This window comes from Perissodus microlepis, chromosome 22 (assembly GCF_051167445.1).
Source record: "Perissodus microlepis isolate ML-2025 ecotype Zambia chromosome 22, ASM5116744v1, whole genome shotgun sequence".
Taxonomy (NCBI): Eukaryota; Metazoa; Chordata; class Actinopteri; order Cichliformes; family Cichlidae; genus Perissodus; species Perissodus microlepis.
Genome location: NC_140481.1, coordinates 2006229 through 2078317, shown reverse-complemented (window position 1 = coordinate 2078317; position 72089 = coordinate 2006229). Strand labels below are relative to the sequence as shown.

The window sequence follows — 72089 nt, the reverse complement described above, 5'->3', positions numbered from 1 at the left end:
GATCATCAAACTGTAAAATATAAATGTTAAATTGTTATTGATCCTTTACCCCGAGTCCTAAAGTGTGTATTTATTTTCTTACTCTTCTTATATTTATTGTTTGTTTACTTGCACTGCTGTAACTGGAGCCTCGTCGTCTCATCTCTCTATATACTGGACTGTATGTAGCGGAGATGACAATAAAGTTTACTTTGACTTCAGCAGCGAGCAGGCGCACCGAGGGCTCTCGCGCTCACTTTTCGCGTATAGAATTTCGAAAAAACATCGATGCAAATTATAAGTCAGTATCATGATGTCTGGTGTTTTCGTGCTTGTTGTTTTGTTTTATTTTGCGGGTTGGTTATTAGATGCTGCTCCAGCCAGCCAGAGACTCCCCCGCCGCCCCGCCCTCTCCTCCCTGTGCCGCAAGCAGCAGGCGCACCTCGCAAACGGAGGGCGCCCTTACTCCCAGCAAAAGGCCGATAGAAAACCTATCTGCCTATGACATTCCCAATATGCGCTGGCTGATGCCGGGGCAGCATGAGTACGAGCAATTTTATTTATTTATTTATTTTTTTGCCGATGCCCGTGAATCCACCCCCACCACGATGCCGCCCTGGGCAACCGCCCGTGTCGCCCGTATCAAAAACCGCTACTGAGTCTCCATCTTGACTCTGACTATAGCGATGCTGTGAACTGTCAGTTTCCTTGCTTTGCAAACATTTACTGCAAGTTACACATTTTTCAATGATAAATCATTTGTCACACAGACTGGAAAATGTTTGTCACAGTCGAATCTTGGAGATTATGTGAATATGTGAGGCTGAAATTCCTTTTAATACATTTAGTTAAGTGTTAAATCTGAAAGTAACATTTTAAATGCAGTGACAGTGTGTATTCTTACTATATTTCATGTTGAAATGTGTTCACAGATTGAGCTTTAATCATTTACTGTCTGAAATTCAGAGTCTAAGCTTTAACATATTTTCCACTGAAAATCACCTAAATCAGTCCCAGTTGGTCAGGCTCCGTAACAGACCAGCAAATGTGTGTGACTCTGTGATCCGATTTGGATCACAGAGTCGGACCAGATCAGGCCCAGATCCAGTTTTACTTTTATTTTTGAGCTCATCACGCCTGGATCTGTTCATAGTGGCTTATTTTACATTTTACAAAAGCTGAGATATTTGTAATAAATTTCCCTTTGGTGATACAACCTTATATTCATTAAATACTTTATTTTAGTAAATGTGAAACAGTGACTGTCAGGGAAACATCATTTATCAGTGAAGGTTGATCACATTATTGCTTACAAGGGGAACATTAAAGTTTTTCTGTCTTTAAGCATTTTTATCCAATAATCACAGAAATTATTATTATTATTATTGTTGTTGTCATTATTATCATTGGAATCATAGAAAAAAATGAAATGGTCATGAAGAGGAACAAGTTTTTTTTATTTATTAACAGACAGACTTGAGGGCAGATCCACTGTGAAGTCTGTTGCTATATCAGAGCTCCATCAGTAAACTGTGTCTGTGTCTATTCCAGATGTTTTCGCTCTCGGTCACTTACATTTCATACAAAAGCTCCCAAGGAGGGAGCGTGAGGGAGAGCGTTGGGGCCTACATGCCAAAATAACCAAATGTAAGATCAGATTTCATGCATGTGTTTATCTCTGAAAACAGCGTTACAATTTGAGATAAGTCTGAAGGAAAATCAGTATTTCAATAACTCTTCTAGTCATGAGCCACCCCAGTTACTGTGTTACTGTGCCACAAGTGTGAGTGCACACGCGACTTTGTAGTTTTATGCAACATTCACACTTTAATCTAACACAATAACACTTTAATCTACAGATTCAGATTCAGCAGAGACAAGTTGCTCTCTGTGTGTGCAGTGCCAAGACAAGAAGCTAATTTTAGTTTACTTCTGCTGTTTCAGTGTTACTGAGGAACAATAAGTGATGCCTCTAAATACTCAGCACAAGGACTGAGTGAATGGTTTTAGGACAGAGTCAAAGTTTTGGCACTGCGCTCACAATTTGGAGTGCAGTGCAAAGTGCTGATTACTGTTCTAGTAGCAACTGTCACAGCCACATCAGACATAAGACGTGATTTTTTTTCGTGTTAGATTTCATGCTTTTTGCAGGAAATCATTTGCCACAGAAAGAGAAACTCTTGCATGCATATACTGTAAAGCCAGCAGCAAAAATACTCCTGTTTACAACTTTCAGTCACAAAGCTAACACTGTGCCTCTTTAGTAAATCCAGCAGGTTTTTAACATTAAAAGAAGGGTTTGTGCTCCTGCAGATGTCAGTAAATTGGGCCCTAAATAACATCTCTCTTGGGGGAACGGATTTGTGTGAGGTTGAGCGATACCTGCTTAATATAGTTGAGTTCACCTCAGCGCACAGCTGGAACCAGTCACCTAGAGAGGCACTGGACTTCCAGTCTGGAGGTGCCCTCGGTGAGAGGCGCAGGGCCGCTTTGGGTATTCTTGTATCCCCTTGGCTTGCTGCATGTATGTTGGAGTTTTTCCTGGTGGACCAGAGGGTTGCTTTCCTGCTCTTTCAGGTTGGGGAACAGATCCTGAACATCCTTTGTGCAGTCACACAAGAGCCCTGAGGCCTCAGGCTCCTCAGGCGATCATAATTGCTCCTTTATGGCTGTCCGGAAACATCGACTGCAGAGTGTCCAGTCTCTGATGAAGTGCACCGTTCAGCTCATCCACATATCTTTTGTTGCAGCATAGTACGCTATATTTTTAGATATAATTTGTAATGACTGCTATTATCTTCATAAGTCTTTATTGAATGGCATGCCACGGGGAAAACCCTGTGCTAACATTTGAGTCTGAGGTTTTTTTTCTCTCTCTTAGTTCTTAAACTCTCTCATGTGATTGTTGCATCAGTGGCAGAAGAGGTTCATTGTGTCTGTGTCTCTGGTGGAGACCGGTTTGCTGCATAATTTGCACAGTTTTCTGCACCATGTCAGACTTTTCATAGCCAAACCATGCCCATGCTACAGAGATGGCCCCTTGTTTAGGAACAAGCTCCCCGATTTGTCTTGGCTGGTCTTTGGCTGTCGTGCCGTGATGACTATTGCAAACCATCATCTAAACCAATGAAAAAATACTGGATTAAACAGTGTGTTTTGCAACAGCACGAAATAAACAATAGAGTATAATATGACACATTAATGTTAATGTTGTCATCTGATATATTTCGTCACATTGCACAGCCCAAAGCACCAGGACACCCCAGGTCGCAGGTAGATGATAAGTGCTGTGTCACTGATCACCACCTGGTGGTGAGTTAGATCAGGTGACAGAGGAGGATGCTGGGTAGACCTTACAAAACATATAGTGAGGGTGCATGCCCGATCTAGGAGATCTTCAACTCTCACCTCCAGCAGAATGCCGAGAGCAAGGGAGCCTGGGACATTGAGTTCCAACTCCATGCCAGAGACAGCTGTAAAGAGCTGCAGCAGCAGGGCGGCTGGTGCCTGTTATGGTGGTCATGGATGAACTTTTTAACCAAAGGAAGGAGAACTGAACATTTCTTTAGTAACATGAGGTTGAGAGCATAGATCTGAATCAAATGGTTCGTCATAATTTCTGGCAGACAGATCATAAAGGGCGCTTTGAATAAGTCTGATACAATTTTTGGACTGAACAAATTGAACATAAATTCTGATTAGTGTAATTAAATTAGTAGAAAATCTTGTGCCATCTAAAAGCAGAACAATTAAAAAATAGCAAGGCTAAGTCACATGGTATATAAATGCTTCTGCATAGGAATGGAAAGATGCATTGTGATGGTGGATAGTTTAGCCAGGTGGAGGTTTCTAAAGAGGAAATAAAAATGCACCTATAGACTAAGCTTGTGGTACGTCACAGTTTGCTGTTTTCAGTGAAAATAGCTTAGCTTACTGTGTCTGCACATAGCTCAGAAAGTACTGAAATTGCGCTCTGTGCGGCGAGGAGAGCAATTCCTCTGCTTTACAAAGCTGCACAAGATCAGTTTTGTACTTTATGTGAGTTGCTTGATAAGAGAAGGGGAAATCACTTTGTAATTATGTTATTACTGACTTGTGGATTAACTGGTAGATGAAATGTCTTAGATGGTGGAGAAATGTTAAGTGGAGACACAGTAGCAGATAAGAAAGAGCTGATAATACAGAATTTAGAAGCCACTTGGGTCACACTTTCCATCCGTAAACAGGATGTGGAGAAACACAAAGTGCTAACAAATAAATGCAGCTTCAAGCACAGTCAGTTGTTGCACCACAACCTAGATTATGTTTGCTCTCATCAGGCTGCCCTTTTGCTGCTTATGTTCATTTGGCTTGGTCACTGTTGAAATGAACTGGCTGTCTGTGCTCAGACACTCAGATAGCCTTAAGGTGATCTTAAGGTTATCTGGCCTTAAGGTTAAAAAATACTGCAATAATCCGTAGAAGATCACAATTGCACTTGTAATGATCATGTTCAGAAGGCATGTGTGGACATGCAATTGCCAAGTCATGTAAAAATATGTTATCATCCACAGTGACACCTGGGCGGAGCATGTGCAGCAGGTTCATCTCAAACTTTGCGGAACTGACCAGCCCCTGAACTGATCTCACCCAAAAAGATGCATCAGATCTGGCAGTGCCAGTGACATTAATGCAGGTGAAGAAGGCTCTCCGGTTCAGGGAGCCATCATTCTAATCACAGCTCCCCTAATTCAGTAGCTGCTGGGGCCAGAGAGAAGGAGAATAGGAGGCAGAGCAACTGACAACGAGGCTGATCGATCAGGACATTGTGATAGCATCAGCGGCAGTGACAGGATGTGCAGAAAACCATCTGTAGAGAAAAACTGTTAAAGTGTGAAAAGCAGCCTACACTCGGGTTGTGGCGTGTCATTTCACATTTATCAGTATAAACCTCTCGGCTACAGTCCCACACACCAACACAAATTCCCTGCCCTAATGAGGACGCTCATATGATCTTTCTCTCAGTATTTATGTGTGAACACAAAGTTCAGGATGCAGCTGTTTCGGACCTGTTTGTTGCTCATCCTTTTGTGCAATAAAAATAAAAGTAATGTTCATATCTATGCTGTAGACCGGGCCACTCTTTTCTTCCTCTGGCACACGAACTGAAATGAGCTGATTGTTGATAAGCAGACAGCTGATAAGCTACACAAGCAGAATAACAACTCCAAGGAATTGAACTTGCGTGCTCATCCTTTGCTGTTTAAAAAGGTTACAGCACATTTCTTACCCTCTTTCTCAAACACCTCTCTTCTCTTCTTTGCATTAAAAGCCACAAAACAAAACACTGTAGTCTGCTCTGACTGGTCTGTCGACGTGATGAAAGAGTTATTGACTGTTAACAAAATGTCAGAAAATCACAAAAAAACGAGATACACAAGAGCATCTTATTGGGTATTTGTAAGTGGTACCACTGCACTGTGCCAACACTACACATATTGGTATCCTACACTGTTGCTGTGAGGCCTTTAAAATAAACATAATCTACTTTGTCTTCAGTTCCTCATATATGCATTGACATTCAAAAACAGGAAATTTGGTATGCTTCAGTCATAGCTTAGACATTTTAGAGTGAGGGTTAGCAGATGTGGCTGTAGTGTGAAAATAATGGCTGACTGTGAGGCCGCTGCCTGCATCTGCATTCAGTATCTGCATTCATTTAGGCACCTACTCTGTTTGTTAAAGAATGTGCCAAACTAGCTACTAGCTGGGTATTATGGTGCTGTATTACATAGTCACATGGATAAATCATGAGAGAAAAGCCTGGACTACTGACAAACGCAGTGTGTGTGTTCAGGCATTTTGGCTTTGTTAGCTTTTGCTGAAAAGAAAAGGAACAGGAATCAGAATCAGAATCAGAATACTTTATTAATCCCAAAGGAAATTAGGGAAAACCCAGAAGTAAGCATACACACTGAAAAATGCTGGGTTGCTTTCATAAGGGAGTGCGCAGAGTCAATTGATACATGGACTGCAGTTTAGTGTTTGCTTGGCAGAACACAAACCCTCTCAAGATGGCTGCTAGGGTGCAGACACACAGCTTGGCAGGTCCTGTGCGTTTGCCAAAAAAACCACCTAAAAAACCATCTAAAAACCCCTGGATCTTGACATCAACTTGTCTTTTTGTTTTTATACATTTTTATCTTCTGTGGAGTTTGACATGTCCAAGAAAGCTGGATAATTATACCACTTTCCCAGCCAAATGGAGTCAACATCTTTTGTTCACAAGATTCTTGGATTTTGGTCATGCTAGACCACCCCCAGGTAAACATGAACAATCAAATATACCACAACTGTCGCTGGAGATTCTGAAACTTGTTCTGATGCTACTTTTGGCTGGTGATATAGAACTAAATCCTGGACCTAATTCAAACATCAGTGATTTGGACTGGCTACAACTAATTAGCCTAGTTAGCCTAGGCCTGCCTGGGCCTCCATCTCAGCTGCCTGGGCCTCCATTTCAGCTGCCTGGGCCTCCACCTCAGCTGCCTGGGCCTACATTTCAGCTGCCTGGGCCTCCACCTCAGCTGCCTGGGCCTACATTTCAGCTGCCTGGGCCTCCACCTCAGCTGCCTGGGCCTACATTTCAGCTGCCTGGGCCTCCACCTCAGCTGCCTGGGTCTCCACCTCAGCTGCCTGGGCCTCCACTTCAGCTGCCTGGGCCTACATTTCAGCTAGCTGGGCTTTCACCTCAGCTGCTCGGGCCTCCACCTCGGCTGCCTGGGCCTCCACCTCGGCTGCCTGGGCCTCCACCTTAGCTGCCTGGGCCTCCACCTCAGCTGCCTGGGTTTCAATCTTGGCTGCCTGGGCTTACACCTCAGCTGCATGGTTTTCAATCTTGGCTGCCTGGGCCTCCACCTCAGCTGCCTGGGCCTACATTTCAGCTAGCTGGGCTTCCACCTCAGCTGCCTGGGCCTCCACCTCAGCTGCCTGGGTTTCAATCTTGGCTGCCTGGGCCTACACCTCAGCTGCCTGGGCTTCCACCTCAGCTGCTCGGACCTCCACCTCAGCTGTCTGGGCCTCCACCTCAGCTGCCTTGGCCCCCAACGCGGCTGCCTGGGCCTCCATCTCGGCTGCCTGGGCCCCCACCTGCTGTACCCAAACTACAGTCTCCGGTAAAGGGTTTCTCATCATTAAATGCTCATAGCATTGTCAACAAAAGGACAATAAATCCTGCTATTAAAATTTACAGAGGAACAAAGATCTGCAAGACATTTAATCAGGCTAAAGTAATCTGGGACACTAAAAATAAACCAAAGGGGCTTCTATGTGGACACATTAACATTCGCAGTATGTTACCAAAGCATGAGCAACTGGAACATATTCTAAGCAATTCCAACATTTCTATTTTGGGTATCTCTGAATCTTGGCTCACAAGTTCTTCTCCTGAGTCTGCGGTTGTCTTTCCAGAGTACACAGTATTCAGAAGGGATAGAATTGGAACAAGAGGAGGAGGAATACTTGTGTATGTAAAAAAACACCTGGATTGCTCTTTACTTAGTTCACCAATAGATGTCGAAATAGAACATATTTCTGTTAAAATCACTCTTTCCCCAGAAATGTCATTTACGTTGATCTGTTTATATCGCCCTCCTTCCGCAAAGAATATTTTTTATGAACAACTACAGATATTACTTAAATATCATGCTATAAATAATAAGTCTAATGAAATAATTGTAATGGGAGATTTTAATGTCAACTGGGACTGTGAAAAGGACAGAAAAACACTCAAGGACATAATGGAGACTTTGAACTTTACTCAACACATTGAACAACCCACAAGAATAACAAGACACTCTAAAACTAAAATAGATCTGGTTTTCAGTAATAAGCCCGAGCGAATTATTAAATCTTATAATTTTATCACTGGTATTTCAGACCACAATTTTATATTATTTTCTAGAAAACTTATAAAAGCACGGGTTAAGAATGACTTTCAAAGTTCATCTAATAGGAGATCCTTTTATGAATTCATACCAAGAAGTCAGCGACAAAATGTAGCAGAAGCATTAGCATCAGTTAACTGGGAGCCTTTATTGTGTAGTGATGATCCACAATTCTGCAGCAGTCACTTCACTGACATTGTCAAGGATGTTATATCAACATACTCCATTAGAGGTCGACAAAAAATAAAGACAACATCTAATTTGCCCTGGTTAAACAAAGAGTGCAAGAATTTAATGAAAACAAGAGATCAATTACTAAAGCAGTTCCTGAAAACAGGTCTAACTCTGGATAGACAGAGATTTACTTCAATGCGGAACAAAGTAACAAGAAGTTTGAGACAGGCCAAAGCAAATTTTTTTATAAATATAATTGAAAGAGCCAAAGGTAATGGTAAAATTATCTGGCAACACTTAAATAAATTACTAGGCCGTCATTCAAACAAAAGTAAAAATACAATTGAACTTTATGTAAATAACTCTATTGTTAGAGAGCCTCTATCTATTGCCAGTAACTTAAACACTTTCTTTATTTCATCTGTTAAGGAGATCAGTCAGAGCTTTGACTCAGTCGTATGCTCTGATAATGTGAATGATGCTGATCAAAATTTGTTCACCATCACTCATATTTCAGACACTGAAGTTGCTAAACTAATTACAGGTTTAAAACAATCAAAAGCACTTGATGTATATGGTATTAACACAAATTTCCTAAAGGAACATATGGATTTGCTTGTACGTCCAACAACTCATGTTTTGAATATGTCATTCGAACACTCCATTGTTCCAACAGATTGGAAAATTGCTGCAGTTACACCAATTTTCAAAGCAGGTGTGAAGACTGACATGGCTAATTATCGCCCCATAAGCATACTCCCGGTCGTATCTAAAATAGCTGAGAAGTGGGTGGTTAAACTCCTCACTGCTCACCTAGAAAACACCCAACCCTCATTACATCCATTGCAGTTTGGCTTTCGGGCACATCACTCCACAGATACTGCCCTGTGTATGTTAGTGGAGAACTTGAAGAGCTTGCTGGACAAGAGTCCCTGTGTTGGAGCTGTATTTTTAGATCTGAAGAAGGCTTTCGACTCTGTAAACCATCAGATATTGTTGTCCAGATTGACTCAGTTTAATATCTCCAGTCAGGCTCTTCAGTGGTTTGCCTCATATCTCTCACACAGGAAACAGTGTGTGGTGTTGGATGGGGTTAAATCTCCATATTTAGACTGTGATACAGGGGTTCCTCAAGGATCTGTTCTTGGGCCCTTATTGTTCTCTCTTTTTATCAATAACTTACCTGAAGTCTGTCCAAATATATTTGCTCAAATGTATGCGGATGATGCAGTTATATATACGCAAGCAAATAGTGTCCAGCAGGTGGCAAAAGATCTTACAGCTTCTTTAGCATTAATGCATAGCTGGCTGGAGGACTCATGCCTAATGTTGAACACCTCAAAAACTGTCTGTATGTATTTTTCAAAACGCCCCTTAAACTTGAAGCAGTCAAACATATTCCTGGATGGAGTAGAGCTTGAATTAGCTCCAGAATTTAAATATCTTGGGGTCATTCTAGACCCAACATTATCCTTCAAGAGTCACATAAATAAAGTGTCCCAGGTACTTAAATTTAATAATCGAAATTTTAATCATATACGTAATAATTTAAATATGAATGTTGCAAAAACTTATTTTTACTCAATGATCATCTCTCATATGGACTATTGTTTGACGTCCTGGTCACTTGCTTGTCCAACAACACTTAAAACTATTGAAAACATTTATAAAAGAAGTTTAAAACTACTTGACAAAAAATCGACTTCCCACCACCACTGTCATGTGTTAAAAAAACATAAATTACTGAACTTCAATAACTTAGTGAAACTTAAAAGAGTGTGTTTAATATATAAAGTCTTACACTCCCTTGCTCCACCACCACTAAAGCAGTTCATTAGGCATAAAGAAAGCTCAGACAGGACCACTCGAGCTACAATCCGAGGAGACTTGTTTATACCCCACAGACGGACAGCATTTGGGCAGAACGTCCTCTCTGTTAAGGGTGGCCATCTGTGGAACAGTCTTCCTCAACCCATTAGAGAATGCTCTACACTCAATTTGTTTAAGGCAAAGGTTAAAAACTGGTTATGGACAAATCAAGTGTGTGATCATGTATGAGTTGTATAGTTTTAATGTTTTATTTGGGAACAGAATGGTGTGTATGTGTAAGTTTGGTGATGGAGTTTTTATTATGAATGAATGAATGATGAATTTTTATGAATTATTATGTCTATTTTTTTATGTTTAAGGACAACAGATGGAAATTAGCCTTTGGCTATAATCTGGCATGTTTACATTCATGTAATTTTTATTTTTTTACATTTACGTTCATTAACATGCACTGTCCTAAATAAATAAATATAAATATAACTCAGCCTCTGGGAAAAAGCCAAGTTGGGTTAGTTTGACCGAATATTGGTTCAAAAGTCGTGACTCGGGAGTTCTGTTGGCAATGTGCTGGGTTCTTTAATCAACTCTCCAGCTTAAATAATTAGGTTGGGTAGCTTTGATCAAATATTGGGTCAAAATTGTACCCAATTGTTTGTGTTGAATACAAACCTCAGAAGAAGCCATATCATTCTTCAAAAACTGCCATTGTCAACTAGACTGTGACCTGATCAGACATCACTGGACTTCTCCTCTACTATGAAATCAAACATGATAAGTAAAAAGTGAATTCTAAAAGTTTGAAAATCATAAGGTTATTTTTGATAATGCAATTTATTGGTTTATTGTAGAACTTTACCTACTCAAAGGCCATTTAACAGATAACACCAGCTAGCTTCTGATGAAGAAAGCTATAGTTATTTCTACTTTAAAATAAGTTATTATTTCAAATTATTTGAAAATTATTTGAAATTATTGAAATTATTATTTGAAATTATTATTTCAAATGAGGCTGAGGTTGCTCTGTTTGACAAACTATTTGTCAATACTGTCTATTCTATGTATCATATGGCAATAAAAGTATTTTTGAGACAATCTGTAAGTAGGAATCCTGTTTTCTGGCCTTATTAGACAGATACAATGAAGACTGACAGGAAAGTGAGAGGGGGAGACAGGTCAGACTTGAGCCCAGGCCGACTGCTTTCAGCCATGCAGCATATGGTCGCCTGACTATCCAACTTAGCTAAACCGGCACCCAGTAAATAGAATCTTAACCTAAATGTTAATGGTAATTTAATATAACCCTTGTGGTGAGATATGAGTTTCATCCCAATTTTTGGTAGCGTCAACTTTAAACAGTGGTCAATTTAGCCCAGTTTTTGGATAATTATCCTTACCCAGTGTGCTGGGTCAAACCAATAACCCAACCCTATTAAGCTGAAACAACCCAGCGTTGGCTCAGTCCAAATTTGACCAAGCACTGGGTTACAAATCGGGTTATTTTTAACCCAGCATTTTTTAGTGTGTATGTATGTGGCCTCAACCTACTGACAACTGACATCATCACATGGAATCCAGATTAAGGACAGTCACTGCTCATACCAGTCTCAGGACCTTTTGATTGCACCTTACAGTTTTCAGTTGTTGGGTGCTAAAACTTATTATACTCTCTTATGCTAATTCACTATTATTATCTGTCCCTGTCACTTTGTACTGTCCAGTGAAAGTTCTTTATCTATGTTTTCTACTGAGAAACCTGGTGCAAACACAGCTTTAAACAAGGCTGATCTTTGAAGGATCACAGATCTGGGGTTTCCCCAGGAGAGGAAGCTGTCATAACCTTTTACATTTGTTGCACTATTGTAGGGCCCACAAAAAGTTTGTTACAAGACAGAGACCAAGCTTCCTAAAAGCTAGCATAAGGCACAGTTAGCACTAGTGATGCAGTACTGACACAGTGCACATCATAGCTGGGAACTTTAACCATGCTGACTTAGGGTCAGTATTCCCCAGATTTGAACAGCATATTAAATGTGCAACAAGGGGGGGATAATACAGTGGATAAAGCCTACAGCAACATCCAAAAAGACTACAGAGCAACCCCTCTAGGTTTGTCAGACTACATGTCCATGCTGCTGATCCCTGCATACACTCCTGTTAGGAGGGGAGCCCCCCCAGCCATAAAGACTGTGAAAACCTGTCCAGAAGGTGCACCACATCAGCTGCAGGACTGTTTAGAAAACACAGAGTGGAGTATGTTTGAACACCAGGAAACCCTGGATGACTAAAGAGGTCCAGGTCCTGCTGAAGCAACGTGATGCCGCTTTCATATCCAGGGACGGTATACAGTACAGTGCAGTCAGATCTGATCTGAAAAGTGGTATCAGAGAGGCCAAAGCAGCGCACAAGAGGGAGATTGAAGAACACTTCAGCAACAACAATTCACAACAGGTATGGCAGGGAGTTCAGCACTTAACCAACTACAAGCCTGGCAATACCACGATGACTGAGGGCAATGCAGCAGTTGTGGAGGAGCTGAACCACTTCTTTGCACACTTCAAGGTGAAGGGACCAGAGGCAGCAGCAGCCTAAGTCTCATGGTGCAGAAATATGAGGTGAGGTGCACACAGAGGGCCGCTGGTCCAGATGGGGTGACCGGGAGAGTCCTAAAAGAATGTGCAGACCAGCTGGCTGGGGTCTTCACTAAGATCTTCATGCTTCGCTGTCCCAGTCCTGCATCCTGCTGTGCCTAAAGTCGGCCACAGTTGTCCCACTGCCCAAACAGACCAACATTAGCAGCCTGAATGACTGCTGACCAGTTGCTCTAACACTTGTTATAATGAAGTGCTTCGAGAAACTGGTCCGACGTCACATCATGTCCTGCCTGCCACCCACATTCGAACCACTCCAGTTCGCTTACAGAGCTAACAGATGAACTGAAGATGCCATTGCTACAACGCTCCACACCACCATCTCTCACCTGGAACAACAGGGGCGTTACACCAGGCTGCTCTTTGTTGACTTTAGCTCTGCTTTCAATACGATACTACTCGACAGAGTAACAGTAAAACTGCTGGATATCGGACTTCCTTCTACCACCTGCTGCTGTATCAGAGACTTTCTCTCAGACCTTGTACAGAGAGTTAGAATGGGTCCTTATCTTTCCTCAGCCCTCACCCTCAACACCGGCTCTCCACAAGGCTGTGTACTGAGTCCCCTACTGTACACTATGTACACACGTGACTGTGTCAGCACCCACCCAGGCAACGCAGTCATTAAGTTGACATACCACCGTGGTGGGGCTCATCTCTGGGGGAGACGAGTCAGCATAAAGAGCTGAGGTTCAGAGTAGGGCTGGGCGATATATCGAGTTTTTTAAAAATATCGATATATTTTCATACGAGATATAAGATGTGACAATATCGTTTATATCGATATAGTATATGTTACGTTATAATTATACTTGTGGAGCCGCAAGTTTGCCTCTCTTTCGTCCACTTTTGTCTCTATGCAACGTTACTCGGCCTCGCCTCTCCTTCACTGAACACAGCTCGCCCTCCTCCCCCATCGCTTCACCTGCAGGCAACGACAAGATGGACACGGCAAATCTCCGTTAACGAGTTACCGCGGATTGCCCCGTGCGTGGGGCTGGATGGCGTCAACGTGTTAGCGAGCTAACCGCGCTAACGAGCTAACCGCGCTAACGACATGCATGGCCTAAAATCCTTTCTTTTTCTCAACAATCGACAGTCTGCCTTATGTATGAATTCTGGTTGTGCTTACTGACCGCAAACCGATTGTATGTGGTACACGGCGCTCAGCAATCTGTCAATAAATGTTTTAGTTTGACTTTGGTAAACTACAAAGCCGCACCGCTTGATGGATTGTCAGAGCATTACGGCTACCATAGTCTGGAGCCCCGCGGAGTAATGCATACTCTGCTTCAACGTAATATTACCGTATTGTGTGTGTATAAGGACCATAAATGGCACCTGTTAAGAGACACGGTTACGAAGCAGACTACAAACTCCAGGCTGTCGGTCACGTAGTAGAAGTTGGGAACAGAGCAGCTGCGAAATCTGTCTTTGTTATTATGCTCAGCATCTGTTAGTTTACATTTTGACTGCACAGTTGTGAGCTTTTTGTTATGCACAAAAACAACATTGTTTTCTTTTATTTATGGAGCATTATTATTTAATAAATGCTGATAATTTATGTTTGAGTAATTTCTTCATGTACATCTGCGCTGTATGTTAATAAAAGTGCCTGTGTGACATCTGGGACACAGCTTTGACTAAGAACTCTCTTTTTGTTCTTACCTTACGGCTTAAAAAAAAATATATCGAGATATATATCTTATATCGCCATCCAGCTAAAAAATATCGAGATATGAATTTTGGGTCATATGGCCCATCCCTAGTTCAGAGGCTGTTGGATTGGTGTGCAGACAACAACCTGGACCTCAATACCACCAAGACAAAAGAGCTGGTAGTCAACTTCAGAACGAGGAAGTCTGAGCTCCAACCTGTCAGCACAACAGGGAGTATGTGGAAAGGGTGTTTCAAGTTCCTGGGTGTGCACATAGACACAGACCTCCAATGGAGCTCAAACACCTCAGCAGTTGTAAAGAAGGCCCAACAGCATCTCCATTTCCTGAGAATCCTCAGAAAAATGGACCTCAAGAGGGAGCTGCTGATTGTCTTCTACCGCTGCTCCACTGACTGTGTGCCGACATACTGCATCTGTGTGTGGTACTCCAGCTGCACCATGGCACACAAAAAGGCATTTCAGATGGTCATTAATATGGCCCAAAAATTATTGGACATCCTCTTCCCTCCCTGAAGGACCTGTACAGCACTCGCTGTCTCAAGAGGGCACGCAGCATCCTACGGGACTGCACACACCCAGGACACCGGGTGTTTAAGCTGCTGCCGTCTGGCAGGAGATTCAGGTTGCTGATACAACAGGGCAGGCCTAATCAGTGCTAACAGCTGACCTGACTGGCTACCTGTGTTGTGTCGTGTTGTACGTAGTGCCAACGTGGGACAGTTTTCCAATTTCACTGTACTATTGTAATATGTATGACTGTGCAATGACAATAAAGAGTTATCTATAGTACACCATTTACCCTGGTTAGCAAGCAATTAAATCAATTAAATAGAGCGATGTACTACGAATGAAGTTCAGGTTTTTATTGTATTAACTGGTTAACAAAACCTAAATTCTCAGTCAGAAGTAACTGGTATGACAGCAGCAGTTATCAACTTGTGCATTGAAATGGGGCGTTTTATGTGTCAATCACACCATAAAAAATATAATAATAAACTGCAACACTGTTGCAAATAAGTTGACAGCTAATACTGTGAACTACACTACAAGATTAACAACACTAATCAGCCCTTTAAAATAAGGAACAGTTACAGTAAAAATTTACATTATTTAGAGATGAAGCCAAAAGTAGCAACTGACTGCCAGCACAAGCCACAGAATTAGACTGATCGTAACTGTAGGCGGTGGTTTATCAGCAGTTTCCTCAGTATTTGTGCTAAGGCTTAAGACACGTCATTTCTGTACTGGCCACTCAGAGATGATACTGATGTTTAGATTTCCTGGAGCAGAGGCTGCTAACAAATGTTAAGCTCAGTCTGTTTGTTGAAGCCTTTAAAGTCTGTAAAATGTGTGACTTATATAAGAGTATTGCCATTTGTCTCTCAGGGACGTTTTAACAAAATGTTGGTCATTTATTTTCCAGAACAGCAAATTGTTCGTCTGTCACTTTGGTAATCTGCCTCGCATTCATTTATTTCAATTTTGTGATAAATTCTAAGAATCACTACTGAAACCTTATTTTCCAAACATTTTGGGGCTTCCAGGGAACCATTATTAACTTTATTTATGTATATAATTATGTTATTCTTTGACTTTATATTTTTAGACTTGAATATTGCACACACTAATCTTAGATGTTAGGATTATGGTATCTAACCATTTACTCTGGATGGCATTACCTTGGCCTCCAGTAACGCTGTGAGGAACCTTGGAGTCATTTTTGACCAGGACATGTCCTTCAACGCACATATTAAACAAATATGTGAGACTGCTTTCTTCCATTTGTGCAACATCTCTAAAGTTAGAAATATCCTGTCTCAGAGTGACGCTGAAAAACTAGTTCATGCATTTATTACTTCCAGGCTGGACGACTGTGATTCATTATTATCAGGAAGTCCTAAAAACTCACTGAAAAGCCTTCAGTTAATCCAAAATGCTGCAGCAAGAGTACTGACAGGGACTAGAAAGAGAGAGCAGATTTCTCCTGTATTGGCTTCCCTTCATTGGCTTCCTGTTAAATCCAGAATTCAAAATCCTGCTCCTCACATACAAGGTCTTAAATAATCAGGCCCCATCTTATCTTAATGACCTTGTAGTACCATATCGCCCTATTAGAGCACTTCGCTCTCACACTGCAGGCCTACTTGTTGTTCCTAGAGTATTTAAAAGTAGAATGGGAGGCAGAGCCTTCAGTTTTCAGGCCCCTCTTCTGTGGAACCAGCTTCCAGTTTGGATTCAGGAGACAGACACTATCTCTACTTTCAAGATTAGGCTTCAAACTTTCCTTTTTGCTAAAGCATATAGTTAGGGCTGGACCAGGTGACCCTGAATCCTCCCTTAGTTATGCTGCAATAGACGTAGGCTGCCGGGGATTCCCATGATGCATTGAGTTTTTCCTTTCCAGTCACCTTTCTCACTCACTATGTGTTAACAGACCTCTCTGCATTGAATCATATCTGTTATTAATCTCCGTCTCTCTTCCACAGCATGTCTTTATCCTGTCTTCCTTCTCTCACCCCAACCAATCACAGCATATGGCCCCGCCCCTCCCTGAGCCTGGTTCTGCCGGAGGTTTCTTCCTGTTAAAAGGGAGTTTTTCCTTCCCACTGTCGCCAAAGTGCTTGCTCATAGGGGGTCATATGATTGTTGGGTTTTTCTCTGTGTGTATTATTGTAGGGTCTACCTTATAATGTAAAGCGCCTTGAGGTGACTGTTGGCGCTATGTAAATAAAGCTGAATTGAATTAAATTGAATTGAACTAATCACTACCAAATTTGTACCTCTTTTGATCATTGACAAGTAATAGTCTTTTTTCGTACCAGGAAAGGCTAGCTAGTGCAACTGGTATGCAATTCCTAATCCTGGGACCAGGAGGAAGCAGTACAGTGAGCAGCTGGGAATGCCGCTGGCCCAACACTGGGCAACAATGGCAAAGTTACAACATACAGTGAGTAATAATAAAAGAAACATGCAAGCCAGCCCATATGGAAAAGATATATATTAATCTTATAAAGTTTGTATCTGTCTTGTGTGAAACTTGTATGAAAAGCATACAAGAGTGAAAACAGATATAAGATCCCTTGAAAAATTATATAAATGAAACTTGCATGTTTTGGATACTTACTAAAACAATATATGAAAGTAATGAGAAAGTGGCCACTTTCATGAGTAAATCATATAAGCCTTATGTGATTCACTATATGAAGTAGGCCACATCTGATACAAGTCTTTTGCAAGTTTTTTCTATTTCTTTTCCATGTGGGTACGGTGTGAGAGCATGTGTATCTTGGAATATTCTTGTGGCCCATTGTGCTATGTTGACACCCAACCTTTTCCAGCACTTTTGTGTCTGACCCACGGCCAATGTGGGTGCTACAGTAAGAACAGGCAGTAGTTAACCGGCAACAACTGGAGGCCCTGCAGGCTCAGTCCAAGTGCCACATGCACACAGATATTGGAAAACTTACTGTGCTGGTTTGATCCCACAGCTGGTCTGGTGTTTCATCCTTGCTTCCCATTGCTCCGATGATCACACTGCATAAAATGAAACGGATGATCCCTAGTCATTTGTGGACATGTTTGAAGCCACGGCAGAAGCCTGTAAGTGGGCGACGTGGGACTGTGCCATGCACCTGCTGCTCCTGTTGTTAAGAGAACGCCAGACGGTGGCGTTCAGCCTACTGGCGGTGATTAAAGGGAGCTTTAAAGATGTCCAGCCCTTTGCCAACACAGCAACCAGGTGGCTGTAGCCAGGGACAGCCACGTGGGATGTTGGATTTACTTAAGTAAACTAGGTGGAAGGCAAAACTTTACTCACTGGGAAGGTTGTCACGGAAGAATCAACATGCTAACATCAGCAGTACAACAAGGGCCGGCTGGTTACTACCATAGGTTCATCCCAAACTTCACAGAGCTGACCAGCTCCCTGACTGACCTCAAATGACAACATGATGTGTGGTCAGAACTGAAGCTTGAAATTCTGCGTGACAGGCTTAAATTTAAGAGGAGCGAAAGTGGTTACAAAACTTTGTCATGTATAAATGTTGTACCCTAGGGCTGCACAATTAAGAGTATTTTAATCTTTGAACATGAATTTATTTTTTCACAATTAAAAGAGAATCATCAAGCAATATTTAAAATACTTGCTCCGCCAATTAAAACAAAAAGCAAAAGGAAATCACCGCCTGCATTTGCCAATCACAGCTTTCCCTGCACTGCACAGCTTGAGGCTTCCTGGACAGCTAAAACTACACTGAGAGACAGATACACAACAAAATTCAAATGTCTGGCACAGCAGAAGGTGAAGAGCTTGACCTTCGGAGCACATCATCCTTCCCTGCTGCGGAATACTTTGGACTTCGGGGAATCAGATATAAAAGTAAGCCTCTGTGGTCCACCGTATCCATCCAGCTTACAAAGATGATCTGAAATCATCAGCACAGTTGCTTTCCATGTGGCCAAAGAAATGTGTTAAATAAACACAGTAAGTAATAAATGCTTTGGAAAAATGGTGAACATTTTTACCCTTCCACAATTGTTTCCTCAAGTGACAATACCTACACTTTATGCAAAAACAACACTGATGAAGTTGTATTCACATATATCTTACAAGTACAATAAATGATGTGAAATATGTTTTACCCCTAAGCTTAAAGGCTGATTGCCGTCACCCCACTGGGCAGGCCGGTGAGCAGCCTGGACCCGGTTTGTGAGTCCAATAGTCTAATCAGTGCATCTAGTAAGAATCTCAGGTGAGTTTCAATCCTGGTGACCTTGATCTTAATGTCAAGAAGTCAGATTTTCTGACTATGTTGTGAATGCAATTACTGGAAAACAATGTGATGTAGGATTTTCAAAATAATACTGTAGGTGCATCTAATAAAAATCTCAGGCAAGGTTGAATCTCAGTGACCTCAACCTCAAGGTCAGAGGTCAAGTTTTCTGAAAATCTTGTGAATGCAGTAACTCAAGTCGGAAGCTCACCGACCTCTGACCTTGTGAATACGATAACTTGAGAAAGTGCAGTTACATTGTAACCCTGGTTCTCTGATTGAGACACTATCTCTCCACCCCTTTAGTCAGGGCATGTCGGTACTTCTTTAACTCACTCCAGCTTGCCCGGCCACGCCCCACAGGAAGTCACTGATCACTTGATAGCAATGTGTCTTCGAGCGACCTTAAAGGTGGAGAGATCTCAGTGTCTCACTCTGAGAACCAAGGTTACAATGTAACCGTTTTGAGGGAAAGCCATTTCAAATCATCATCCTTAAGAGGCTCAATGGGAGGATGCTGAAGGGCTCAGTCCAAGTCTGGTGCTGTCTGTCCTGACAATGATGTAATAGCCTCTCAGTCTTCACAGATACTGTTGGAGCACAAGGTGGACAGCCCTCAGCTCCAACAAATTTATGTGCTGAGTTGCACAGTGGCCACATCAACAGCCGTTGACCCTCCAGCCTTCATGGCCCCAACTGATGGAGGACAGGTCTGTGAGATAATTGGCAAACCTTCTGGAGGAAACCTGGTCTTGTTAGGAGAGACGGCATCCATCCCACTTTGGATGGAGCAGCTCTCATTTCTAGAAATATGGACAAATTTATTAAACCCCCCAAAATATGACTATCCAGAGTTGGGACCAGGAAGCAGAGTTGCAGTCTTACACGCCTCTCTGCAGCTTCTCTCCTCCTGCTACCCCCCCAAAAACCCATCTCCATAGAGACTGTGTCAGCTTCCAAAAAGACAAAAAACAAACTAAAAACCAGCAACAAACAACTTAAACATAAACAATTACAAAGAAAGAACAGTACAGTATCCACATCTGAACCAAAGAGTAAAACAGTGAAATGTGGATTATTAAATATTAGGTCTCTCTCCTCCAAGTCTCTGTTAGTACATGACTTAATAATTGATCAACAAATTGATTTACTCTGCCTTACAGAAACCTGGTTGCAGCAGGATGATTATGTTAGTTTAAATGAATCAACACCCCCGAGTCATTCTAACTACCAGAAACCTCGAAGCACAGGCCGAGGGGGCGGTGTGGCAGCAATTTTTCACACCAGCCTATTAATTAATGAAAGACCAAGACAGACTTTTAATTCATTTGAAAGCCTGATGCTTAACATTGTCCACCCCAGCTGTGAAACTCAGAAACCAGTCTTACTTGTTATCATCTATCGTCCACCTGGGCCTTACACAGAGTTTCTGTCTGATTTCTCAGACTTTATATCTAATTTAGTTCTGAGCTCAAATAAAATAATTATTGTGGGTGATTTTAACATCCATGTAGATGCTAAAAATGACAGCCTCAACATGGCATTTAGTCTGTTATTAGACTCAATTGGCTTCTCTCAAAATGTAAAAGAACCCACCCACCACTTTAATCACACTCTAGATCTTGTTTTAACATATGGTATAGAAACTGAACATTTAACAATGTTTCCTGAAAACCCTCTCCTGTCTGATCATTTCCTGATAACATTTACATTTACAATAATTGATTACACAGCAGTGGAGAGTAGACTTTATCACAGTAGATGTCTTTCTGAAAGCGCTGTAACTAAGTTTAAGAATATAATCCACCCACTGTTATCATCTTCAATGCCCTGTACCAACACAGAGCAGAGCAGCTATCTGAACGCTACCCCAACAGAGGTCGATTATCTTGTTAATAATTTCACCTCCTCACTACGTACGACTCTGGATAGTGTAGCTCCAGTGAAAACTAAGGTCTCTAATCAGAAGTACCTGACTCCGTGGTATAATTCTCAAACACGTACCCTAAAGCAGATGACTCGTAATCTGGAGAGGAAATGGCGTGTCACAAATTTAGAGGATCATCATTTAGCCTGGAGAAATAGTTTGCTGCTTTATAAGAAAGCCCTCCGCAAAGCCAGAACATCTTACTATTCATCACTGATTGAAGAAAATAAGAACAACCCCAGGTTTCTCTTCAGCACTGTAGCCAGGCTGACAAACAGTCAGAGCTCTGTTGAGCCAACCATCCCTTTAACGTTAACTAGTAATGACTTCATGAACTTCTTCACAAATAAAATTTTTATCATTAGAGAAAAAATTACCAGTAATCATCCCACAGATGTAATATTATCTACAGCTACTCTTAGTACCATTGATGTTAAGTTAGACTCTTTTTCTCCAATTGATCTTTCTGAGTTAACTTCAATAATTACTTCCTCCAAACCATCAACGTGTCTTTTAGACCCCATTCCTACAAAACTGCTCAAAGAAGTCCTGCCATTAATTAATTCTTCGATCTTAAATATGATCAACCTATCTCTAATAATCGGCTATGTACTACAGGCCTTCAAGCTGGCTGTGGTTAAACCTTTACTCAAAAAGCATCTCTAGACCCAGCAGTCTTAGCTAATTATAGGCCAATCTCCAACCTTCCTTTCATATCAAAAATCCTTGAAAGAGTAGTTGTCAAACAGCTAACAGATCATCTGCAGAGGAATGGTTTATTTGAAGAGTTTCAGTCAGGTTTCAGAGCTCATCACAGCACAGAAACAGCTTTAGTGAAGGTTACAAATGATCTTCTTATGGCCTCTGACAGTGGACTCATCTCTGTGCTTGTCCTGCTAGACCTCAGTGCAGCGTTCGATACTGTTGACCATAATATCCTATTAGAGCGATTAGAACATGCTGTAGGTATTACAGGTACTGCACTGCAGTGGTTTGTATCATATCTATCTAATAGACTCCAATTTGTGCATGTAAATGGAGAGTCCTCTTCACACACTGAGGTTAATTATGGAGTTCCACAGGGTTCAGTGCTAGGACCAATTCTGTTTACATTATACATGCTTCCCTTAGGCAGCATCATTAGAAGACATAGCATACATTTTCACTGCTATGCAGATGACACCCAGCTCTATCTGTCCATGAAGCCAGATAACACACACCAATTAGTTAAACTGCAGGAATGTCTTAAAGACATAAAGACCTGGATGGCCGCTAACTTTCTGCTTCTTAATTCAGATAAAACTGAGGTTATTGTACTCGGCCCTGAAAATCTTAGAAATATGGTATCTAACCAGATTCTTACTCTGGATGGCATTACCTTGGCCTCCAGTAACGCTGTGAGGAACCTTGGAGTCATTTTTGACCAGGACATGTCCTTCAAAGCACATATTAAACAAATATGTAAGACTGCTTTCTTCCATTTGCGCAACATCTCTAAAATTAGAAATATCCTGTCTCAGAGTGACGCTGAAAAACTAGTTCATGCATTTATTACTTCCAGGCTGGACTACTGTAATTCATTATTATCAGGATGTCCAAAAAACTCACTGAAAAGCCTTCAGCTAATCCAAAATGCTGCAGCAAGAGTCCTGACAGGGACTAGAAGGAGAGAGCATATTTCTCCTGTTTTAGCTTCCCTTCATTGGCTTCCTGTTAAGTCCAGAATTGAATTCAAAATCCTGCTCCTCACATACAAGGTCTTAAATAATCAGGCCCCATCTTATCTTAATGACCTTGTAGTACCATATCACCCTATTAGAGCACTTCGCTCTCGCTCTGCAGGCCTACTTGTTGTTCCTAGAGTATTTAAAAGTAGAATGGGAGGCAGAGCCTTCAGTTTTCTGGCCCCTCTTCTGTGGAACCAGCTTCCAGTTTGGATTCGGGAGACAGAAACTATCTCTACTTTTAAGATTAGGCTTCAAACTTTCCTTTTTGCTAAAGCATATAGTTAGGGCTGGACCAGGTGACCCTGAATCCTCCCTTAGTTATGCTGCAATAGACGTAGGCTGCCGGGGGATTCCCATGATGCATTGAGTTTTTCCTTTCCAGTCACCTTTCTCACTCACTATGTATTAATAGACCTCTCTGCATTGAATCATATCTGTTATTAACCTCTGTCTCTCTTCCACAGCATGTCTTTTATCCTGTCTTCCTTCTCTCACCCCAACCGGTCGCAGCAGATGGCCGCCCCTCCCTGAGCCTGGTTCTGCCGGAGGTTTCTTCCTGTTAAAAGGGAGTTTTTCCTTCCCACTGTCGCCAAAGTGCTTGCTCATAGGGGGTCATATGATTGTTGGGTTTTTCTCTGTATCTATGAAGCGCCTTGAGGCGACTTTTGTTGTGATTTGGCTCTATATAAATAAAATTGAATTGAATTGAATTGAATTGAGGACCAGCTGACGGTTAATCACTGGTCCCACTGCATGACCCTGCTTTAACCCTCTGGGGTCAATGGATGCACCAGGTCTTTCAAATCACATCACCAGTTTAAGATCACATAGCAACAAGAATCAACCACAAGAAGTCTCCATTTCAACCTGTGTTAAAAGTGAGGACTTCGAACAACTGACCAGGTTTTAGAATGTGTTGATAGGCCACGTTAAACTAGAGTTATGATCATTTCAAAGAAATGCCATTTTTTTCCTGAATGCTATCGTCATGTTTACCGTAGGAGGAAATGGTAAAAACTTTTCTAAGGACAGCGCTTGATAAAAAAACAAAACAAAAAAACAAGAAAAACCACCCTTTCTTATTGGTGGAAAAATGTACCATGTCGACCAATCAAAAAATGATATAGCAACATATGGCTTTTGGTTGTATAGGAAGACGGGGTAATCATTACTGTAATGATTAGGGATGGGTATTGATAAGATTTTCACGATTCCGATTCCATTTTCGATTCTGTTTAACGATTTGATTCTTTATCGATTCTCTTATCGATTCTTTTTAAAAAAAAGGAGAACACTAAGGTCGATTAGCTTAGAACTTTGTTTTATATCTTCTCTTTGAACAAGATAGAAATTTAGGAGTAACATGGCCTTACAAACACAACAGTGAGATCTTAAGAGATCCAGCCTACGGCTCTTCAATGGGGCGTCACAGGGTCCCCAGGAAAAAAAATTGTAAATGCAAAATAATAAAATAAATATTCTTCTGTAGCAATAACAAAGTATAAGATAAATTATTCTGTAGCAATTACACAAGAATATCCAGTAATGTCCCTGCCTACAATTAAAAACATTCACTTACCGAAAATCGGGGGCATCTGCTGTGGCAAATGGGTGCAAGCCTTTGACCACAAACTTAGTCACTGCTCGGTGACATTTGTCTATCCCGGCCTGAAAGGAGACGCTACCGGTAAACTGCAGCGAGGACTGCCAGCATCTGAGCCAGCCAGACTCTCTCTCTCATCATGGTCACCTAAATGCACAGTAATGGCAGGTTTTGTAATACGGCAGATCGCGCTAACATAATATGCACTGTTAGTTGATTATTTACCTGCCGCATTAACGGGAGAGGACGTGCAAACGTTACCGCTGCTGCTGGGTTGAGATTCACGAGTCCGGAGCGGAATTAAAAACACGACATTCATTTAAGGTCATCGCGTGTTTTGTGAGCAAATGCTTTTGCATATTCGTAGTGTTTCCTCCCTTAAATGAAATATCTACTTTGCAAGTATTGCAAGTCGCCCTGTTGTCATCCGTTCTCGTAAAGTATAACCAAACTTTTGAGCGTTTGAGCCGCTTAGGCGCCGTGTTTCCTGCCAGGTAAATGACGCTCCGCAACGTGGTGACGTCATTTGGGGCGACTGGAATCGATAAGGGAATCGTTTGTAAAAATGGCAAACAGTTCCAAGGAATTGAAACAGTGGGAACCGGTTCTCAACAAGAACCGGTTTTCGATACCCATCCCTAGTAATGATACTAACCAAAGTCTGATGAAGCGCATGTGTGCTTGAAATGCACCTGCTCTGTGCTGCACTCTGTTAAGCATGTGTTTGTATTTCTGTTATTTTTTAAAGATACTTCCCCTATTAATTTCTCCCCACATTCTCCACATTTCATGCCACAAACTTTTTTCCTAAAAGACTGCTACTGAAAAAACAATCATCTGCAAGGAGACACTTCCAGTTTCAGGTCACAATTTTAGTTTTACTACTAACAAGCTTGACAGTTTTTCTGTGGTTACAGAAAACCACATGAGCTTGTATGTGATCTGGAACTGAGCCACTTTTCTCGGGCATGTATGTTTGAGAATGCTGGTGTATGTTGACAGGACACGCCCACTTTGTGTGTATTAAGAGGGGAGAAAAGCAGAAGCTGAAACATTGCTGCTACACTATCAGTCAGTCAGTCAGCAGATCAGGCCGGCAGTGTGTTTCTGCTCTCAACGATCCACCCTTTTCACATCTTCAGTCAGATTCTCTGCAACAGCTTGACATGATGCTCGAGCATGAGGAGTTCACCAAAGCAGGCAAGAAAGCTGGCTTGCAGATTTGGAGGATTGAGAATATGGAGTTGGTCCCTGTGCCCGACAACTTACATGGGAGCTTCTACACAGGGGATGCTTATGTGATTCTCTACACTGTCAAAAAGAAAGAGAGCTCTTTTTACCATCTGCACTACTGGCTGGGTAAGTGACTAAAGCTCTGGACCTAATTCATTGTGTCAGTTTATTCTTCCACTCAGAATAAGGGAAATGAGTTATAACTGGATGTAATAACCTATCATTGGAAGAAGTCCTATTTCAGAGGGGTCCTCCAGGGTAACAGATAAATCTCAAATTAAATTCCAAGGAACCACTCAAGAGCTTCCTTAGAAGTTCTACGGAAAGAAAAAAAAAGTCCACAAATGTTCAAAGTTACCAACTCCAGGATGTGACACTATCTTTATAACACCTGTGAAGTTGATTCTGCTCTATTCCTTGAGAAATCACAAAATCATACAAAATCATACAATATTGCTTTATATACAGGTCAGACATAAGTTTTAACATCGTTTTTGCTCTGACCAGCTGATTTTGTTTAGATATTTTTTTTAATTTTTTTTCACAACATAAACAATAATTTTTGGTACTTTTCATTTTTCATCTTTAATTTTAATAACGTTTATGTTTTCTTATCATGTGCAACAGGTTAAAGAACCCTTCTTAATTTTTATTCAAAGAAATGTCTTATGCAGTTGGTGATCTAACTGCGTTGCTGTATTAGGAAGCTGTGTAGATAGCAAAAGCATTTACAGAGAAAATAATTTTCCTCACAGCTTTCTGAATGATCCACATTCAGCTATAACACACACTTCACTCTACACTGTTCCAGAAAATAGTAATGTCAAAGTATCTTACTGTATATTTTACAGTTTTGTCTTTCTAAAATATCATTAAATTTACATAAGCAGGCTGTGATTTTACATGTCAAAGGTAAAATAACATAACATCACTGTAAATATAGTAGAACACAATTTAGTTGTTTTTTAAATATATTTTTTTTTACATATGCATATTTAGATTGTAAAAATACATTCAGAAATGTATCATAATTTCACAAATATTTGTCTGTTATGTGAAAGAATGATCTGTTAAATTCAAATGTAATACTATGGAAGAATATATAAAATGATCGAAAATTAATGAGAATAATCAATAATTAAAGGAGTATTTGAATTATAATTTTGCTGAAAATTTCATGTCATCTAGGTCTGATTCAATAATTCAGAGGTAACAAGTGAAAATATAATTAATAGGAATAAAAACTAAAAAAAACATATAAAACATTGCACGGCCACGCTGTGCTAATTATATATTTTAAAAAATAAATGTAGAGGTAGGAATTGCAATTAATATAAATCTCAAAGTATTCACAACATTCCTGAACAGAAATAGGCCTCTGCACCTGGGGTGAGGGTGTGGCCTTGAAAACAATGTGACATGCCATTGGATGTTGGGACACATAATAACATGACGCTAAGCATCGGCCAATGAATGTGAACTAACAACCACAAGGTCGCGGGTATGGCAGCACTGTAGGAAAACATCCTAATATAAAAGTATTTTACTGCATTTTACAGTTTTGTTCTGTTCTTCTAGAATATCATTAAAGTTACGTAAATAGACTGATTTCACATTTCAAATGTAAATTAACGTTAAATCACTGTAATGTAATAAAACGTGATTTTCCTGATTAGTAAATGTATCTGTCTGTACATATGCATATTTAGATTGTTAAAATACACTCAGAAATGTATCATGATTTCACAAATATCTGTCCGTTATTTGAAAGATCGAACTATTGAATTCAAATGTAATGCTATGGAAAAGCATATAACATGATTCCTATAAGCTTGTGTTACATCACATAAGTATTATTATCATTGCTATTTAGGGCGATCGTGGCTCAAGAGTTGGCGGTTCGCCCTCTGATCAGAAGGTTGCAGGTTCGAGCCCCGGCTTGGACACTCTCGGTATTGTGTCTGTGGTCAAGACTCTTCGCCTACTGGTGATGGCCAGAGGGGCCGATGGTGCGATATGGCAGCCTCGCCTCTGTCAGTCTGTCCCAGGGCATGCAATCCATTATTATTTAAACCAACTGTTAACTGTATATTTCTGTACATTTACGTATTATGATTCATATTGCCACATTCATTGACCTTGTTTATAGGTAATTTCATTGTGGCTGTAGCTCAGGCGGTAGAGCATGTCATCTACTGATCGGAAGGTTGGTGGTTCCCCTGGCTTCCCCAGTCTGCAAATATCCCAAATATCCTTGGGCAAGATACTAACCCCAAATTGCTCTCCGATGCATCCATCAGAGTATGAATGTGTGTATGAATGTTACTTAGAAAGCACTTAGAAAAATGTGCTTGCGTGAATGGGTGAATGTACAAGTTGTGTACAGCGCTTTGAGTGCTCAGAAAGAGTAGAAAAGCGCTATATAAGAACCAGTCCATTTACCATTTACCATTGTCTGATCACGTTAAAATGTTCCTAATTTAATGTCTAAAAGCACTTGTAAAATTAGAATCCCATGTAAAATTAGCGCAACAAACTGTATTGTCATTACTGGAAATAACCGTATTTTTATGAGTTATTTTCTGTTATTTTACGGTAGTATTTTGGCGCCCCAGCTGCTGGAATATTACCGTCTTTTTAAGATGTTTTTTAAGATGTTTTTTTTAACAGTGTATCTAAATGCTTAAACTTTATAAAAATATTGTAGTGTCCTATCAGAATACCTGCCAACAATGCTGTCTTTGTCAGGTTTGTCATATAGACCAGCGGTCCCCAACCCCCGGGCCTCGGACCGGTACCGGTCCGTGAGTCGTTTGGTACCGGGCCGCGAGAGTTGAGGCTCAGGTGTGAAATGTATGGTTTTCAGGGTTTTTATCGGTTTTCAGCGTTATTTTGTTATCGTTTTTATCGTTAACTCGGTTTTCCTGGGTCTTTTCACGTGTGTTATGAATAAATCTTCTTTTTTTTCGGTACCGGTACTCGTTTTATTTTGTTGTATTTATCCGCGACACCTTAAAGGCCGGTCCATGAAAATATTGTCGGGCATAAACCGGTCCGTGGCGCAAAAAAAGTTGGGGACCGCTGGTATAGACCATCCCTTGACATACCCCTGCTCTGCTCCTCCTCCTCCTGCAGTTTACTTCACTGTTGGGACTAATTCATGAAAGTGCTACGTATTAAATATACACATGGCGTACTACACAGTATATATAGTATCTGTCATCATAAATTGGTAACCCACAACCCACTTAACGGATTGCACTCACATATGATGCTGGTCTGACTGCTTATGGACCAAGTAGAAGCTTATTGTTAGTTTTTGTTGTTACTTCACTGCTCCATTTTCAAGGACGCTTTATTGGCTACGTGACTCAATAGCTCAGTGAGTGAAATGTTGTAAAATCACAATGAGAAGGTGCTGCAAAGTCACCAACTCCATCAAGCTTGATTTGCATAGTTAAAAAAATATTGCAACAGTGAAATATGAAGTTTGTTGTTAATTTGCTGTGGATAAATGACTAAGGAACCAGTTTGCTTTCTTCAGCAACATGTCACCACTACTTCACACCTCAGGAAAGTTTAGCCAGAAAATCGGTCCTCGCTTGTTCCATACAATTACTACACATCATGCTAACAATAAGTGTGTGTATGAAGCTTGATATACTTTAATGCTGTGTGCCATAAAGTTTCCAAAACCTGAATAAGCCTTTCTCGAGCTGACAGCTCCGTCATAACCACACCTCATTATTCACACCTGGCGTTACCTGATCCCCCTGATAATCACACAATGATCATATCCAAACTAATCATTTACTGACAACAGCTGATTATCTTTTTAACATTGAGCTGTGGCGTTGCTCTTACTGCTTTTATTTATTTGCAGCAGAGAAGAAGAAAAGCCTAAAACACTCTTGGTTTTGGCTTGTCATTCTGCGCCACATAAGTTATCAGTAGCAGCATGTCATAGATATAAGAAATCTGTAATGGGTGTAACAAACAGTACATGAGTTCACACTTCAACACTTAGCGCTCTAGTTTAAGTTTTGGTGCCGTATCTCTTCATGCCTCCTTTTGTGTCTTTTGCACACTTCACTTGCAACAACTTTGCAAAAAGTAGGCATCGCAGAAAAGCGTATGTTGAGCTAGCTAACCCACACCAACCTACAGTTTTTGATTGGAACCATTTTAACAACAATTCAAAATGTGAAAGTAGTATGCTGAAAGTAAACACCAAATGTGTACTGAGTGACTCTACTCTACTCTACTCTACTCTACTCTCAACATTCTGTCTGGTGCTTGTCCATTAAGAACGATGGATATATACCAACAAAACTATATAGTATGGACACATTTTCTTTTTTCTATGTTGATATGTAGATGAGCTGTGTGTATGTTTGGCAGCATGTAAACATGACTGGACTTGCTTGAGTATATATATATATATATATATATATATATATATATATATATATATATACAGTGTTGGGAAGGTTACTTTTAAAATGTATTCCATTACAGAATACAGAATACATGCCCCAAAATGTATTCTGTAACGTATTCCGTTACGTTACACAATGACAGTAACGTATTCTCAATACTTTGGAATACTTAATATATTATCATGCTTTTTACAATAATAATAATAATAATAATAATAATAATAAATTTTATTTATGAGCGCCTTTCAAGTCACCCAAGGACACTTTACAATAGGATAAAACAACAACAGCGTGAATGTACTATTGCTGTGTGATTTATTACTATTACTGAAGGTCCGCGACTCCGAACTGTAGTAAAGGGACCTCTGACTAATACGGCGGGGTCCCTGTCGGCTCGTAGCCGAAAAATAGCTTTACTTTGGTGTGTGGGTCAACTTTTCTTGCGAGAGACAGAGAGAGGCGTTGAAAGACTGCTGCAACGGAACTTATTGTTTTCGGAGGAAAACACGAACACAGTGTACAGTCGAGTCTTAACAGCTTACTTACAGCTGGGCTCGTCAGGCTCTCTTCTTGGCTACAGTGGTTATTATTATATTTACATGCTTCCAGCTCCCGTTTTTGCTCGATGACAACTCGTACCTTTCCACTCCCCTTTTTCTCCCTCCTCGCGCTCACAGACCCATAACGTGTATGGCAGTCCATTCTCCCTGCAACACGGACTACACTGCCCATGATGCGACATTCTTTAGAGCTATGCTTGTAGCATTCTGCCTGTTAGCTTAGCACAACAACAACAACAACAAAAAGGCGCTCTCTCACCCAGGAAACACACAGTCGCAGAGAGAGAGAGAGAGCGTCGCCCTGTAACCATGGCAACCGTAACGCTGCCGCCTGGAACAACAGAACGTAGCTGTCAAACAAAACCCAAACAGTCCTGACCCGCGACAAAATGAAACAGGAAAGTACCGCAGTGTAATCCATTTATTTCAACAAAGTAACTGTATTCTGAATACCACCTTTTTAAACGGTAACTGTAACGGAATACAGTTACTCATATTTTGTATTTTAAATACGGCGGTACATGTATTCCGTTACTCCCCAACACTGTATATATATATATATATATATATATATATATATATTTGTAATACTTAGGGTGTTTATAAAAGTGAGGGATATTTGTGTGCTTTGATTTTCTGATTGAATAAAACATAAAAATCAAGTGAAATACATTAATTGTGCTTAGGGGTTCACTTCACCCGATTTTTACTGTTTCCTAAAAAGTTACATTTAAACAAAGCAAGTTGTTATATCTAGATGGCACTAAATGCTGCTCAGGTTTTCTAAGCTTCTTTTTTGTGACTTTAAGAAAACAAACAAGCTGAACAAACATTCACACACACATTGGCACTGTGATGGGTGCGTCAGAGAGCAGCTTGGGTTAATATAATGCCCAAGGATAGTTAGCGTGACAAGACTGGAGCAGCCAGTCATCAGTAGATAACCTGCTCTGCCTCTTTAGCTACAGTCACCCCTTTTTTCTGTTATGTAAAGGCCAAACCAAAATCAGAACAGACTGCTATTTTTCAATAAATTGTTCTTGTACAATTATCACAATGCTAGTAGTACACAGCAAAATCTCCAGTGTTAAATTAACACTAGAGAGTGTCTATATGGGTCCACACCTCTGAGTGTTAAATACAACACTGTTGAGTGTTAAATTAACACTTTTGACAGTGTTATATGTTTAAAAGTAACCTAGCCAGTTTTGAAGATTAACAATGGCTAACACTGAGCAGTGCTGATTTTCTAACACTGGAAAATAACTCAAAATGTTAGAAATATTCCAGTGTTAGAAAATCAGCACTGCTCAGTGTTAGTCCCAGTTTACCACTAAAATAGAGAGCGTGTGATTAAATAATCAGTCCCAGCTGCCCCGCGAGTCTCCAGGGCACTGCCTGCTGAACCCACTGCACCACCACTCCTCTGCATCGGAGCCTCAGACCACACCACGGTCACATACCTCTACCATTTGAACGAGGCCAGAGAGCCACTCGGCCATGTCTACTCCCCTTTATGTGAGCAGGAGAGGAAATCAGCCACCACCGTGTCCCCGGCCTATGGACCACCTCGAACTTAAATGGCTGGAGGGCGAGATGCCACTGGGTGATCTAGGCATTGGCATCTTTCAGTGGAGCCATTATGCATGGTCTGAACAGACAGGCACAGGCCTCTCTCAGACAGTTTCTGCCTGATGTACACAACAGAGCCATCAAACCCCCCCCCCCTTACCTGCTAGGACAAAACAGTGATGTGTTCAAAACGTCCTTATGCAGAATAAAAGGAAAGGAAAATTAGGTGTGTGGAGCAGGGGTTCCCCACAGAGAGCCTCTTTTACTGAGTCAGACAGTGGAGTGGCCAACATCGAGGTGACACACTGAGTGTGTTCGACCTGTGTTCAGTTGTCACAGCTCACTAGGTATAATCTGTTCCTAACCATCACAAATGGAAATGTCAGTGATAAGTCATCATGGGACCATCAAATGTTATCACAAAGGCTGATCTTAGAGTGTCGTCACAAGACTGTTAGTGGAAAATCTTCCATGTTCCAATCTTCCAGTTACTGAAGCCAGCAGAGTCTCCTGTGAAGCTGCTCTAGCAATTGCATCTGGCACTTGGTCTGGGCCACCACCACTTAGTCCCTGTGCATCACAGTGAGCTCCACCACCATCTGTGCCAGCAGCTGGTCTGGCAGGACCCGAAGCACACAGAGGCAGAGTTGCAGGATGAGTGTCCAGTTATGTACAATATCAAAAACCCCAGATCACACTCTTGTGAATTTCAGGATGGCCCTGGTTGCACCGCATTGACAGGCATTTAGGTTCACAAGTTTTAACAAACAATAATGTGTTTTTCAGGTAACTGTCAAGAGTTTTATGTAGGAAAGGTTTCAACTGTTTTCATTTTACCATAATGGTGATGCGTATCAGGCCCTTAGGGTAGCCATGATTCAGTAACAAGGTGGAGACCTATGCTGACAGAACAGTGGAGGTGACTGTGAATTTCAGAATGAAACCAGGCCACCATGAGTCTGCTCGACTGACCTGTGGTCACTGTGAAGTCTTTCCACTTCCTGGGAACCATCATCTTCCCAGGATCTGCAGTGGGAAGCTAATATCACCTCCCTCATCAAAACAGCACATTAAAGGACATTTTTCTTGTAGCAGCCGAAGAAATTCAACCTGTCAGTGATGGTGCACTTCTGCTTCTTCATTACTGAAGCCATCCTCACCTCCTCCATAACAATTCGGCTGCTGCCACTGCCAGAGACAATGGCAGAATACAGCACATCACCTGCTCTGCTCACAAGTTGATTGGCAGCAATGTGCTTTCTCTTCCAAAACCTAAATGTTTCCCTGGCCCCGGGGCAGGCACAAGAGATCACTGTTGACACCATCCACCCCAGAAATAAACTTTTTGAGTCACTCCATGCCTGATGGACCAGATGGAGGCAGGAGGCTCTGGTCCATCTGGAATAACACCTTATGACATTCGGCAGTTTACTTCAACATACAGCTGGATTGCTTAACTACTTTCTCACTGTCCTTATTTATTATTGACAGGAAAAGAGTGCAGCCAGGATGAGAGCACTGCTGCAGCCATCTTTACTGTGCAGTTGGATGATTACTTGGGTGGAAAGCCAGTCCAGTACCGAGAACTACAGGGGGTTGAGTCAACTGCCTTCACCAGCTACTTCAAAGGAGGGCTCACTTACAAAGTATGTTCATTCATGAGCTCTGCTGTAACATGCTGATCATTTAATTACAATTCTAGATGGCTAAAGCTCCAACTAAAGTGCCAACTTCATCATTGCATTCAGTTCATGGAGGAACATATGGTTATTTAAACTATCATCTTGCAGGAAGAATGTTCTCTGCTGTGCCCATAGTAGAAAAACAAATATAGTCTATATTCTCAAACAGAATTAAAAATATAACAGTGTAACTTTAGTGGTTCTGACAGTCGTTGTCCATGACCTGTTAATCATGTGAGGCGTCACATGAGCCATGGTGGGGAAAAGGGTGTACGTCAAAGGAAGTTCAGGATGAAACCACTGTGAGACCCTGCCCCACCCCATCATGTGGCCCATTGAAGTCACCTAAGGGCATGTGTGAGTGGGCATTGAAGCCCCTGGCTCTCAAGACTGTGTGGGTGCTGGCTGATGGTGTTGTCAGCCACTACCTCTGTATATGAAGGTTTTTTGACTTTGGACTTCAAAAGGGGAAAATGGCTTTTTCCTTTTTAAACCATCTGTTTTCTTAGTCCAAGATGTGGCATCCTCAAAAGAGTGTCGTTTGTGCTTTGAGTGGATTTTAAGAACAAAGGACACTTCAACCCTCCCTTACACCTTGCCTTAGGTAACCAAAGTAGTATACAACTTATACCATGCTGGCTTTTGCAATTTAAAGTTTATTGTTACTGTAGGCTCAAAAATATGACTTTACAGACCACTTGATTTTTTTTTGTCCTTTATTAACTAGCCAGATATTTTTTTAAGTTGACTTTATACCATAACATTGTACTCTGCAAACCCTGCTACATTATATTTGGGAACAGTGACTGGAAAGAAAGAGCAAGAGAGAGTAAGAAAGAGAAGTGACAGTGTAGTGTAAACAGAGAAGGTTGACAGCATAATATGTTCTCTGTCCACAGACAGGAGGTGTGGCCTCGGGTTTCAACCATGTGGTCACCAATGATCTTACAGCACAGAGACTTCTACATGTCAAGGGTCGGCGTGTTGTCAGAGCCACCCAAGTCCCCTTCAGTTGGTCCAGCTTCAACAGTGGAGACTGCTTCATCATTGACCTTGGAGATGTAAGGACAAACTGTTATATACTATACTGCCAAAAGTATTTCATTATCACTCATTTTACCTAATAGTACTGTCACCCCATCAGAGCACTTTGTTCTAAAAATGCTGGTTGACTTGTAATTCCTAGTGTATCTAAAAACAGAACGGGAGCCAGAGCCTTCAGCTTCCAGGCCCCACTTCTGTAGAACGAGCACCCAAATCTGGATTTGGGACAAAGGCACCCTCTCTACTTTTAAGTATTAAAAAAAGGTGTTTTTTTTTGTAAAATAAATAAATAAATTAATTAATAATAATAATAATAATAATAATAATAATAATAATAATAATAATAATAATAATAATAATAATAAAAGGGTCAATTTCAGGAGCTCAGGACATTGTATTATGGTACAGGATGCCACTTATGCGACTAGTGGTGTACTGATCCACAAAGTGGAAGGCCACCCAAAATCATAGAGCTGGGTCAGCCACATTCAAGCGTTACATCACAAAGAGCAGGGAAGATATGTTCTCTGGATCGATGAATCCCATTTCTCAAACTGGTAATCTCACTGGCAAGTCTGGGTGTGGCATTGCCAGGAACATGGAACTGACTGCATTTTGCCAAATGCAGGAAGGCTGATGGTGTATCCAAAGCTGATAAAACAGCTCTGGAATAAATTAGAGGGGAGACTGTGAGCCAAGCCTTTCTCGTCCAACATCAGTAGTTGACCTCACAAATGTGCTTCTGGATGAATGGTCAAAAATATAAAAACACTCTTAAAACCTGTGGAGCTATATTAAACCCTAAAGATAAAGAAGATCTGCAGGGAGAGTGTAAATTAAATAGGGCCCAAAGCCAAGTTTGTATTGCCTTGTCTAACTGTTGTTGTGTCAGCAGAAGATCTACCAGTGGTGTGGATCCAAGTGTAACAAGTATGAGCGACTGAAGGCAACACAAGTGACCAGGGGTATCCGTGACAACGAGAGGAATGCTCGTGCAGAAGTGATAGTCGTAGAAGAAGGAAGTGAACCATCAAAGTTAACAGATGTAAGTCCTATTTTATGGGTGTTAAGTTATTTTGCATTTGGGTTTCCTGTTCTAAATATATACACTACCAGTCCAAAGTTTGGACACACCTTGTCATTCAATGTTTTGGTTTTTTTATTATTATTTTAACTGCTTTGTACATTGTAGATACATACTGAAGACTACTTTGTTGACAGTGCTGCAAACTCTTGGCCTTCATGATGTAGTCCACCTGAAATGGTTTCATCTCACAGGTGAGCCTGTCAGGGTTCATTTGTGGAGTTTCTTTCCTTCTTAATGGGGTTGGGACCATCAGTTCTATTGTGCAGCAGTCAGGTTGGTGCACAGCTGACAGCTCTGTTTGACAACTGATAGAAATCATATTATGGCGAGAACCAATCAGCTAAGTAAAGAGAAACAACAGTTCATCATTACTGTAAGGACTGAAGGTCAGTCAGTCCGGAAAAAGCAACCTCCAGGCTGTGTGAGGGCTATTTGACCAAGTGCAGTCGCAAAAACCATCAAGTGCTACAATTAAACTGTCTGACATGAGGACGCCCCAGGAAAGGAAGACCAAGACTCGCCTCTGCTGCTGAGGATACATTCATCTGATGATGAGTCCAAAATCTGAGATCTTTGGTTCCACCTGCCGTGTGTTTGTGTGACACAGAAAAGGTGAATGATGGTCTCTACATGCATGGTTCCCACCGTGAAGCATGGAGGAGGTGTGATGGTGTCGGGGGCTTTGCTGGTGACACTGTTGGGGATTTATTCAAAACTGAAGGCAAGATGGAGTGCTGCACCAGATGGTCTGGCCTCCACAGTCACCTGACCTAAACCCAGTGGAGATGGTTTGGGATGAGATGGAGGAACAACAAGAGCTCAGCATCTCTGGAACTCCTTCAAGACTGTTGGAAACCATTTCAGGTGACGACCTCATGAAGCTCATCGAGAGAATGCCGAGAGTGAGCAAAGCAGCAATCAAAGCAAAGAGTGGCTACTTTGGAGAATCTAAAATATAAAACATGCTATGAATTATTTCACACTTTTTTTATTTACCACATAATTCCATATGTGTGCATTCATAGTTTTGATGAGAATCTACAATGTAAATAGTCCTGAAAATAAAGAAAAACCATTAAATGAGAAGTTGTGTCCAAACTTTTGACAGGTAGCGTATACCACTACCACTACCAGGTAGTGTGTGTGTATATATATATATACATATAGTACATGTATATGTTCTATATACACTATATGTCCATATAGCGTATACCACTACCAGTCTCTACATTAGCAGTGGACTTGAAATCAAACAACAAATATATGTTTGAACTGTAGACTAAACACCTAATGCTGACAGATATTTGTGTTTTATTCATTTTTTGTGTGTTGCTTCAGAAAACACAAGTTGATGAATCTACATATAAATGCAATAGTGGAAAACATTCACTAGTTTTTTCACATGTGCATTCAATTCATGTTTTCAACTCATTTTTATTTCTTTTGTGTTTGTTTATAGTTTGCTATATTTATGCTTTGGTTGAATTGTTTATTTTTGGATTTACTGGAAGCATTAATTGTTTCACTTCTTCTTTTTTTTTTTTTGCTTTTTTCTGGTGTTGGACAGGTTCTTGGAGACAAGCCACCGCTGTCAGAGGGAGGTGATGATGATGATACAGAGGCAGACATGTCTAACAGAAAAATGGCTAAACTATATATGGTACAGTATTAACATCAACAAACACTGAAAAAAATCGACAAAGATCTTTGTTGTCTAATAGTTAGAATGTTTCCCCAAACACTATCATAACTCTGAATCCTGCTAGCTGTGAAAAGGACTGATCAGGACAAACACGCAGCTCAATCGTTGTACCAGTTCTTTTATTTATGTATGTTACTGGGTCATTTACTTAGTAACTTCAAAGACATTTGCTGATAGCTGATGATACACAGCTGTACTTTTCTGTCTAGTCTAACAGCCTCAACAACATCACCTGAACGCCTAATTGCTATTAAAACTGTTCTTGTGTTTAGTCCTGAGAACTTCTTTAGGGAGGTCATTCATCTAATCAGCCTCCTCTCCAGCAATAGATAATCTATTAAGAACCCAGGAATCATCTGATTATCATCTAAATTTTGATTTTCACATCTCTACGCTCATCCAGTCTTGTTTTCTTGATCTAAGAGTCCTCTTTAAAAATTGTATTCGTATAAAGCTTTACATGGTCAGGCTCTTGCCTATTTAGCAGAAGGATTGAGACTTTATGACATTAGTCAGCCTTTCCCTTTATCTCCTCTTACAGAGCATCCAGAAAGTATTCACAGTGCTTTTCTTGTTCCACATTTTTTCATGTTACACCCTCATTATATTGTTTTTCACCAAAATTCAACAGTCAGTACCCCATAATGACAAAGGAAAAAACATTTCTTTGAAATCCTTTAAATGTATTAAAAATAAAAAACAAAACTATAACATGTACATAATATAGTGCTACAAGCACACCTCCTGTCTTTCTCATCTTTCTCCATCTCTGAGTGAAGTTAGTTCTATTTCTTTTCTCCCCCTGTGAAATACAGCAGCTGAACCTTTAGCTTCTTTATAACTATAAAGTTAAAATTGTATAACTCTGAATCCTGCTAGCTGTGGCTGATGATACACAGCTACACAGCAGATACAGCAGCTGGCCCTTTAGCTGCAACACCCTGTGAGGCAAACTGCACACAAACAGTTTGTGTTTGTTGAGCTGATAGAAACATTATATTTGAAATTACCTCCCACTTAAAAAAGTATTACTCCCTTTATGCTTGCTTGTCTCTAAATCTAGCTAGATGCTGAAGTGTCCCAACCGCAACTTATGGACACCTGCAGTCGCTCTGGTGTGCAAAAAACCCCAAACAAAACAACAAGACGGCCACTTCATCGCCTGACTTTGACACACAGTTTTGCATCTTTCACTTCTTTTTGTACAACATTCCCTGGTGGTTAATATGCAAACACGACTGCCTTAATGAGTTACTGTTACTGTCAAATCAGTTTGATGGCCCGCAATGACATGAAACAATAACTTGTAATAATAACCTTAAACCAAAAATAACGTTTTGAAAATGTACGAAGTAGAAAGTACAGAGATTTGCTTAAAGATGTAGGGAGTAAAAGTAAAAAGTTGTCAGCATAATAACTACTCAAGTAAAGTACAGATACCAGAAAATTCTACTTAAGTACAGTAACAGAGTATTTGTACTCCACCTCTGCATCATTCACACATTTAAACACATTCATATAAGAACTTTTTCTGTTTGTTTTCTATCTAACATTTGCACAAATTCTTAAATGAAGTCAAGAACCATCATGTAACTTTTTATTATTATTATTATTATTATTATTATTATTATTATTATTATTATTGTTATTATTATTATTATTACCAGGTGTCTGATGCATCAGGATCCATGACAGTGACTGTTGTGAAGGAAGAAAACCCCTTCCTGCAGAGTGACCTACTATCAGATGAATGCTTCATCCTGGATCACGGCAAAAACAAAATGATATTTGTATGGAAAGGTGCTCAAACAGTGTTAGCTAAGAGATTCTGGGACCTGCTTCCAATGGCTTGTTATAAGTGAAATAAGCTACCCAGTTTCATATCAGCATTGATTTCATCTATTTTTTTCCTGCAGGACATAATGCTAATCCCAATGAAAGAAAAGAGGCCATGAAAACAGCTGAGAACTTCATCAAGCAGATGGGCTACCCAGCAAACACACAGGTTTACTTTCAGTTTCACTTCATGGAAACTGGACATATTTTCATATTATTCTTTGAAAGTTTCCTGTAAGTAAAAGTACAGGACTATTGGAAAACTGTCCTGTATTGGAAATGGAAATAGTTCCAGTGATGTTCCTCCTGATGGTCCTGCAGATTCAGGTGCTTCCAGAAGGAGGAGAGACTCCCATGTTCAAGCAGTTCTTCCTGGACTGGAAGGAGAGAGATCAGAGTGAGGGTTTTGGGAAGGTGTTCACCACTGAGAAGGTTGCCAAGATTCAGCAAGTTGAGTTTGATGCCTCACAACTTCATGAGTCCCACCACATGGCAGCTCAATATAACATGGTGGATGATGGGAGTGGAGAAACACAGGTGAATGAACTGTACAAGTATGTCTGTGTATGTTCTCAGTCATCGGGGTCGTGGTAATCTGGACTTTTTAAAGTTTCTTGAAGAAAAGGAAGAAAGAAAGAGTGATCCTTACCTTTAAGTGCAGATGTACAGGTGACTCTTGTCCTGTCGAAGTGGCCTTAACGCTCACTCACATCTTGTGTGATTTGATCCCAATAGGGTGAGGCAAGGTCTCACAGTGATTTCACCCGAAACCTCTGCTGATAATGACCCACACGCTTTCCACACCTTGGCTCGTGCGATGATGCACATGATCGATAGTTGGTCAACAACCCTCTTAAGGCACAACTCCCACTAGGGTTTAAATACCTGAGACTCTCCACCATTTGGTTTTAGAACTGAAGAAGCTTCTCGGAGGAGATTTGAAACATCTTCAAGAAACTGAAAGAAGTCCTGTCTCTTCCTTTCCAAGCTCCTTAGAACTCTAAAAGTAGTGTCCATGTGAAACTATGCTGGTGTTTCACTTGTTACCTTCTCTTTAGAGTTCACCATCTTTGGGGTAATGTGGTTAATCCAACCGTTTTTGTTTTTTTCCTGTTTTACCAGGAATACTGTGGAGACACAGTAACAATTTCCCCCAAAAAATAAAAGAATAAAAATAATAAATCCGTCATTTCTGTGTTGTGGAAAAAAAAATTCAGTTCAATTCAGTTTTATTCATATAGCACCAAACAACAATTGCCTCAAGGCACTAAGATACATACACACTTTACTACTAAAAATATTCACTCGTCCATCTAAACCGTTGAATTCAGGCGTTCCAATAGCTTTCATGGCCACAGGTGTGTGAAATCAAGTACCTCAGCATGCATCAGAATCCTGGTTCATTTGTGCTTAAAGACTACTGACGACAGTGGGGATAAGACAGTGTTCAAATGGTGAGACGACTTACACTACCAGTCGAAAGTTTTACACCCCCGTTTTTCCAGATTTTTATTGAAAATTATGCAGTTTAATGTCTCATTGCACTCTGAAATGAAAGCATAGTACCAATAAGCAATTGGAATCAAATAAATCATGGAATCAGTTTATAGACCAAAGTGTATTCTAAACGTCTGACTCATCAGAGTAGCCATCTTTGCAGATATAACAGCTGAACACAGCCGTGGCTTCTGGCTACAACAGAAATCTAATCTTCTCCCATATCTGTAGCAGAAGTTCCCATAAATGTGGACCTTGTAGCTGCTTTGCTTTCACTCTTCTGTCCAGTTCATCCCAAACCAGCTTGATGGGGTTTAAGTCTGTGCTGGACACTCCATGTTTTCAAGCTCACCATCTTGTTCTTTGTTCCTGAGGTAGTTCAGGCACAGCTTGGATTTATGTTTGGGGTCATTATCTTGCTGTAGGATGAAGCCCTGACCAACTAGGTGCATACCAGAGGGTCCTGCATGGATGCTGTGGTAGCTGTTTTTGTTCAGGCTGCCTCTCACTCTGGTCAAGTCACCGATCCAGCAAACAGCCCTAGACCATCACACTTTCTCCTCCATGTTTGACAGTTGATGCCACACACTGTGGACCCGTCCTTTCACCTACTCGACGGCCTGCAAAGATCCTGTGTGATGAATCGAAGATTTCAAACTTTTATTCATCAGTCCATAATACCTTCTTCCAGTCTTCAGTAGCCCAGTCGTGGTGTTTCATCGCCCAGACAAGCCTCTTTGTCTTATTCTGCCATCTTAGGGATGGCTTTCTTGCTGCAACTCATCCTGTCAAACCTGCAGTTTGCTCCAGCTTCTGAGCCTTTTGATGGTGAAGGAAACTGGACTCACTGACACCTTGACTTTCTTTGCAGTTTCTCTGTAGGACAGACCTACATTTATAAGTGATGGTCTGTCTCTCTTCCAATGTTGATTGCCTTTTTCTCGCTATTTTTGTAGCAACACACTACTTTCTGCAGTACAATACTGTTCGACTGATGCTCACGAGGGTATGATACCACAGTGTGCTCCAACACTGCTTTCATGCAGACAGAGCGGGTTGGAACTAATCCAGAGAAGTTGGAACATCTGTAGGAACTTTCAGCACCAGCTTTCAAAGCTTGATCAAACTCCATTGCTGCAGAACAGCTTTAAACTGTTGGCCCATGTTGTGTTCCCTGAAAAAGACCTTTTAATGTAATTCTGAAATGTACTTTTTTTTTCAGTTTTGGGCAACCTTACCTTTTATTTTAACCTCTGGCAGTTCGCCACTTACCTTTGAACCATTTCAAACTATTCATTGGACTTGAACGACATGAATTGCAATAAATAACTGGAAAAATTGGGGTTTTCTAAAACTTTTGAGTTTCTGAAAATTGACAAGCAGCTGCTGGGCAGCCAACTAGTTAACAAGGAGACGAAGACAGCAGTTGTGGTAGATGTGGCAATCATCAGAAAGAAGGAGAAAAAAACACAGAAGCACGAGGGGCTATAGGTGTGCTTCAGATTGTGGCTCTGAAACTGCTTTACAGGGAGTGCAGAATTATTAGGCAAATGAGTATTTTGTCCATATCATCCTCTTCATGCATGTTGTCTTACTCCAAGCTGTATAGGCTCAAAAGCCTACTACCAATTAAGCATATTAGGTGATGTGCATCTCTGTAATGAGAAGGGGTGTGGTCTAATGACATCAACACCCTATATCAGGTGTGCATAATTATTAGGCAACTTCCTTTCCTTTGGCAAAATGGGTCAAAAGAAGGACTTGACAGGCTCAGAAAAGTCAAAAATAGTGAGATATCTTGCAGAGGGATGCAGCAGTCTCAAAATTGCAAAGCTTCTGAAGCGTGATCATCGACCAATCAAGCGTTTCATTCAAAATAGTCAACAGGGTCGCAAGAAGCGTGTGGAAAAACCAAGGCGCAAAATAACTGCCCATGAACTGAGAAAAGTCAAGCGTGCAGCTGCCAAGATGCCACTTGCCACCAGTTTGGCCATATTTCAGAGCTGCAACATCACTGGAGTGCCCAAAAGCACAAGGTGTGCAATACTCAGAGACATGGCCAAGGTAAGAAAGGCTGAAAGACGACCACCACTGAACAAGACACACAAGCTGAAACGTCAAGACTGGGCCAAGAAATATCTCAAGACTGATTTTTCTAAGGTTTTATGGACTGATGAAATGAGAGTGAGTCTTGATGGGCCAGATGGATGGGCCCGTGGCTGGATTGGAAAAGGGCAGAGAGCTCCAGTCCGACTCAGACGCCAGCAAGGTGGAGGTGGAGTACTGGTTTGGGCTGGTATCATCAAAGATGAGCTTGTGGGGCCTTTTCGGGTTGAGGATGGAGTCAAGCTCAACTCCCAGTCCTACTGCCAGTTTCTGGAAGACACCTTCTTCAAGCAGTGGTACAGGAAGAAGTCTGCATCCTTCAAGAAAAACATGATTTTCATGCAGGACAATGCTCCATCACACGCGTCCAAGTACTCCACAGCGTGGCTGGCAAGAAAGGGTATAAAAGAAGAAAAACTAATGACATGGCCTCCTTGTTCACCTGATCTGAACCCCATTGAGAACCTGTGGTCCATCATCAAATGTGAGATTTACAAGGAGGGAAAACAGTACACCTCTCTGAACAGTGTCTGGGAGGCTGTGGTTGCTGCTGCACGCAATGTTGATGGTGAACAGATCAAAACACTGACAGAATCCATGGATGGCAGGCTTTTGAGTGTCCTTGCAAAGAAAGGTGGCTATATTGGTCGCTGATTTGTTTTTGTTTTGTTTTTGAATGTCAGAAATGTATATTTGTGAATGTGGAGATGTTATATTGGTTTCACTGGTAAAAATAAATAATTGAAATGGGTATATATTTGTTTTTTGTTAAGTTGCCTAATAATTATGCACAGTAATGGTCACCTGCACACACAGATATCCCCCTAAAATAGCTCAAACTAAAAACAAACTAAAAACTACTTCCAAAAACATTCAGCTTTGATATTAATGAGTTTTTTGGGTTCATTGAAAACATGGTTGTTGTTCAATAATAAAATTATTCCTCAAAAATACAACTTGCCTAATAATTCTGCACTCCCTGTATGCTGCTCTTTGAGCCTCAGTGAACTTTAGATGGAGACCTCCATGTACTATAAGGAGCTTTCATGTCTTTACATTGGTGGCATTGATGTCCTTGTGTGGCCAGTTTATTATTCCACCTGAGTATCTGATGACTGGTAATCTGTATGTATTGATAGCATGGGTCTTATTCTTATCATTGAGATGGCTTCTCAGCACTTGTCTTAGCTTCTAAATTGGTACACTCCAGTGAGATCTTTGAGGTCTGCGGACCAAATGCTTCTAGTTGTCCCTAGGTCTCGATTAAAACACAGAGCAGATCGGACTTTTGCTGTGACTGCTCCGAAACTGTGGACTAAACTGCCTTTACATATCAGGACCTCTCCAACACTGGATACTTTTAAAACTCGTCTAAAGACCCATTTTTACTCCTTGGCTTTTAAGGCCAGTCAGGTCTGTCATTATTTTATTATTTTCTTATCCTTAATTTTACTTTCTTTTTAAATTTTATCTGATTATTCTATTGTACAGTACTTTGGTCAACAGTTGTTGTTTTTAAAAGTGCTATATAAGTAAAATTAATTTGCTTTGATTCTGGAGCTATTTGGCTGTAGGTGACATGATTCATGTTGGCACATGATATGAGGGAAGATGAGTTGACCTATTGCAACAGCAAATCAGTTTTTGTTGAAAATTATTATGGTATTACTAGAGAAATAACTATTCTTATTTTTCTCATTTTATAGATCTGGAGGGTGGAGAGCAGTGGTAGGGTCCCTGTTGATCCTAAGAACTATGGTCAGTTCTACGGTGGAGACTGCTACATCATCCTGTACACTTACAGGAAGGGGCAGATAATCTACACCTGGTATGAGTTCAGAAACTGAGCTACTTTGCATCCAATACACATACTCTGATTCTCACCACCAAATGTCCTGTCACTGCTGATGCTGGTAAAAAGTGGTGTACCCCCAGGACTAGTCGACCTTTAGGGCACACTCCAAATGGTCACTGGCCCTTTTGACACCATGCTATTTCCCTGCTTTCAGAAAATATGAGGGGGGGGTGGAGTCTCATTGTTATCTCTGTATTTAACTCTGAAGCAGCTGAAACTGAGCAGCCCCGTCCACTAACTGACCAGATCAAGTTTAACGGACTTCATATTATGCTCTGCTCAGTGTATATGTATGCCAACACGTTCTCATCCCAAAACGTAACATATTACAAAATCGACAAATCGTCTGTATGTTACGCTTTCGGAAACAGGAGGAAACATGAGGACCTTTTGGACTGAATCTACGCATGTACATTTATTGTGTTTGGAAAACACTATCTAACACGATAAAGGTTGTGGTTAAGGTTAGGGAGCATCATCCTATTGGATTCCATCCACAATCCGGCGTGTATCACAGGGACGTGGAAGGTTACCTTTCGCATTCCTATGGAGCGCCTCGGGACGTGGCGGTATGTTACGCGTCGGGAATGAGAACAGTCTCTGTATGCTATTCTCATTACCAAGCAAGATGAAAGGACAAAGAATCCAAAATTGAATTCCAACATCATTAGTAGACCAAGGGAATAAAACATCTTCAGGAAAGTGATAATGAAATCAATCAATGGAATAAAATCTGGGGGAGCATATTTTGGAGGGAGACATTAAAATAACAATCTGCCCCCTAAAGTTGAATCTGTTCATCTGGACGTAGCGTTCAGTCACTCATTCAAGTGTCTTCTTTGGTCTAAGGTGATTGCAGGTTTCCCCAACCATATAAACAGTACATTTGCATAATGACTGAAACTTGCACCTGTAGTCTGCAGTCAGCTGAGACTGTAGAAGTCACCTGGATGAGTGACAAAACATTTCTCCCACTGAAAACGCTACGTCCAGGTGAACAGAATCAACTTTTTGGGATTTCCATACTTGGATGATTGAGCATGAAAAATTGTGAGACAAGGGTATCACAACAGTTTGTACACTGACTAATAGGGGACCTTTTAGAAGGTTTGCAGAATTACAAAGAGGATTTACAAGGTACAAGTAAGGGATTACTGTTTCAAAAAAAAAACTGAAACGGGAGAATTAAGGGAAGTTGACATATTAATTGACATCCTGAGTTATGCCTAAAAGAAGAATACTACAAGTAACATTTTGAAATATGAGATTCTCTATGTGATTTCTGTCTTTTTAACCAGAATGCAGGTTTTTTATTGTTTTTCTTAAAAAGGAGAGTGGTATCTATGTAATAGTGATGTGTCGGTCGCGAACGAAATGGTTCTTAGAGCCAGATCTTTGATGTGAACGACGCGAGCCGGCTCCTTATCGCGAGCCGTGGTTTTTTTTCACACAACTATTTTCAGTTGCGGATGATAAATGATACAGAAAGTTTATTCATGCAGGCCCATATGACAGAGAATGTGCATCTTCTTTTTGTTTTCATATTATAATTTATATTTAATTGTGTTGTGGTTTGCAGTGTTTTGTGTTGTTTCACTTTAAATTTGTTTAAAGGGAAAAAGCAGAATAGTTAAAAGTTAAAAGTTGAAATGTGAATAGTTGGTTTTTGTATTATATGATTTATTTATTACATTTTATGTGGAGCGAATAAATAAAAGTATATTTACGGTGGCCCCGAGAGACAAAGTACGTACAAACTCCAAAACACGTAAAAACTCAGAAGCACATAAAAACTCCAAAACACGTACAAAACACAACAGAAGTGCTCCAGGACACTAGGGCGCAGTGTTGAGCTTTTGTTACCTAGTGGCTACACAAGCCAGGAAGTACCAATGACCGGATTTGGTGTGTGGTAGTAACAGGTAAATGAACATTTTTTTGAATTATTTGAATATATATGAGTGCTTGTGTATAAATACACAAACAATACACATATGCTTTCAATTGTGTAATTTAAGTGATCTAGGTAGCTCTGTCTTGGAAGTTCAGTTAATGCTAGAAATGTGTTTTGGAGTTTGTACGTGCTTTGTCTCTAGGGGCCACCCCATATATTTATATATATATAAACATATATAAATAAAACCACTTTTTTTTACATTAGTAATTCCTTTTGTGCATAATTTTATATTGTTGTTAATAATAAATTAATTAAAGCAACAAAACAACCTGAAGAGCCGGTTCGGAGCCGAAAGAGCCGGCTCTTTTTAGTGAGCCAAGCCGAAAGAACTGGTTCCCTAAAAAGAGCCGGAAATCCCATCACTACTATGTAAATATTGTTAGTAGACTTTTAAAAAATTACAAAAACCTGGTATTCAATTCAATTCAATTTTATTTATACAGCGCCAAAACCCAACAACAGTCACCTTCTGGTGCTTTATACTGAAAGGTAGACCCTACAATCATACATACAGACAAAAACCCAACAATCATATGACCCCCTATGAGCAAGCACTTTGGCGACAGTGGGAAGGAAAAACTCCCTTTTAACAGGAAGAAACCTCCGGCAGAACCAGGCTCAGGGAGGGGCGGGGCCATCTGCTGTGATTGGTTGGAGGTGAGGGGAAGAAGAGAGGACAAGAAACATGCTGTGGAAGAGAGACAGAGATTAATAATAACTAATGATCAAATGCAAAGTAGTGTATAAACACAAACAGTGAATGATAAGACGTCAGAGAAGAAGAAACACCCAGTGCATGATGGGAAACCCGCAGCAGCGTAGGCCTATTGCAGCATAACTAAGGGAGGATTCAGGGTCACCTGGTCCAGCACTAACTATATGCTTTAGCAAAAAGGAAAGTTTGAAGCCTAATCTTGAAAGTAGAGATAGTTTCTGTCTCCTGAATCCAAACTGGAAGCTGGTTCCACAGAAGAGGGGCCTGAAAACTGAAGGCTCTGCCTCCCATTCTACTTTTAAATACTCTAGGAACAACAAGTAGGCCTGCAGTGTGAGAGTGAAGTGCTCTAATAGGGTGATATGGTACTACAAGGTCATTAAGATAAGATGGGGCCTGAATATTGTCACGGTCCTGGGTCGGTGACTCAGTTATTTTTGGTTTTTGTACTTTTACTTTTGATTTTATTATGAATTATGATTGTTTGTGTTTTGGTTTCTGTCCTAGTATTTCTAGCTCCCTAGTTTTGTAGAACTTCCTGAGTTCTAGTTTTTAGGCTTTGTTATTTGGTTTGGTGTTAATTCTGTGCTCCCTCTGTTCTGTGTCAGCCCTGTCTGTGTATCCCCTCTAGTGTAGTCAGGTCTCTGTGTAGAGCCCGCGTCTCTGAGTCGCTGTCTTTGTGTATGTTTTGAGTTTCCTGTTTTACTTTGAAGGTTCGTGTCTGATCTCAGCGTGTTCAGTTTTACTTGCCTCCTGTCTCGTTAGCCCTAATCTCTCCCAGCTGCGTCTCTCCCTCCGTTATCCTGTATGGTCTCCCGGTGTCTTTCTGCGTCTCCTTGTTTCTCCGTTTCATGTTTGGTTTTTGCTTGTTTTCCCAGTTTAGGTTTTCTCAGTTCTGCTTTCGCCACCCTCGTCTTTGTTGTATGTTCACTCACCATAAATAAAGCTCCTTCACATCAGTAGTGCCTGCATCTTGGGTCCTTTAATAATTCCACTCGGTTTGCCCTGCTAACCATGACAATTATTTAAGACCTTGTATGTGAGGAGCAGGGTTTTGAATTCAATTCTGGATTAAACAGGGCTCAAATTTTAAATTCAGATGACTAGTCCTAAGCGTGGATGATAATGCATCATCCATAATACAGAATCTTTATTACAAAATGAGCTGAGGAAGCTCCCATCACAGAACCCCCTATGGACAGCTAAGACTCCTAATACAGTGAATCACAGTGAATCACAGCTACATGAACTGCATGTGTTTGTCTATTTGTTTGGTAGTTTTTTCTGATTATTTTCACTTTTTTCACATTTTACTAAATCAAAGTGGGAGAATGGACTGAGTGAACCAAAGTAAAAAGTGAAATCCATAACAATGAGCTGGTGACAAAGTTATTTGATGCATTTTTATTTTAAGAATATAGATTGGTTCACTTTCTAGATTTACTGTAACTTGACTAACTGAATATTGATTACTGTTACTGTCTCCTGCAGGCAGGGAGCCAGCTGCTCTGTGGATGAGCTAACTGCCTCAGCGTTCCTGACCGTAGAGCTGGATCGTTCACTGGGAGGGAATGCGGTTCAGGTACAACACCAGTGTCAAATAAACATGAGAAGCACTTGTACTGATTGCTTTGTTAATTGTTCTAAATGCACAGTACTGTGCAAAATCTTGAGCCACTCCTCATTTCTTTATATTTTGGTAGAAAATAGGAAGTTGGTGCAGTGATTCATTGAAACATGCTAAGAGTGTACACTATGTACCTGACCCTAACCCAATACAGACAGGAGCTAACGTAATGGCCCTTCTTTTATGCACACTTGTGGAAAGCTTGTTGAAAGCCTTCCCAGAAGACTTGGCTGGGTCATATTAAACCCTCTGGATTAAGAAATCACTCAATTTGATATTCGTGTGATGGCAGACGAGCAAATACTTTTGACACTAGAGTGTAGATCATTCATAATGGAATCAGGTCCATAATCAGCAATGGATCACAGATGTGATACCAAAGGAGCAGGAAGCCAGGCAAGCTCCGCCCCTGAAGCACATAAGCAGACCTACACATGCACACACACACAGACAGAAAACGGGCGAGTCGACCAGAAACACTTTAAATTGTCCTGTGAAAAATAATTGTCTTGAACTTTCTTTAACTGGTATGTTAAAAACCAGTTTGCTTCATATGGTTTCAGGTCAGAGTGCCTCAGGGTAAAGAACCCCCACATCTGCTCAGTCTTTTTAAATCTAAACCCCTCATTGTGTATAAGAGCGGCACATCCCGCCTGGGCAATCATCCTCCTCCACCTCCTACGCGACTCTTCCAAGTCAGACGGAACCTGGGCACCATCACCAGGATTGCTGAGGTAAGCCATTTCCTGATTGTCGTTAGCAAAGTAATGATGTGTTTATGCAAAGATGCTGAACTTCTTGTCTGTTTTAGGTTGATGCCAGTGCCGCCAGCCTAAACTCTAATGATGCCTTCTTTCTGAGGACCCCTGATGGGCAGGGATTTCTGTGGACAGGCAAAGGGGCCAGTGAGGAAGAGGAAAAAGGAGCTGAGTACATGAGCAAAGAGCTGAACTGCAGCTGCAAACGCATCACTGAAGGACAAGAACCAGGTCATGATCAACACTTGGCATACATATACCAAATGTGTGTATCCATATGATATGCACACGCAGACACAAGCTCGCATAGGTCTGCATGTTTTCACACAGCATAGAAGTTGTCAGGGCTAGCAGCAGCAGCAGGTCGAATCTATAAGCCGGGATTCTCACTAAAGGGGTAATTCAATATTCCAGCGACGAGAGGCTCTGAGCTGCTGCCTTTAGTAGTGTCCAGAAGCAGTGATGAGCAACAGGTGAGTGATTAGCGCAGGTGAGTATGTCAAAGGCAGGAGCCCGAGGTGAGCTCCGCCCCGGCCGAGTGATGCAGGAGCAGGAGGGAGGGGAACAGAGATTAAAACTAAAACACATGTAGTCTTGCAGGGCTGGCCGGGCAGACTCAGGGACCATGACAGACATAAAGTTTTATTTTGAACACTTGTTGCAAAAAGGAAAATCTCCATTCAAAAGAAACCAAATACAAATATGATAGAAAGTGAAGATTTTTACCAGCGCTCATGTCTCAGTTTGCAACATGAGGACTTGGACTTTTCACCTCTGCCAAGGAGCTCATGTTTTTACAACCAACCTTCCAGTTAGTGTCCAACTTATTGGTTTACCATCTCACAGTAGTCGTAGTTTGTTTGTCAGCTGTTGGTAAGTTTGATCAGTTCATCAGCTGTGGTACCACCCCCACTGTATTTGGAAGTGTTTGTGTGTGTTCGTGCGTGCATGGCAGTCTGTCTACAAACATGATAGCTCAAAATGTTTAGAGCGGTAGAAGATTGGGGTAATGTTAACAATTCATTAAATCTGGCTTACATCCACCAAGCTCTTCAAGGTTAACTTCATGATTTATTGATTGAAAATTGACAACAAAGCCTTAGAACTTGAAAACGGCTATTTGATTGGTCCTAGGCTGAGATCACACAATACACTGTGAGAATGTGAGATTCTCAGTGCCAGAGATTCCAAATTGCAGCACGGGGCTGTTAGATCAGAGCACTGTGATGCAGCACACAGGTGTGCTGTGATAAATGGTCAGGTGTGTACTCCAAGCAATCAGCATGAGTAACGGGCAGAACAATTACATTCTCTTCCACTGTGCAGTGGAAGTCAACGAGTCCCTGGCGAAGTCTGTGGTCCCCACATGCTTCAAAAGATCCACCATTATCCCTGTGCCCAAGAACAGCAAACCCTCATCCCTGAAAGATTACCGGCCAGTTGCACTGACCTCGGTAGTAATGAAGGTGTTTGAGAGGCTGCTGAAGAACATCATCTCCTCCTCCATCCCAGACACCACAGATCCGCTGCAGTTCGCCTACCGATCCAACAGATCCACAGAGGATGCCATCGCCCACGTCCTGCACACCACCCTCAGCCACGTGGACAAGAAACAGGGTAACTATGTGCGAATGCTGTTTGTTGATTACAGTTCAGCGTTTAACACAATAGTGCCCTGCAGACTGTTCACAAAGCTCAGGGATCTGGGACTTAACAGCCGTCTATGTGCATGGGTGTTGGACTTCCTCACTGGCAGAACTCAGGTGGTGAGGGTGGGTAGATGCGTCTCTAACAGCATCACCATCAACATAGGAGCACCTCAGGGATGTGTCCTCTCGCCACTGCTCTACTCCCTCTACACTTCAGACTGTGTGGCCACCCATGGCTCCAACACCATTGTGAAGTTTGCTGACGACACAGTGGTGTTGGGTGCCATCTCCAACAACGATGAGGCGGCCTACATGGATGAAGTGAAGAATCTGGCATCATGGTGCCAGGACAACCACCTCCAGCTGAACGTCGGCAAGACCAAGGAGCTGGTGGTGGACTTCAGAAGGGGTCAGCACAGAGACTACAAGCCCATTATCATCAATGGAGCTCCAGTGGAGAGGGTGCAGTCCTTCAAATATCTTGGTGTCCACATCTCCTCAGACCTGACATGGGCTGCCCACATTCAGGTCCAGACCAAAAAGGCTAGGCAGCGCCTGTACCACCTACGACAACTGAGGAAGTTCAGGGTCTCTCCAAAGATCCTCAGGATTTTCTATACAGGCGCTGTGGAGAGCATCCTCACACAGAACATGACATCGTGGTTTGGGAACAGCTGTGTGAAGGACCAAAAAGCTCTCCAGAGAGTGATCCGTACAGCAGAACGCTGCTGCAGGATTGCTCTCCCCCCGCTTCAGGACACCTACACCAGGAGATGCCGGACTAGAGCAGCGCAGATACTGAAGGACCCGTCCCATCCTGGCAACAAACTGTTCCAACTTCTGCAATCTGGTAGAAGGTTCCGCATCATCCGGGCAAGGACAGAGAGACTCAAGAGGAGCTTCTATCCCCAAGCCATCCGGGCCCTAAACACACACACACCCGCCCTCTCACATCATCTATAATTGACTGAGACAGGACTCTCTTCCAGACACTCTAAACCCAGGCACAATGTACATTCCAAATTCCTTTAATTTTAAATATGTTTATATTGTCTATTCTGTAAAATAGTCAGATGTCTATTCATATTAATGTACAGAATTCACCTGCTTGCTGCTACTACTGCACATTCACCCAATGTATATACTATTTATATATATATATATATATATATATATATATATATAATGTTCTTCCTCTACCCCCCCCCCCCCCATTTTTGCACATGTCGAGGAGCATGTCAGGCTACATTTCACTGTGTGTTATACTTGTATAACTATGCATGTGACAAATAAAGAACCTTGAACCTTGAACCCTTGAACCTTGTGTTTAGAAGTGCTTGTATGAGTGGGTGTGAATGAGGCATGTTGTATAGAGCGCTTTGAGAACTCCGGGAGAGTAGAAAAGCGCTATATCAGTCCATTTACCATGATTAGGGGACCAATCAGCAGCCGTCAGCTTCTCCAATCAGGGACCTGCAGAGACTCTTAAAGACACAGACAGGCAGAACAAAAAACAGCCACCCGGACACATTATGGGCAGTAACAATGGGTTTCTCTGATTCTGGGATTTGTACTCAGTGTACTCAAAACACCACAGACGCTCCTTTCGTCAACTAGCTCAGTCCTCCAGCTCTGGTCCAAGCGTACTAAATAGATGAACGTGTTCCTTGCTCACACCTGCCTGTGAACTCACTGGACTACTCCTCCCCTGCAGCTGAGCCACAAACCACACCCCACTGCCACATACACTCCCTCTCCCACTTAGGCTGGGGAGCCGTCTTACCTGCTCTCTGTGGTATCATTCTCTGGAATTATACCACATTCACTGTGCACTGTAACTTCCTGTTACAGTGCACAGTGGTGTTTTTGTGTAGATTATCTATGTACAATGAATTAAAAAAAAAAACCTGATAAAATATAGATAACATCCAATTTCATAGGGTAATCTTCACATGCTTTATCCAAAGCACACTCTCTGTTGATTGGCCCGCTAATTATATTCACAGTATTCACTCACTGCGTCTTTAGGGATTCACCTAGCTTAGCTTAGCTCTCTAGCAGCACGGCCTCTTCACCTGTCCCTCCTGCACTTTCCTGCTCAGTGTGTCAGATGTTTAGTTACTGTAGGTTTGCTTATAATAATCAGTCTTAATCATGGATGATTAATCATTAATCATCGTCTTAAATGCAACAAATATGCAACAACATGAGAGAGAAAACACATTTCGAAACAGGAAATACAGCATCAGTGTGCTTTTAATCCAGGTATTTACTATTTGGTTTAGACACTCTACCAGATCTGGTTGGGTATGTTGTCATCAGAGCGTACTTGGCATTTTTTAGGTGTGTTCATTTTACCCTGCGTTTTTCTGTCCTTGATCACTTGTTCAGACTGTTTTGTGCCAAGTTGTGGTGGGTCGAGTTGAACTTGAATCGTTTCATGTTTCATGTTGTGCTTTATTGGGTTCAGTTTCATCCGAGCTTTTCCGGTTGAGGCTCGCTCACAGGCAGAAGATGTTGTCTGTTGCGCCTGTATTCCTTTCCATCCGACTCAACGACATAAGAGCGAGGTTCAGCACATACCTTACTTACAACTCCAATCTTCTCATGTCCTCTCTGTGTTTGAAATCTCACCACCTGCTTTGGTGTTAATGAGCAGCCTGCTGGACCTGTCATAGTGCTGTTTTTGAATTCTACGCTTTTTCGCGAGTTGAGTTTTGATTGTGGTTGTCCCTTTTGCTGTTGGCGTTAGCAGTTTTTTGCACACAGGAAGGGTTGACCGTGTTCGCCTTGATAGCAGCCTCTGTGCTGGTGAGCCAAGAATGTTGTCTCGTGGCGTGTTGCGTAGATGTAACAGGTTCAAATAGAAATCAGTTCCATCTCTTTTTGATGTTTCAAGGAGTCTTTTAGCACGCCGGGCAGCTCTTTCACTGAGTCCATTTGACTGAGGGAACTCAGGGCTGCTTGTGACATGTATGAACTCCCAGTGTGTGGCAAACTCACGAAAGGTCTGGCTGGTGAACTGGATGCCATTGTCTGAGTACAGTTTCTGTGGTATCCCATGTACTGAGAAGTGGCGTTTGAGTTTGTTAATGACTGAGGCAGATGTTAGGTTTTCAAGTTTATGTATTTCAAACCATCTAGAATACGAATCCACGAGCACAAAGTAGTGGCGGTTGTCCCATTCGAATATGTCTGTGGCTGTGATGGACCAGGGAAGATCAGGAATTTGGTGTACAGGGAGTGCAGAATTATTAGGCAAATGAGTATTTTGTCCACACCATCCTCTTCATGCATGTTGTCTTACTCCAAGCTGTATAGGCTCAAAAGCCTACTACCAATTAAGCATATTAGTTGATGTGCATCTCTGTAATGAGAAGGGGTGTGGTCTAATGACATCAACACCCTATATCAGGTGTGCATAATTATTAGGCAACGTCCTTTCCTTTGGCAAAATGGGTCAAAAGAAGGACTTGACAGGCTCAGAAAAGTCAAAAATAGTGAGATATCTTGCAGAGGGATGCAGCAGTCTCAAAATTGCAAAGCTTCTGAAGCGTGATCATCGACCAATCAAGCGTTTCATTCAAAATAGTCAACAGGGTCGCAAGAAGCGTGTGGAAAAACCAAGGCGCAAAATAACTGCCCATGAACTGAGAAAAGTCAAGCGTGCAGCTGCCAAGATGCCACTTGCCACCAGTTTGGCCATATTTCAGAGCTGCAACATCACTGGAGTGCCCAAAAGCACAAGGTGTGCAATACTCAGAGACATGGCCAAGGTAAGAAAGGCTGAAAGACGACCACCACTGAACAAGACACACAAGCTGAAACGTCAAGACTGGGCCAAGAAATATCTCAAGACTGATTTTTCTAAGGTTTTATGGACTGATGAAATGAGAGTGAGTCTTGATGGGCCAGATGGATGGGCCCGTGGCTGGATTGGTAAAGGGCAGAGAGCTCCAGTCCGACTCAGACGCCAGCAAGGTGGAGGTGGAGTACTGGTTTGGGCTGGTATCATCAAAGATGAGCTTGTGGGGCCTTTTCGGGTTGAGGATGGAGTCAAGCTCAACTCCCAGTCCTACTGCCAGTTTCTGGAAGACACCTTCTTCAAGCAGTGGTACAGGAAGAAGTCTGCATCCTTCAAGAAAAACATGATTTTCATGCAGGACAATGCTCCATCACACGCGTCCAAGTACTCCACAGCGTGGCTGGCAAGAAAGGGTATAAAAGAAGAAAAACTAATGACATGGCCTCCTTGTTCACCTGATCTGGACCCCATTGAGAACCTGTGGTCCATCATCAAATGTGAGATTTACAAGGAGGGAAAACAGTACACCTCTCTGAACAGTGTCTGGGAGGCTGTGGTTGCTGCTGCATGCAATGTTGATGGTGAACAGATCAAAACACTGACAGAATCCATGGATGGCAGGCTTTTGAGTGTCCTTGCAAAGAAAGGTGGCTATATTGGTCGCTGATTTGTTTTTGTTTTGTTTTTGAATGTCAGAAATGTATATTTGTGAATGTGGAGATGTTATATTGGTGTCACTGGTAAAAATAAATCATTGAAATGGGTATATATTTGTTTTTTGTTAAGTTGCCTAATAATTATGCACAGTAATAGTCACCTGCACACACAGATATCCCCCTAAAATAGCTAAAACTAAAAACAAACTGAAAACTACTTCCAAAAACATTCAGCTTTGATATTAATGAGTTTTTTGGGTTCATTGAGAACATGGTTGTTGTTCAATAATAAAATTATTCCTCAAAAATACAACTTGCCTAATAATTCTGCACTCCCTGTAGTTTCAGGGGTTGTTTTTGTTGGTGAATCTTTAGACTGTGGCAAATGCTGCATGATTTGACGTTGTTCTCAATGTCAGAGTTTATTGTCAACCAGAACACGCTGTCGTTGCTCTCCTTTTTGTAGACTCCATGCATGGATGTCCCTTGTGTAGTTCCTGTAGATAGGTTTCATGTAGTGATGCTGGAACGATGGCTCTGTTGCCTTTCATAATGACATTGTTGTTGATGATTAGTTCATCATGGTAACTGAAGAATGGTTTGATTTCTATAGGTACACTACTCACTTGTTTTGGCCACCCCTGCTGCACGTAACGAGCAAGTGTCTGTAGAGTAACGTCCTTCGAGGTGTGTTCGGCAAGCTCTTTTCGGTGTCTTGTTGAGATGAGCTAAAGCAACATTACCTCGAAGTTGCGCCCCTCTTCCTTTAGAGCAGGGGTCGGCAACCTTTCTGATGATGAGTGCCATCTAAAATTTCCTCAGAAGTCAGTGTGCCATATGATTGCATTAGCAATAAATGTAATAACGCTCTATATTAACAGTTACACACTATATAGAACAACTTTATAGGATTATATTTGTTCGCAGATGTTGGCAGCTGTCAGCGAATAGTTATCAGCTATTTTGAAACAAAAAAAGACTTTTTATCCATAACAGCAAATGAACTGAACAACAGAAAATGCAAATGCTATTTATGGTCTCCTCACAACACTGATAAGAAAAATAAACTGGGCCAATACGGCATGTTTGTTAATACACATGTTAATGGGATCTCTGGTCTCCCACTCAGAGACACAGGTCTCCCAGTGTCCAGCATTCAGACGGCTACCTGAGGACACTCATGTGAGAAGCGGTGTTGATACCAAAGGACATCCTCAGGAATTTGAATCTGCCAAAAGGTGTTGCAAATGTAGTGAGAAGAGATGAGGCAGGATCTAGTTTGATTTGCCAGAAGGAGCTCTTTGCATCCAGAACTGAGAAGATGGTTGCTCCAGACATCTGAGCAGCTACTTCCTCCACAGTTCGGATGGGATGGTGAGGTCGCATTAGTGCCTTGTTCAGATCCCTTGGATCAATGCACATACGAACATCATCGGTATTCTTTTTGTGTGTTGCGACCATGTTGGATACCCATTCTGTGGGTTCCTGCACTGGTTCAGTTACTCCCACGGCCTGCATTCTTTGGAGTTCCTCTTTAACCTTTACTGCATGGGAACAGGAACGCGTCTTTAGAGGGTTGACGACAGGTGACACGTTTGGAGTGAGTTTCATTGAGTAGGTTACAGGTAAGTCACCGACTGCATCTTTAAACAGGTCTGCGTATTCGTAAAAAACTTTCTGTGCTAGTGTCTCATCCTGATCTGTGTCAACGTGGTAGACTTCCTTGCTGAAACTAACCAGTTTCATTCGCACGCTGTCCTTTAATCCGATGATGGATTGCACATCGTGTTTTACAACTTGGAATTGCAGGTCATATAACTGTCCAGCTAGCTTGCACTTGAGAGTAACTGTGCCTGTGGACTTAATCTTCGTGCCTCCGAAAGCAGCGAGATTTACCTGTTTTTGTGACTTGCGTAGGGTTTCGTTGTTGCCGATGTTTCTGTAAGTGCCTAATGACAGTTATCTGCAGTTACTCTTTGGGCTCCTTTAGTAATAACGATACTTGTAATAACTGTAGCCTGTTTGCAGCTCTGGAGGCCAGGATCACTGAATGGGAGACTCGGCTTAACACCCTTAAAAAGCTAGCTAGTAAATAGCCAGGCCCCTGTAGCTGTTGCAGCTCAAAGTAGCGTAACTCCCCTTAGTGCTGCAAATTCTGTAAAATTGGGGGGGATCACAAACTAGCTGAAGTATTCTTACTGTTTTAAAGAAAAAACAATAATGGATAAAAATTTTGATTCACAAGAATTCAACAAAAATGGTACAACAGGTAGAGGTTTGATTCCTGGCTGCTCCAGTCTACATGCCACATATCCTTGGGCAAGATACTAACCCCAAGTTGCTCTCTGATGCATCCAGCGAAGTATGAATGTGTGTGTGAATGTTAGATAGAAGGCACTTACATAGAAAAAAGCACATTATACATTTTTAATTTTGGAAAAGTTGTGATTAGTGTGGCAACTTTTGGACCTCCCTCCTGAGCTACAGCCAGCCAAGCATCCCCTATATGAATGTTTGGATGTCTTCGTACTTGTACTTGAATGTGATTATACGAGCTTCTGAGATGTCACTTTGTATTTTGTCTTGCAGCTAATTTCTGGGCTGAATTAGGGGGGAAGAAGGAGTACCAGACATCAGAGAGGCTGGAGAGTCAGTCTATGACTCATCCTCCTCGACTCTTTGGATGTTCCAACAAGACTGGCAGGTTCACAGTAAGTTTTTGACATGTGTCATTTTCCCCTCATGAAGGAATCTATTTGTTACTTTTCTTTCCAGCATATTATTTATTCTGTTTTTATTGTATTAGTTTATTATAATAATAATAATAATAATAATAATAATAATAATAATAATAATAATAATAATAATGGATTGCATTTATATAACCAAACCACGGTCGCCCCCAAATTATGTGCTTAACAAATTTATTAGACCACTCATCATAAAAATGAGAAAACAAAAACCTGAATTTATATTATTTATCAGACTAATGACATTTTGTTTTGTTTTGTTTGTATTAATTTTGCCACAGTTTCCCACAGATGTAACAAACTAAGTTGGAGGGACAGTTTTCTTTTCTTACTATCCAATCATTCTTAGTTGGAGGCTCACATTTGAACTATTTATGGGTCATGATTAGTGCCTCTGTGCTGTCTTTCAGTCCAGCTTTGCCCAGCCACTGGTAGGACTTCTGGATGTCAGTCACTTGTGTTAAATAGGCCCTTGACAGCATAAGACCCACATCATGTATAGCTGCTTCACCAGTAATTATGTGCTGTTATATTTTCCAGTCAGACAATCAGCACATTTGGTGTAGTGCATTTAAACAAACTGTAAGACCCGGATATCATTAAACACTCCTCTAAATAATAAATGCAGCCTTTATAACACAGGTTACAGTTATTCACAGCACTTCAGTTACCTGTTACATTCCCCATGTGGTCAGGTGGGACAGTCGTGCTATAACACAGTCCCGTGTCATTAAAACCTACATTCTGAGCTTCTAATCCTCATTCAGCTTTTGTCACATTGTGCTAAACACTGATCATTGAAATGTAGCTGAGTTTAAATGTTATTGTATGCAGATTGAAGAGGTTCCAGGAGATTTCACACAGGATGACTTAGCTGAAGATGACGTGATGCTGCTGGATGTTTGGGACCAGGTACTCAACTGTAGAACACGACAGACATCTTAGGACAAAGTGAACAACCCCTCACACACACTCTTCTGTTGTAGGTGTTTGTCTGGATTGGAAAGGATGCAAACGAGGTGGAGAGAGCTGAATCTCTCAAATCTGGTGAGCTTTTGACTTTAGTCAGAATTTTATTAGGTAGCATGAGACAAACTATACTATAGTAATCCATAGGATGAACCCAAACAATTCAAAGATCTTTGAATAATAAAGAGACTATTTGAACCTGTTCTGAAATACAATAGCTAACAGCTAATGGGAACCCTTAAATGGTAAATGTAAATGGCCTGTATTTGTATAGCGCTTTACTAGTCCCTAAGGACCCCAAAGCGCTTTACACAACCAGTCATCCACACATTCACACACTGGTGATGGCAGCTACATTGTAGCCACAGCCACCCTGGGGCGCACTGACAGAGGCGAGGCTGCCGGACACTGGCGCCACCGGGCCCTCTGACCACCACCAGTAGGCAACGGGTGAAGTGTCTTGCCCAAGGACACAATGACCGAGACTGTCCAAGCCGGGGCTCGAACAGGCAACCTTCCGATTACAAGATGAACGCCCAACTCTTGAGCCACGATCGCCCCCGAAACTATTAATTATATAGTTTTTTTAGATTTTTATCTACAAAATTCATACTACAACAGATTTTTGTTTGAGGTTCCTGTCTGTGACTCACTGTTTCCTCTGCAGCCAAACAGTACATTGAGACTGACCCAGGGGGGCGTGACAAGCTGACTCCTGTGGTGGTGGTGAAACAAGGCCACGAACCTCCCAACTTCACAGGCTGGTTCCTGGCCTGGGACCCTTCCTACTGGGACTCTATCACCAGGAGCGTGAAGTCTCTGAATGTTTAAAACATTCACATGATAAATCACCAGAACACAGAAATATTATCATCTTTATAATCAGCACAATTTAAAGATATATCTACATGTGTACTGTCAGTGGTAGATTTCTTCCCTAAAGTTTGAATACAACAAGCCTCTAAAGGATACTGCATCCTTTAGAGGCTTGTTGTATTCAAAGCAGTCTGTATTAAAATCCTTTAATGAGAACAGTCCTGTATTCACTGCGCGATAAGCTGCTTTCTCATACCAGCTGAAACAACTCAGCTTGCTTTGATAGTAATCAGTAATTAAAGGTTTTTATGGCGTGCATAATGTTACGAGTGTTTATGAAGTCTTGGCCAGCTGAGGGTTTCAAATGAAGCTCTGCTCTGCTCATCCCTGTTAGTACTCTTATTGCAGCATATTGGATTAACTGAAGGCTACTGTGTCATCTTCTAGTTCAGTAGTCCAGGGCATTATTCTCTGGAAGGATGTTCCTGATTTTGACAATATTGTGCAGCTGAAATAAAGCATGTAAACTTCAGAGCTATATAATAAAAGTAGATAATCAAATGTTGGAAGTTCCTGCATTCTGTTCTTCTTTGGTCTGTTTTAACACATCCACGGTGCAGTGGATACATAATGTGATACATAATGGTTTACACCTCCTGATGCATCATCATCTGCCAGGACACTGGAAAGTTTTCTTTGCCATTTGTTTCTGTATCGGTCCTTCTGAATCCCTTAAACTTACAAAAACAGCAGTTTTAAAAAATGCAAATGCATTGCTCTGAATATGTGTATTGGCTGCTCTGTGCTTGCAAGATGTGTACTGGGTAGCTTTATATTTACTATGTGAATGAGAGTCATTCATTTCCTGTGAATTGTTACCACTTCTTACAACAGTTGAAACAAAAGAGTGGCAGACTCAGTGTATTTAGTCTTCTAGTTTCTCCATCCATGTATGCAAGTAGTCATAGTCTGAATGATACAATTCCACCACCAGAGGGTGAACACGAGGCCTGGTGTAGATGTTTGTATGCCCCCAGATGAATTTTACATTTCCAAGCACCAACTATGCCTATAATAATATAATTAAAAATATGTAATAAACAATATTTGGCCACGGCATTCATATTGATCCAAAAGCACGTACAATCTCAACCTCATCCACAGAGCAGAGTTGCTCATTCAATTCATTATGAGCTGGAGACAGTATGATAAAAATTTAAATAAGCAATGTAGTAGTTTCTTTGTTTTTTAAATTGTATACGTGGGGGTTAGCACTGCTGCCTCACAGCAAGAAGGTCCTACTGCACTAATCTGTCTGGGTTCTTTCTGTGTGGAGTTTCCATGTTTTCACCCGGGGCCGGGTGACGTCTCTCCGGATACTCCCGCTTCCTCCCACAATCCAAAGACATGCGGTTAGAAGGATTATGTTAATTCGTAATTGCCCAGAGGTGTGAATGTGTCTGCCTCCCTGCGTCTAGCCCTGCGGCAGACTGGCGACCTGTCCATGTGTATCCCATCTATAATGTCTTTTTCTAAACCCTTCAACATAATTTAGGCCACTGTGTGTGGAATACTAACCTGAAAAACTGGCCTTCTTCCAAATAAATAAATAAATAGATAAAGAAATACATAAAGAAACCTTTCGACCGACACGTGCTCTTTGATAACGGGCTTAATTGCACAGTCCCGGGTTTGAGTGTAACCACGAAGTGAGTCGCTAAATAAATAAATATATGAATAAATGACTTTAAATTAACAGTGTTACATAATTTTGGAAAAATTGAGGTTCATGATAATTAGACTATAAAGTACATGGAATGAATCCCGAGTAACTCTGAAATAGTATAAACATTTAATATCACTAGTATCCATTACTATTACAAGTATTACTATAATCCTGTTTTGACGAATGTTCCCGTGGTGGGCGTACAACACGAGGGGAATCGTATAAATAGGCCACTGATGCTGAACTCTCAGCTCTTGTATGATTATAAGATTTTACACGAGGATGATGCATTATGGGGAAACCTAAAGCTATATAATTTCCTATTCCAAACCCTTCCAAACAACAGCACCCTTTGTATCGATACGTTTAATGAGTCCTTCCCTTTTACGTGATTTGCTTCGAAGCCTGTGGAAGTCAGCCAAACCAAATATGCCGGCTAGGCTTTTATTTTGAAAAGCGAAAGCGGAAATAGTGGTGTTCATTCTAGTGGTCTTAGCGCCGCTGCGGAATGGAGAGGTAGTAGTAGTTGCTGTAGGCGTCTGAGGAGGTGAAAGCGGTGGGTTACCGAACCTGTGGACGCACTGCCAGCTGTGATGGGTTAACATCGTTTGTCGAGGTACGTTTCTTACGCTGCTACTGTGACGGATCCATTCTAATGTAGAAAACAGCGATAACAGCCGGAAAATCATATCTAACCCCAGAGACAGCTCAAATTAATTTCCCCTCAATGAAGCAAATTACGTTGATGTCCGCCTGCTTTGCCATGTAACGCTAACCTAACGCTGCTTTATATGTAAACGTGCATAAAAGGCCCAAAGCGCTAAGACTGCTTTTTCCAACACTTGTTGGCTTTGCAAGCTGGAGTCGAGTCAGGTCTGTAACACAGGACCCACAGCACTGCACGCCAGACTCCATTTGGATATCTCACAAACTGACGCCGCTCCTCGGATAACAAGCTAAAGGTATTCACAGTGTTTGATATAAATAGAGATGTTTCATCAGTCTTTATTTGCCATATTTCAGTTCGGGCTAACTCTTAATACTAGCTTTTAATGAAACGCTTACTTGGTGGCGCATCACTTATCACCGTCTCCGTGTGTCTACCTTCAGTGAGCAGGGCGGGAGCGGCCGCTGCAAACCGGGCATAAAGTCATAAAAACGCAGTTTTCTTGTCGTCGGAAACGTGTTCATCAGCGACCTCACGGGAGCCCGATTCTTCAGCACATGTCGATTTGTTAGTAACGTAAGATTTATTTTAATTTCTAGATTAGAAACGGACCTTTCAGCATAAAGAAGTCGGTTGCCAAGCAACACATTTTTAAAGCTACATGTCAGTGTGCTCAGTTTAAAAAACACAAAGGCCGGTTTTGATCTGTCCATGGAGGTGACGGATGGATTTGGGGGAAATTTCAAAGATCTCCTTCCCCCGTTGTTTACCGAGTCACACGTTGAAGTGCGCCCTGCTGTTTTATTCCGAGCTCAGTCCTCAGTGTCAGGATAATGTAAGGGTGTGCGGGTTTATTCACTTCCTGGGTGTTTGTGCCCTTGTAAAGTAACAGAGTGCTGTGTGTTTGCATGCCTTGACTCGTGCATTTCTCCTCTACATTCTAGCTTTTGCTGCAGTTCTTTCACAACAAGATCAACCTCGGGAATATTTAGTGGCAACTTCTTTTGGTCTGTGTGCCAAGATGGGAAACGGACTGTCGGATCATCGCTCGCTGCTCCCCTGCCTCCCCTGCTTTCAGGCTCTTCACATTGTCATTCTAGGACTGGACTGTGCAGGCAAGACCACTGTGCTGTATCGCCTGCGTTTCAATGAGTTTGTGAACACTGTCCCGACCAAGGGATTCAACACAGAGAAGATCAAAGTGTCTCTTGGAGGCAGCCGTCGGACTGCGTCTTTCCACTTCTGGGACGTAGGCGGCCAGGAGAAGCTGCGGCCTCTGTGGCGCTCGTACACACGCTGTGCTGATGGCATTGTGTTTGTGGTGGACTCGGTGGATGCCGAGCGCATCGAGGAAGCCAAGGCAGAGTTGCACAAAATCACACGGCTGGCAGAGAACCAGGGTGTGCCGGTCCTTGTGGTGGCTAACAAACAGGACCTGCGGAATTCTCTTAGTTTGCCTGAGATGGAGAGCATGTTGTCTCTAGGTGAGCTCAACACTGCCACACCCTGGCACCTTCAGCCTGCTTGTGCCATTATCGGCGAGGGGCTGCAGGAGGGACTGGAGAAGCTCCATGCCATGATCATGAAGAGGAGAAAGGTGCTGCGGCAGCAAAAGAGGAAGAGATGATGTGCTAGTAGAGGAACTACAAACTATGAGCAGAATCTAAAGCTGCACAAGTACTATTGTGAGCTGAATACAACACTGGGTTTAGCTGGAACAAGACAGTGATACTCATTCTGTCAGTTGCCCCTTTTTGTCTGGGTCTGTTCCTTCAACTGAAATGGCTTAAAGTTAGCCAGTGCTCCCACTGAGGACCGTGCAATGGATTCTGAATGCAAACAGTCGTTCTAAAGTTAGTGCAGCAATACGCCGAACTCTCAAAGAAGGACAAAAAGCTTTTGTTGTGTTTATTTGTTGAAACATACGCTGTACCACCTTAAAACAATCAAATAAGTCTCGATCGTGTATATTCCACCAAAGCTCTGAAAGTTAACATGAAGTTGATAACGACTCACTAAGTACAGAATCACTACTGACTCCTAGAAACAGCGTCACGTGTCACAATCGCTACAGTTGAATAGAAGCTATTTTTCAAGGGTGCGCCTGTGTTCCTGCTGACACGTCTCGATGACATGACAAGAGTACAGTTACACTAATTGATTTTCATCATCTGGTTACTGTTTAAACATAACAGTAATCAGTGTCTTCACTTGACAGCAGTGTCAAAAAACCAAAATGTGACTCACATGAGTTGTTTTCTTAGCATGAGGCTGCTTTTCAATCAACTGCACCAAAAAGGGCTTTATATACTCTCTGATATTAGTTTAGATTACAAAATGTAGTCAATAATTGACGATAGCTTCAGTGCTCAAATATTTAAAGCTAACAACTATAACTACTGTCATAAAAAACCACAGTGAGAAGTCAGAGTCACACTTGGAGTAAGATGACAATCAGTCAGCATTATACTTTTTGATATGCAAGTGTCATCTGCATCGCTGCTAAGATGTTAGTTTTCAGGTCACCAGCCACATTTCTTCATTTATTAAGTTCTTCAGGGTCTTGTCTCCTTGTATTGCAGAACATAGACTGGACCCACATGCTTTACTTGCATTGTTGTAATGTCTAAGCCCGTCCTGTGATTACTGTGCCACTGTCAGTGCTGCTAACATTGGATAAAAACTGTGATGTTAAACGTCATCTGAGAATTCATTTCATGTTCAGTGAGTAGTGATTGTTTCCTGTTTTGTTTTTTTACTTCCTTTCATGTTTGGAATTTTTGTTGTAAGGCATTAATAATACACTTTTAAAAAGTAATGCTCAAGTACTTTTTTGGACATCAGTTAACATGATCAGAGTGGAAGCGTCGAAGCTTTTGGGTGTATGTAACTGTCGAACTGCTGTTCACAGTGCAGTGAGATAAAAGGCTGAGCAGTTCTTACTGATTAAGTTAAGGATTCGCACCCACCGGCTTTTGCACGTCTCAGTGCTATGAACGCGAGCTTGTTCGGTTATTCAAAGGTAGCCTAACGAGGCTTTACAAGTTTACAATTTGGTAACTTTGTGGGAACAAAAGAAGCAAACTCGGTGTCATTGGTTCCAGCTGCACCACATGTGCTGTTGAAGGTAAACGTGTTATCGTGTGTCCTTGTGTGTAAGCAAATGGGTTGTGTAGCACCAAACTACAGGACTGCATCCAAAGTCGGGATGACCATGATGGACAATTATTTGCTATAAAACACGACTTTGATTCCACTTCTTCAAAGGAAGGGAAATGTACATCATGTGTTCAGTTATACTAATAAAAGTACATTTGTAAATCCGTTGGTTAAACAGGGCCGTTAAAAAGTGTTTCCCTTCCTAATTTTTATTTTTTTGGCATGTTTGTCATACAAATCTTTCACACAAAGATGCTCCAAGTAAATACAAAATGTAGTGTTAAGTGATTATTTAATTTATTGAGGCTGGTGGGCTTACTTGCTTTTATTTGTTACTAAGGGAAAAGCTACCAAAGCCAACGTGCACTGTGGAAAAATATTAGCCTCCTAAACCTAATAACTGCTTGTGCCAGCTTTGAGAGCAGGAACTGCGATCAAGCATTTGAAATAATGTAATGAGTCTTTGAAACTACTGTGAAGGAGTTTTGGCCCACTTGTCTTTACAGAAGTGTTCAGTTGAGCCAGTTTGAGGATTGTCGAGCATGAACTGCTTTTCATGGTCATTCCAGAGCATCTGGATCAGTTTTAAGGTCAAACTTTGACAAGGCCATTTCAAAACATCCAAAACCTTAATGTTGGTTTTCTTTGTGCAATTTCGAGGTGGACTTGTTGGTTTGTCTTGGGTCACTGTCCTGCTGAATAACCCGAGTGCACTTAAGCTTCAGGCCATGAACTGAGCTGGATTTTCTTGTAGAGCTAAATTCATGGTTCCATCAATTACAGTACGTTGGCCAGGTCCTGAAACAGCAAAGCAGCCCTAGATCATCACACCACCACCACGACATCTGACTTTTAACTGTCACCCACTCCTTTGTGGATAACGTCTTTCACCATGGTTCAATGAAGTCCCAAAGACTCTACTTCCCAGACTGATTGATGTCAGCGACTCTGTTTCTAAACTGCTCCTGAGTGTCTTTAGCTCGAGGACATGCTGTGTTTTGCTTTATGGGATCTTTTAGCTACTTCATTTTATCAGACTTTGTGATTTCTTGGTTCATCAGGTCTGAGTGTAGCTTTTCAAAAACTCTGGTTAATCACAGTTCATTCATGATTTAATGAGGGGCGGTAATTACTTTTTGCACACAGGGTTCAGATAGCTCTTTTACCTTAATAAATGAAATAATGAAAAAACTAATATTGTATTAACTTTGGATATCTTTGCCTAATATTATGAGTATAATATATATGTAAGTGTGACAAATATGTAAAATAAATAAGAAGTCAGGAAGGGGGCAAATACTTTTAAATAAAAGTAAAATAGAAAGTTACTCTCTGAAGCACACGAAAGTCAAATATCTGTCCTGATAATCTGAAAGTGTTTTTATCTGAACTACGTGCTGGATGAACACAAAATTGGCCATTTAGTAATCGTTAGTTGGCAGTTTGCAGAAATGGTCCTGCTATCTCTTCACTCGGTGCTAAACGGTTGGTTGGGTGGGGTCTTGTCGGCAGGCAGCCAGACTCTTCTCAGGAAACCGAAGCAAGGAAGGGAGTGGTTCCTCTTACATTATCACCATATCCTGTTCTCAGCTCTGAAAACTGCAGTTTACACCGTTCACAGTTGGAGCTGACTGGGAATCAGATTAGAAGTCCACACGGCTTTCAAACGTCCCACCTCAACCCTGCACCCCTCTCTGCTGCTTTTAAAGTCTTTTTTTCTCAGCTGTTTAAAAGACTGGAGGAATGGCTATGAAAGATATGCTGCTAGCCACTGGTGCTGCTACTGTGCTGTGTGGTCTGCTAATCTGACCCCTGAGTTAGCTCAAACTCACATTAGCTGACCTGAAGTGATTCAAAACACTGTAATGGTTGGAGACCAGTATGCCCTCAGTAACAGTCATCCTCCAGTGTCCTTAGCAGGCAGCCGACTGGAGTAGATACAAGTAGAAAAGTGGTGGCGTCTCTCTCAACCTCATTTTGACCTCATGTCTAAACACACACATAGAACCTGATAGAGAAGCTGCAGCCAACAGTGTGTCTTCACTAATCCATCATTAATGAAACTCCAGGACCAAGAAGCCCAGGACTGGTATGATTATATAGAAAAAAATGACACCTAAAACCCCTTCAGTAGTGTTTTACTGCCGGCGGTCACCCTCCAGCCAAAGGGAAAAGGCAGTCTTGACCTGGCACGCCGCTCTACTTTGTGTAATGGAAAATACACAGGGGTGCTGGGCAGATACTGCTGTGGAGGAAGGAAACTGCAGATGCTTGAATGACAGCCTACCGACTGTGTTTAAAGTGGACATGACATGTAAAAAGGCTCATTTACAGCATGGAGCCCTGCTCTACAAAACTGTCACAGACTTAACACTGTGAAGCTGGAGAAGTATTTAGAACATGTTTAGCACCACCATGTGCCAGAAGAAGAACATGACATGATATGTGTCTTATATGCCCAAAGAGTATGGTATTAATACACTAATGCAGTCACGCTTCATGTAGATTTAAGTTTACACGGCCCACCATGGATCACAAGAGTTTTAAAAGCTCATCCATTCTCCTAGTTTACACACTCTAAGTATTTGTGTTCTCTTCGGTCAGCAGCGGGTTTTGCCTCTGAACTCTATCATAAACGCCATTTTTGCCCAGTTTCTGTCATATTGTGAAATCATAAACACTGGCCTTAACTGAGGCAAGTGAGGCCGGGAGTTCTTTAGCTGATGTTCAGGGTCCTTTTGTGACCTCCCAGATAAGTCATCAGTGAACTCTTCGAGAAACTTTGGTAGGTTTAACAATGTTTCCTGTTTCCTCTATTTGTAGATAATGGCTTTAGGTATGATTTTACTCCACTGCCGGTGTGTTCGGGATCATCGGCATGCTGAATAATAAAGCTGTTTCCAATCAAATGACTTCCAGGTGGTACTGCGTGATATCTGACTGTACTCAGCTGCAATCCCAACACCATTTGCTGAAATGTAGTAGAACAAAGAACACACACCAAGAATACTTATTCAGTGTTTTTCAATAAGTAATCTTAATAAAGAAGACTGTTGCTACCTCAAAGCACTTTGTGTACTGTCGGTCCTGCGTGCTGCACAACAACATTCAGTGTATAGTATTTACTGTTATTTACACTTAGCTAGATTAATGCAATGGTGCTGTGTCTTTTTTTGCTTGTTTTCTCTTTTCTTTCTCTCAACAGGTGATCCAGGACATTTGTGCCCTCTCTCACTGTCCCTCTTCCTTCTGTTTTTCTTTTCCTTCATCTTTCTTTCTCCCTTTCCTCTCCCCCAGCCATGTCTGTCCCGTCTGTAACAACTGAAAATTAAATTAAATTAAATTAATAATAACAAAAAAAGTTGATCAAATGGACCAAACGGCAAGGCCGTGATGATCCACTTGGTAAAGTAAATCCATTGGGTATTTTTGTGGCCCTTCAGACATCAATTCTGACGGCTAAAGAACCAAATGAGACAGGCAAAAAAGAGAAGACTGCATTTTTTTAACTGCAATTACACCAGTAAAAAATACCTTTTTCTATTCTTAGAACCGTCTTAGGGACATGCTCAAATGCCTTCTCCAAGTCCACAAAACAGATGTAGACTGGAGGGTCAAACTGTCACCACACTCGAATATAGAATAAAGAGCTGGTCCGGTGATCTGCAACCAAGATCAAGATCACACTGATGCAACTGAATCAGAGATTCAACTTCCCATCGCCGAGTGGATACTCACGAAATCAAAGGATCAGTGAGAAAAAGTGATGCTTCCAGCTAGTTTTAAACCAGAACTCTGAATTTAACTTACTGTATTCCAAGTTGTATGTTCAGCATTACTTACTATGGTGATTTAACCAGATTTTAAAAAGAGCCACTTTTGTGACACACAAAACTGACTTGTCCCATTTTTCATGTGCCACCAAGCTGCCTCCAGCCAGCTCAGCTCAGCAACAGTGAAGCAATTGGGGCAGATTCATTTCACTCTGTGGCTGACACACTTCGTACTTACAGCCTTATAGTGCAGCTCAGGCAGAGGAAACGTTTTTTCTAGACAGTATAAAGACGGCAAAACTGTTTTCAGTTCAACTTCACAGTGTTCCAGAAATCTTTGTGGATGACAGCTTGTCTTCCTCCTTTTGGAGCTACTTCAACCATATATTCCAACATCACACAATTTAGAAAATGTTCTAACCTACACGGCTCACCACTAACATGTGAGACTTAGCTTTCATGCTGCCCTCTTTACTCCCACAGAGAGTAGGTTTGAATCAGGCACTGTACAGGAATGGCGCGCTAGACTGGATATTCAGTGCCAGTAACTGTTTTACTAGTCTAGCCCACTTGAAGTCACACAGAGATATGTCCCATTAAATAAGAGGTTTGACTCCCCCTGTCCTCGACTGCTGACCCACAAGGCAGGATATTGTCCACAGGGTCATAAATTTCCCTCGGTGTCGCCTGCTGTGGCTCCTGGAAGACAGTTGACTGTGGCTGCTGGTGTCTGTAGCTTGAATGTCTGAGAACAGAATCACCAAGTACCAGAGTTTGATTCCCAGCAGGTGTGTCGCAGAGCGGAGAAAGACAGACACATGTTGGTGGTGAATGGGAGAATAGTCTATGTTGATTATTATAAAGGAATATCTGCATCTTTTGGACAATGACAGCATGCTGTTAGGCCAGCAGTTTGATTGCTTATTGTGTGTTATTGTGTAATGCTGTGGGTTCTCTGAAGAAAAAAGTGACATATCAGAGGAAGTTTTACTCCCAGATATAACTCAGCTGCATGCCTTAAAGCTAATAACTCCCTCAAAGCCTTTAGTTAAGCCAGAGTTCTGCAGTGAGCAACGGACTAGAAATCCATATTGTCCCATATTAGCTTCTATTACAAACAAACAAAGGCAAAGCTTGATTAAAAATTTCTAGCCTTTAAAGACATGTTTAATAAAACACTTAAAAATGTAGTTTTGAGCGATTTAGTAGCTAAATCTGACAGCTGGGATAGGCTCCAGCGCCCCCCTGAAAAGGACAAGCAGAAGCGAATGGATGGATGGATTTAGTAACTATTGCACATAGAACATAACCTAAGCACAATAAGCACCACAGGCCGTACCAGTGCAGCAGAGGTAGGGGGCGAGGGTTGGGTCATGCTAAAATAGTCTATCGTGCTAAAATAGAAACTAAATGTGAGCTACTTATATTTCTGGGTGGTATTTATATTGATGCTTTTCTACTTAGCCTTTTCCATAAGCATCTATGGAAAGGGCTAAGAAAACTAATATTGTTCAGCATGAATACACATTTTATATAGACTGCTCAAATTTAGCCTGATGAATCTGTTTCTTTGATTGGTCAGAGGCCCTGTTGGTGGTCAGTGGGGCTCTGGCAGTGCTCATCCTGCTCCTCCTTGCACAAAGGAGCACATACTGCTCCTGTTTAAATACCTTAGGACACATTGTAAGGTATTTGAACGCCCGGGGCTCCTGAGCTGGAACATCATTAAATCTACGATGTTAGATTTAATGATGTTCCAGCTGCAGCAGCTGTCTTAATGTGTCAGGTTACAAAAGCAGAGAGGTGCACGATCTAGAAAAGCCAACTGCCAAAGCGGTCTTTACAGATCACACTTGCTGATGATCAGGTAATCAAGTGCATTTTGTTAGCAACACATGGCTGTTACTCTTAAATCTTATGTAAGCCATTAAAGATGTACTTCGGCATTTATGTGGTTGCACAGAGTCCTGGGGAAACTTTATTTTTCATGACAGAACTGTTTATCTCAGTGAGGTCACTTGTTTCCTCCTTGTTTCCTGCATCATCGCTGTGTAACCTCTTTGCCAGTTATCACAAACACATGATTGCACTTCTTGCTGCCAAGAAGGCCCAACCAGTAATTCAGTTTAAGAAATGACTTTATCCAATAAGGTTTGGAGCTTTTATTCTCCAATAAAGGAAATCAT

General features: G+C 41.4%; 2 protein-coding genes across 3 annotated transcripts; both read left to right on the top strand.

Moving 5' to 3' along the window:
* The first annotated feature begins 25335 nt into the window (after positions 1 to 25335).
* scin (scinderin) lies at positions 25336 to 61158 on the top strand. Its single transcript, XM_084919379.1, has 16 exons — positions 25336 to 25622; positions 33559 to 33713; positions 34649 to 34810; positions 35689 to 35838; positions 37448 to 37540; positions 39250 to 39382; positions 39499 to 39587; positions 39740 to 39955; positions 44728 to 44849; positions 49040 to 49130; positions 49739 to 49909; positions 49987 to 50164; positions 58633 to 58754; positions 59628 to 59705; positions 59780 to 59840; positions 60430 to 61158. Exons 1-16 carry the CDS (start codon positions 25430 to 25432, stop codon positions 60591 to 60593), a joined length of 2178 nt encoding a protein of 725 aa, XP_084775505.1. The 5' UTR covers positions 25336 to 25429; the 3' UTR covers positions 60594 to 61158.
* A 1623-nt stretch (positions 61159 to 62781) lies between these two features.
* Positions 62782 to 69042, top strand: arl4ab (ADP-ribosylation factor-like 4ab). Of its 2 annotated transcripts, none has more exons than XM_084919330.1 (2): positions 62782 to 62920; positions 63916 to 69042. In XM_084919330.1, exon 2 carries the CDS (start codon positions 63993 to 63995, stop codon positions 64596 to 64598), a length of 606 nt encoding a protein of 201 aa, XP_084775456.1. In that variant the 5' UTR covers positions 62782 to 62920; positions 63916 to 63992; the 3' UTR covers positions 64599 to 69042. The 2 variants fall into 2 exon arrangements, with proteins under 2 accessions (XP_084775456.1, XP_084775457.1); XM_084919331.1 differs by lacking the exon at positions 62782 to 62920 and adding an exon at positions 62948 to 63266.
* The last annotated feature ends 3047 nt before the right edge of the window (positions 69043 to 72089 follow it).

Coding starts and splice junctions, on each gene's coding strand:
- scin (XM_084919379.1), top strand. CDS start 25,430: ATGATGCTCGAGCATGAGGAGTTCACCAAAGCAGGCAAGAAAGCTGGC. Junction 37,541..39,249: donor AAATGGCTAAACTATATATG/GTACAGTATTAA, acceptor TATTATTACCAG/GTGTCTGATGCATCAGGATC. Junction 44,850..49,039: donor GGGCAGATAATCTACACCTG/GTATGAGTTCAG, acceptor TGTCTCCTGCAG/GCAGGGAGCCAGCTGCTCTG.
- arl4ab (XM_084919330.1), top strand. CDS start 63,993: ATGGGAAACGGACTGTCGGATCATCGCTCGCTGCTCCCCTGCCTCCCC.